Source organism: Asparagus officinalis, chromosome 3, assembly GCF_001876935.1.
Source record: "Asparagus officinalis chromosome 3, Aspof.V1, whole genome shotgun sequence".
Classification (NCBI taxonomy): Eukaryota; Viridiplantae; Streptophyta; class Magnoliopsida; order Asparagales; family Asparagaceae; genus Asparagus; species Asparagus officinalis.
In genome coordinates this window covers 30716054-30788142 of record NC_033796.1, presented here as the reverse complement: position 1 = coordinate 30788142, position 72089 = coordinate 30716054, and the positions used below count along the sequence as shown (strand labels likewise).

The following is a 72089-nucleotide window of genomic DNA, read 5'->3' as shown; positions in this document are numbered from 1 at the left end:
AGTTCATAATGATATTGCTATTCATGCTTGACTACATATCGTAGATTGGGATTAGTAGAGTTTGGATTATGACATATAGTATTAATTTAACTTATTTTTTTTACTATTCTACTTAAAGATATTATTATGTCAATTGATATATTTTCTTAAGAAATCAATTGAGATGTCCCAGTTATGCTTATAATATCCAAAAACACTATACAATTATATTTTCAATGCAACAAGAAATGTGATTTCTTTGTTGATATAACTTTAGTTCATAATGACAATTACGATATCTCCCAATTTAGCTAAAAAATCCATTACATTGATTTTTAATGATCAAAAAGCAGCTTAGGTAAATTAGACGATTTATTAAATGTCAAATTTACCACTCTTGCTCTTATATGTGATCAATGATCAAATTGCAAATAATTATTCACGTGCTACATGATTAATATTGCCAAACTGAGAATAATTATTCACATGCTATTTGATTAATAATTACACACAACATGACGATCTCTCACCGACTAAAATTCATGTATTTCACTATACATTTCGATTAATTAGACGATTTATTAAATGTCAAATTTACCTCCTCACTCTTATATGTGATCAATGATCAAACTATAAACAATTATTCACGTGCTACATGATTAATAATGTCAATCTATAAACGATTATTCACATGCTATATGATTAATAATTACACACAAAGTGGTGATTTCTCACCAACTAAAATTGAAGTAGTTCAAAGTACTGCATAGTTCGTTTTAAAAATTAATTATACTATTATTATTTAAATAGAACTCTATGTATAATTGTTATCCTCTCACATACAACATCATATACCAATATATATAAACCAAGAAATTACAATAATTTCTATAGCACTTTTATCTCTTTCTACAATAATGTGCCTTTGTTATTAGATTAGATTAGATTATTTTAAAGCAACTAATTATATTATATATTTGAACTTTTTTTCAAATCAAGAAATTGCTTTAATTTTCATAGTAATTTTATCTCCTTCAACAAGTATGTGTCTTTGTTATTTTCTTCTTAGAATAGATTAGATTATTTAAGAATAATGAATTATAAAATTGCAATAACTTTCACAGTACTTTCATCTATTTTCTTCTTCTTAAATTAGATTAGATTATTTTAAAGTAATTACTTATATTGTATGTTTGATTTCTTTTCAGATCACAAAATTTAATTAAACTATTATTATTTAAATAGATATTGTTTGTATAAAAGTCAAAGAGAATCTCACACGTATCTTTGATCTCAATGCCAATTATAATACTTATATATGGGATTTGGTCAAAATAAATTTTAATTATTCTAGGGGGAGTAGAAAATAAATGGGTTGATTTTGGTGTTAGACTTCATTATTTAAAGAGATTAATTTCAAGAATTTTAACTCCAAAATGATATCACAATTGATGTAGATGATGAAGACACTGCTCTAGAATTGCCCAATAAAAAGAAAAAAGTAGAGAAAGATTGATCTTATCTCAATTAAAATATGAAATAAAAAGAATAAATGATAATATTTTCTGAACATCTTTGAAGGAGGCGTATTCGCCGATGAAGGCTACAAATAACTCTGCTTGCCACAACTCCTCCCTAGTAAAGGAGTTGTTCAATCAAAGTACGCCAACTCTGATGAAGAGGGCTCATCAGAGGCGACGCTAACGCCAAGCTCGTCAATTTTCCAAAGCGTTGGGACAAGTCGATGAAATTCGTTACTATGCAGACTTGGAGTCTAGGAAGCGTTAGGTAATCCAGCCACCCTAACGACAAGTTGCTACTACTTCCACCGAACCATCGACGAGAGAATGAGTTCTTATCAAAAGGACTCGTTCAACCTTGAAGGAGCGCATCCAAAAATGACGCGCATGTGCTGCACACGGGCATGCCTTTGTGCGAAAAGCTCAAGGCATGCAAAAGGAAGAGGTGACCAAAAGATCACCGAAGTCCAAACAAGTCTAGGTGCCGAAGGTGGAAACAACGCCAAAATCAACTCAGAAAGCCTCTGATCCCGCTCCTCTTGCTCCCACACCTCCGGCGAAGCCCTACGATAGCGTGGATCTATCGAAATTTATAATTCCGATGAAGGATCGCCTGGGTCCTCTACACGAAGATCAAGGCAAACCTCTGGTGAATAAAACCTGAGTAATTCCTTAGGCTGGGGGTCGTACAAACACTCCCGTCAAGCCAAAGGCTATTCAAAGGTGTCCCGCCACCTCTAAACAAATCAGGGCACCTCGTTGTACATGTTAGTGTGTCGTGCATAAGAGGACTCCTGGTATCAATCGCTCGGGGTTCGTATTGAAACCCAGGAGCCCGTTAATACCTCACAATCGCAAGGGGGTGGTTCTAAACGTGTGACTCCTAATGTGACCTTGAATCATTCAAAGGCGACAACAAATCATCCTGAGAATATCAACAAGGTTCTTCTTCCCCAAAAGAAGGTGTGTCCATCAAAAGATAACGTTATACTTGGGGTATCACACCAACAAGTGATGGAGTGTTCCAATGAGCTGCACCATCAGGCTGGGGGTGTGAACAAATCCTAAAAAGATGATGTCCGAGAAACTAACTCTCACTGTCCATGTGAGGGGCTTATCAAGGTAGTGTTATCAAAATGTAGCTGTCCCAGAATCATTTCACAAAGGGTCATGATATTCGAGAAACTTACCACCGAAGCGTCGAAGCCTAAGCTAAGACGTTTCCACGGGAGAAAATCCACTGTTCAGGATGATGAATTCTCTGAAGTCGCCATTAATATAGTTGACAAAAGAAAGTCTATCATTACTTCAAACAGCTCTAATCCCGACTTTTCTCCTGGAAGGAAAGTCAATTCAGGGATAGCCCAACGAATGTCTCAGCTCCAGCTAGAAGCCATCAGACATAGGGATTTCCCTAGGATGCACGAAGGATTGTCTTCAGAAGATGAACTGTCGGATACTTGCTCCGTAATTGCCTCTAACGACACAATTTCCAGCATGGGGGAAACAAGGGAGTCGTTCATGATCACTTCTAACCTAGTGGCTCAAATGCTTCAAGAGGCATTATCTCGACAGCAAGAAGAGCTTAGAGCTGAAATGAACATGCAAATGGAACCGAACATGCAACGGGCGAGGGAGTTACATGACCAACAGCTTCAAGTTTTATCGAATCAGCAAGCTGAATCCAGCCATCACACTCAGAACGTCGTACTTGACAGCGATCCAAAAGTGGACGAAATACCCCTCAAAAGTACTAGGGGTGGTCCAATTGCATCCCTCCGTAACACTGAGGGTGGTTCAATTGCACATCTCGATATCGCTGGGGGTGGTTTAGTTGATCTTTCTCAACATTTTCCGAAAAAAGATGCGGACGAGGATTAGATGATGAAAGAGCTAGAGAATAAGGTCAACGCCTTGCTATCGGCTTAAGAATTGAAAAGGACAACCATTTCATGTCCATATCTAAGGGAGTGGGACACAATTCTGTAGCTGGTGAAGTTCAATCTGATTAACTTCATGTTGTTTGACGAGATAGGCTCACCCACTCAGCACTTAGTCTACTTCAAGTCCCATCTGGAAGTGATCTCTGAACATGAGCCATTGATGGTTCGGTTATTCGTAGGCACCCTTCATGGGGCTGCCTTCGATTGGTACCGTTGTCTCAAGCCGGGGAGCATCAACTGCTGGGATGACATGGAAACCATATTCCTTAACAACTTCTTTGACGATGACACTAAAGTGTCAATCGGAGCTCTTTTGACGAAAAGCAAAAGGAAGGGGAGTTAGTTGACAGGTTTGTCAAACGCTTCCACAACAAGGCGATGAACTGTCGGGATCCGGTCACAGAGAAATTCATGCTACAGACATGGAAGGAATTAAAAGTGTGCGGTGAACAGGCTGAACGCTTTCTCAAAAGGAAGAAAACCGAGAGAGGCCAACCGACGGCCACAACCCCTACAACTACTATCGACAGTCATTAATAGCAACCTTGGAGGGAACAAAGGACTCTTCATCCGAAGTTCCAGGAGGAGTATTCTTTCGAGGATGAAGAAGTTCCATCTATTTTTAAGTACCTCCTCACCAATAACAAAATCAAGATGTCGTTGATCACAAATTAGGAGGAAGCAAATAATACTTCGGATCCGAAGTACTGTGCATGCCACAAGAGGGTCCATCACCCCACCAAGAATTGTATTACGCTAAAAAATAGCATTCAAGCCTTGGTTGACGCTAGTGTCATAAAGCCGAAGTAAGCCGAGTGAGAACGGTCTCCTCCGATAGGTATATGAGGTTAAACTGCTCCCTTATCCTCCGACAAGTATATGAGGTTAAACTGCTCCTTGCTCCTCCGATAGGTATATGAGGTTAAACTACTCCCTGCTCCTCCGAAAGGTATATGAGGTTAAACTGGTCCCTTATCCTCCGATAGGTATATGAGGTTAAACTGCTCCCTAAACCTCCGATAGGGTATATGAGGTTAAACTGCTCCCTTATCCTCCGACAGGTATATGAGGTTAAACTGCTCTCTGATCCTCCAACATGTATACGAGGTTAAATTATTCCCCTATTGCCAACGGGAAGTTCCTGGAGGATACTATACATAGTGTTCTTAAGGATAACTCGGCATTAAGATGATCATCATATTCCCACTGTGATTCACGGGAAGTTCTTAGAAAATACTACAGACAGTATTCTTAAGGATAACCTAAAACTAATTCTTAATCATGACAAAAAAATAATTAAAAAATATCCCACAATGGCTATTTAATCATTTCCAAGATTATTAAAACTCTCTCACTGTGAATTTGAGTCCTTTCACAGACAAGGGCGAAGCGCATCCCATCTGCTTCGATCCCCGTTGGAACAATCCCTGGGATCAATTTCACTAACTCCCACTATGATTTTCCAAGTATTCTTTCATTGAGATGAGATTTGGAGACTTCATCAAGTCAATCTTCCCTCGCGAAACCCCCACTCTGTAATTGTGGAGTGCTTGATGATTCATAGTCCTCCACCGTAAAATCCCTCACTGATCAAATCAATTGATGGTGGGTTCACTAAAATTCTTCCTGGTTCAATCCACTCAAACTCTCGTTGTTTATTTGTTGATCCATGATGGTTATCAAATCTCTTTTCATATTAGGTCCATGTGGCTTGACATCGAAAATCCCTACTGAGTGATTTGTACAAGTCAACATTTGTACCACACTCCCACTGTTTGTTTGGTCAAACCTTCCTACAGTTGGGACCAAAGCCAAAATCCCCTCTCAATTCCTTCCATGAACGAGAGGTCCACTTTCAAATTGAGCGATCAAATCTATAAATTTAGGATCATCTCAAACCCCCACTTTGAATTTCTTCTGTACTTGGAGATAGAATATAAAATTCTTCCTCTCCATAAGACAAAATAGGGTTAAGCCTACGCCTAATACGCGTAGCCGGGTAGTCTATTCTCGTAAAAAAGATGAAATCTACATATTCAATATCGTAGCACTAAGGGAGTTAACTCTCTTAGCATAACGTCACGTGCGAAACAGGCTTAAACAATCTGCATGCTAGTCCGACTCAAACGGTAGTCGGTAAAGGCATATCAAATCCGTTGATGGCTGAGGATTTGCCAAAAATCCTATAAGTGTGATAGTCACTGACGCACCAGCTTCATCAGTTGGTCTCGTAACTTGAATACACAAGACAACATCAATATCGCGTGAAGAAGCCTCTCCAGCGGTTATGGTCCTCCTCGCTCCAATGCCTTAAGAGCCTAAACTGTGTAGACTCTAATTAATGTACGAGTATAAATTGTGTTTACACCGGACGGCGCATAATCAAAGTCAATACCGGTCAACGTGTAGTCATGGTCAACGCCGGTCAACACGTAGTCGTAAATCAACGCCGATCAAAGCGTAGTCATGGTCAACACTAGTCAATGAGTAGCAATGAAGGTCAATGCCAATCAACGCTTAGCCGCGAGTCAACATATAGTCATGGGTTAACGCTTTGCGATAAAAGTCAACGTCGGTCAACGCGTTGTGATGAAGATCAATGTGCCAACAGTTTTCGCCAAAACAAGGCTCGAATCCATCCTAGGTTAAAAGATAATCTCAAGAGTTTCAACTGTAACCCGGACATGAATCCCCGACAGAGATGATCAGCTCAACGTCAACTCAGCGACACGAGTTAAAATTAGAAATCAACACAACAATTTCAGTTTGAGACTTCAACAACGGTCAGACGATAAATGCAACACCGGAAAGATTTCAGCTATTCGACAAAATACTGAATAGACTAAGAATCAAACTGAAGCCAATTGCAGGTTCTCTTATACCGACTGAAGGTTGGACCTATCACATCTAAAGTATTTCAGGCTCTTCTATAAAAGAACGAGACTGAAACACTTTGGAGGGGGTATCTAAGGCGTTGAAAATTACCTATAGGTTACCGCACGTAACTTGAGGCAGAGAGAAGATAATGAACGCTACTATCCGAGTTAGGAAGGATTATCCGATGTTAACAAATGCATAAAGCAAGTTGGCCAGGCATACAAGTCAACGAGATGATCAAACGGTGATGAAGCAATTCGACCGGGAGTTATGTTTCGACCGCAAAAGATGAAGCACCACTCGTGTCTTATCCACTCCGCATGTGATCCACCTATAGGAGGTTGTAGATCTCTTCTCCGGCTTTCTGACGCACTTTGAATCACGTCGTTCCAAAGACAGTTAAAAGACACAAAGACACAAAGACAGTCCCGGCCAAGTCCGGACAGTCCCGGCCAAGTTTGGACAGTCCCGGACAAGTCCGGACTATCTCGGCCCCGAAAATGCTGTCTCACGCCTATTTTTCACCGTTAATCACCCAGATTTTGGTATATTCTGATCCAAAGCCTCTCCAATTGATTTGAACGTGATTTAACTGAATATAAGTGGGAATCGGCCGTTCTTATCCGAAAATTGGGCTCCCGAAGCCTATAAATACAACCCTAGGGCATTCATTTATAGAGATCCGGAATTTTCGAGCCTTGGCGAAGCCCTGTCGGGGTGGAGATTGAAGGAGCACGAATTTTCAGAGAGGAGAAGAAGATCTCGGCGACTTATTTAGCATAAAGAGGAATAGTTTGAGAGATCTGCATCCGGTTCATCCGCTTCCCTCGAAATCGCACCTGCTTGTGATTCTCAAGAAGAGTGGGTATCTCATATTGCTGAGATATTCGCTTAGTTTCTTGTCTCCTTTGCGAGGCAACGAAACCGTTCTTTGGATCTGATCATTTGGTGGTTCACGGATAAACCCCAACACAGGCAAAGATCCCGCGCAAGCAGAAGACCGATAAACGATCTCTGTGCTTGTTCTCAGGAAATCTTTTTGTTTGTTTTCATTGTAAGGAAAGTCTTATAAAAAGACCTAATTTTTCTTCTATTTTGAATCTGTAATCGATAAACATGTAATGGATTCGAAAGCAATGAAACAGATTTTCGACTCGAACACTTATCAAATATGACAAATTTTTATTGATTTTGGTTTTATGTGATTTCACTTGATTTATGATTTCATATGAGTGATTTGTTTTCATTTGAAAACTTTTTTCATGATTCTCATGTTTTTTATTCTTTTAATTTCATAAATCTATTTATACATGGTGTTTATGATTGTGTATTGAGACACACTTTTTCATATTGATATATCTATATGTGCTCTCATAGTCTTGTTGTATGTGAGTTTTGCCTAGAATGATTTCATCTATGCTTGCTCACATGCTTGCCTTTGTATTCATTTCATACATTCATTAAGGCATTTTGATAGGGGGAGCTATTCCCTTTTATTTGTTTTTATACTTACCATGCTTATATGTAGGGGGAGCTTTCACTCTCTTCATTATTTTGTTTTTCCCTTTTTGATGTTGTCAAAGAGGGAGAAATATTATGAGTATTCTTGCTTGTTTTTATGCATGATAATCATAATTCATATATTCATTTCGTATTATGCATATCTCTTTTTGTAAATTGTTTGTTATCATCAAAAAGGGGGAGATTGTTGGCCTTTTTGTTTTGATGATATTTTAACAAATAATTTACAACTAATATTGTTTGTCTAGTGTTTGTGTTTTTGTATTTATTCTAGGCAAACAATACGTTGGAGGTTGGGTGGAATTGAGCTTACACGATAATATCCAATTGAGGTTGATGGAATATCGGAGTGAAGCATTGCACAATTCAAGTCAAGATCCAAGTTTAAGCTTCATCCGCAAGTTTACTAAGTTTAGCTACATCGAAGATCAAGATAGCTTGGGTAAATTAGTATAGGTTATATTATATGTGTTTAATACTCTAAGTTCAATATCATATACACACACATTTTATTCTTTTCTATGTATATATATAGTTATATATATACACATTTTGGTTTTATGGTTTTCTAGTTTAAATATGAAACTAATGAATATAGTTGGAAAATACATTATTGTTTCATATATTATTGTATTTGGAAAAATATTGAGTTATTGGTTTATGGACTTGATAATACTAGTTTATATCCTTTCCTAAGTCTATAAATCCATACAAAAGGTTTCAAAACCTTGTTTAAGTCAAAATATCAAAAACAAGTGTATTGACATTTCATATTTTGACCTAGTTTGCAAAATGATGAGTTTTCACAATTGGGAAGTGGAATTTAAAAAATTCTTTTTGTAACATGTTCATTTTCATATTTATAAATATGTCCCAAAGTTTCATAATTTTTAAATTTTATTTACTATTTTTAAAGAGGGTTTAAAGTTGGTTTTTTCTGTTTTAATCAGGCTAATATTGGGAGTAATTTTCAAAACAGACCCGTTTTGAAATTTATTCTAAAAAAACGACCTATTTCAAACTTAATTTTAAAAACCGACCCAGTTGACTGAAACTGGGTCGGTTTTTGAAAAAAAAAGCTTCACAAACTTTACGGGAGTTGAACTCCCGTGAAGTTTATTCTCATAACAAAACTTCATGGGAGTTCAACTCCCGTGAAGTTTATAAAGTTTTTTTCAAAAACCGACCCAGTTTCAGTCAACTGGGTCGGTTTTTGAAATTATATTTGAAATAGGTCGTTTTTTGGGAATAAATTTCAAAACCGATTGGTTTTGAAAATTTGTCCGGCTAATATTGTGTTATCAGTCGACTGATGTAAATGTTCAGTCGACTGAAAAATGGCTGGAATAGTCAAAACATTTATGTTTCTTATTCAGTCGACTGACCAGTCGACTGATGAGGTCATCAGTCGATCGACGAGATCGTCAGTCGACCGATGACCTGAAAACTGCCTGTAACGGTCTGCTCATCAGTCGACTGATTCATCTCATTAGTTGACCGACGGCTCATAACAGTTTGTATTGGTTTCCTATATATACCCCTTCATACCTTAGTTCTAAAATTAATAAAGAAAGTTTTTAAATAAGTTTAAAGTGTGTTTAAGTTTGTTTTAGTGTTTGTTTTAAGTTTGATTTTGTGAAGCAATTTTCACAAGGGCTAAAGGAGATCATCCATTGGTGTTTGAGCATTCAACTCTTCTCCTTCTCTCTCTTGTTATCTATAGAGAAGTTTCCTTAAACTCAATTCTAGCTATTTATTGTTTTTGATGTTAATTTCCATAAGCTAGACTTTATATTGAGTTTATAATTGTTTTACTTTTTGCTTACACACACAACCATTGAGCTTATTGTATTTTTATACATTGTATAATTTGGGTTGTGAGTTTGTGTAACTTAGAGTGTGAGCTTACACTTAGTTCTCATATTGGATTAGAGAACAATTTATTTATATTCGTGCTAAATTGTGAGATACACTTTGTAATATACTTGTACACCGAGAGGATTGTGTGATGAGAGACGGAGTTGTCCTAAGAGAAGTGGCGTCAGTAGTAAAGCCTAGAGAGAGGTTGTAAATCCGTACACTTGAGGGAGACACAGGATAGAGACCAACATTTAGAGAGTGTAGAATGGGATTGCAAGAGTGTTGATTGTAAAGTTTTCGGTGAGCTAGAAAACCGAGTGTGAAGTGTAAACGTTATTCGAGTGATCGTCGAAAACCCGGTTGTGTAGTGGATTCTCCCTGGGAGTGGGGAGCGGAGACGTAGGTCAGAATGATCGAACTCCGTGATCATCTTTGTGTGTTTGAGTTTGGTTTAGTGCACTTATATTTTGTTTATCCTTATCGCCATTCTCCCATTGTTTATTTTATCCACTATATTGTTTGTATTTATTTATAGTTTATTTGTTCTTAGTTTTTAATTGGCATAAAATCGGATTATATTAGCACAAACCCTATTCACCCCCTCTAGGGTTCTAACACACCCAAGCTAGAAGTCTTCATTTAGTTCAATCGGGGTATCGGAATGAAGCACAATATTGAGTCTTGACTTGAACACGCAAGCTTCGTATCATCCTAACCTCTTTGAATGTCATCATTATGCTTGATTTAGACTTGAATACATATAGGAGGAAAAACACAAATACTAGAAACAAGATTAGAAATTGTTTGTTGATCATCAAAAGAAGATTAGACAATATGCTCATAAACATGAGACCTAACAAGAATAACTAGTGTTGGCATTTTGGTAGTGGACTTTAGCCAACATTGACTTGCTCTCGGTGGGCCCCATGGCTTACACACGCCAACGAGCCCGTGGACCTAGGGCGATAAATGGTATCAGAGCAGTTAGCCAGCTGAAAATATGGAGCTAAGTGCTACACCGCGTGGATGCGGTGGAAGCCACCTCTAGAACCCGTAGGAGCAACCTCTAGAATCCACATCGCTTGACAAGTGATACCGGGATATGCTAATTAAAATAAAAACACTTTATTAACAGAAATTTATTCAAATAAAATAGATAATGAATTTAGTAATATTATGTGAGATCATTAAGATTTGAGGGACTAATTTCAAATATTTCTGACCAGCAAGCAACTTTTGGCCATATTTAACCATCGGGCGAACAAAGAAAATAACATTGGATCAAGGATAAAAACCAAAGTAGTGGAAGGGGTCAATAAGATTTTATTAAAATCCGGGTATCAAAATAATATTTTGTTGAATTTTGGGTATGAAAGTTAGGTTTTGATGAAACTCGAGCATCAAAATTAAATTTTGTTGAGCTTTAGATATCAAAGTTAATTTTTGTTGAACTTTAGGTTCTTTTTTTTGGACAATAGAGAACTTTGAGGTATCATCTCTGGGGATACTTCAAAGCAAAGAAAAACTTCATGGTACTAAAGTTAAAATAGGAAATAAATTTGGGTATCTAACTTTCACATAAAAGTTTGATAAAATTAAAGTTGTAGGCTAGAATTGTCAAAATATAATTTTTTGGATAGAAAGTAGAATGGAAAATTGGATGAGATTGCATGTTGCAAGAACAATAGACGAGTGATTTTCTGAAACCCAAATAAGTAACGATGACAATATAAAATAGAGCCTAATTTAAGCGGGTGGTTTCCAACCTTCGATGGGTTTGATGGGGGGCGAAATCGCCATTTCCCTCAATCCATTAGAGGACGAGAGCTACTTGCGCGTATGCGGATGATTCTGAGTGGATATGTAGTCTTTATCAAGTAGAGCGTACATTAAGTGTGGCTCCTCTGTAAATTAGAGCCACATAATTGACTGGTTTGAGAGGTGGGAGAGAGAGAGATGGAGGATTATGGATTGCCCTTGGGACTTATTGTTGACTAGATTAAATTGCGTCCCGTAGGCCATTTGAAACTTGCGTGGGGACAGGTATGGTAAACCCGTTCTTTAAACGGGTCGGATATCCTGACCCATTCCGGGTCAGGAACTTGCGTGGGGGAGTGGGGACAATATTATACATGAAATGACCGGACCCGTTTGCCACCCGACTCTGGTTCCTGAATAAATCGCAGCCGTCCGAGGATAGAAGACCGATCAGCAACTATACCCGTGTAAAGGTATTGGAGGTCGCAGCCGCCTCGGTTTCTTGGTCCCTCTCTAGGGTTAGGGTTAGGGTTTGGGTTTGGTGTCCCATCTGATCGATCCGCAATGGAGAGCAAAAGGGGGGAGGAGGAGGAGATGACAATCACTTTGAAGTGCTTGCCTGGGGGTGTTGAAGTGGTGCTGTCGCCAGAGAATGCCGAAGCAGTGGCTAAGGAGTCACTGAAGATATGGGAGATGATCAACAGCGGCGAGAAGGAGGCTGGATTCCGCGTGGGAGAGGGGGTCCTTCGTAAGGCGATGGAATACTGTTACGAGCACGGCCGGCGCAAGAGTTATACTCTTGTCGATTTCATGTACGGGGGCCAGTATTATCCTCCACACGAGCACCCGGCCGAGTATGAAGCGAATAAGGCCGTGGATGAGGGTCTGAGGGATTGGGATAATGATTTTATTCGTGGTTGCGACACGGAAACCGTCTTAGAGCTCATAACTGTAAGTACCGCCTCATTTTCTTTTGGGAAAATTTGCAAAATAGACCGTTTTTGCTAATTATTTGGCAAAATAGACCGTTTTGCTAAATAATTAGCAAAATAGACATCTTTTGAAAAAAGATCGATTTGAAAAACAAGTCTCAGAAAACATACGGGACTACTAGTCCCGTATGTTTAGAGCCAACTAATCACGGATTAGTGACTCAGAAAACATATGGGACTAGTAGTCCCGTATGTTTTCTGAGTTCATCTCAAAGTTTTATGAAATAATTAGCGTTTACTAATCCGTGATTAAAACATACAGGACTATTAGTCCCGTATGTTTTCTGAGCTGTTTTGCAAAATAGACCTCTTTTTGTCCTGTTGGTAAAAAAGAGGTTTATTTTGCTAATTATTTAGCAAAATGGTCTATTTTGCTAAATAATCAGCAAAACCGGTCTATTTTGCAAATTTTCTCTTTTCTTTTTCTTTCGGCTGCAAGCTACGCGGCCTACATTCAATTGTTAAGACTTGATCGCACTTAATTAGTTGTTTCTTCTTGAACTCGTGTCATCTGTCAAATCAAAATGATTTCTGTAGGGTGGTAAATCTGTACATTGCCCAAAAGGCAACTGCAACTTTTGATTATTTCTCGCACTTTGATTGTAGGTGGTGACCAAGGCTTATTGCCGAGGCTCACATCCTTGGCTCAATGTCATGGAATAATTAACTGTTACACATTAGCTTAGGCATATGGCTTGTTTCCTTTCACGATACAGATCTGAGCATGTACTGATTTACTGACATATCTGTCCTCCACCTCTATTGGAAAATTATACTTTCACTGCCCGGCGCCACCACCGGAAAAGTCCGACCACAGGTCGAGAAGCAGCACGGGTTCCTCACCCATGATGTTTTTGGTTGTTTCTGTTTGCAATTTTCAGTGTTGTAAATAGCGGCAAATAGCGGTGCTATAACGTCGCTATTCGCGGTCGCGGGGCTTCTCCTCCCCGTTTTAGGTGTCAGCGGTTTGGTTAAGCGGTAAAAAACTCTATCGGCTCGAATAGCGCGTAATAGCGCCTTTTATCGCTAAAAAGTGCTTAATAGCGCTAAACCCCGCTACAACTCCTAACAAAAATCTGCCCGAACTCGACCCGTACCCATTTCATTTAAACCCTCTCCCAAACCCAAAACCCAAGTGTGCCCTAGCCGCCTCTCTCCCGACTCCCGACTCCCGCCTCTCTCGTTCACCAACAGCGACGACTCGTCGACTTCCTCACCAACAGCCACTCCCGCCTCTCGCCTCTCTCGCCTCCGGTCAACACCGACTCCCTCATCAACAGCAACGACTTCCAGATTCGTGGACTGATCAAGTCGCCTCTGGTCAACACCGACTCTCTCACTTTCTCCGGCGACACTTCCCTTCGGCAGCAGCATCTCCTCTGTTATGCAGCGACTTCGTCTGCAACATAGAGAATAAGGAAAAAAACTAATAATTTGATTTCTGATGTTATATTTCTTCAATCTTCATTCATACAACAATCCCGAGCTGCATTTAGATAGCATTGTTGCATCTGTATAATTTCTCTACAAACACTGGGTTCTTGCTTGAAAGTTTATCACACTCATGCAAAAGAGATACATATATGTATGTGTGTGTATGCACACACTAATGTGTATGAGGTGGCGACTCATTTTGTTAAGTGAGCTATCATGAGATAGTGTGGTGAGATCCACAATTATTGATGTGACTAGCAAAGTGGGCCTCACCACATGGCTATCTCTTGGTAGCTCATTTAGCAAAATGAACCGTCATCTCATACACATTATTCCCATATATATATTGCATGTATGTTTGTGTGCATATCAATTTTTTATTTGGGAAGGTAATTTGGAAGATCAATGAACTACAACCGATGCAGTGTATGAGAAGAATCCTTTGGGGCTAGTTTCAGATTTATTTTTTCTAATTAAAGTTGTATGTCTATATTCACCCTCGTGAGAAATTAGGGCAACAATGTATTGTTGTTTGTGTAAACTGCACTTAAATATTCCTGAAATTTCTCTTAAATACCTAAGGTTTTTTAGATAAATACCCGACACATTTGCCGGTAAATAGTTAAGTACCAAATATTTTTGAACGGTTTCATGTTGCTACCTATGGTTTGTTGATTTTCAACAAATTCTAGTGATGTGTTTTTTTGTTGCCATGTCTTATTTTCATCCTTCCTTTACCCTTACACTTGATTTAATTTATGAAACATACCCTTTTCTTATATGATGCATGCGACATGTAATTTTTGTTCCTTCTTTACCCTTATGCTTGACTTAAATTAAAACTCTACCCTTATTTCATATGAATCTTTTTTCTCATATACTTTTGGTTCCTTGTTTACCATTACACTTGATTTAGCTTACATACTCTACCCTTATTTTGTATGAATCTTATTTCCCCCCAAAATTTGTTGTCTTCTTTACCCTCATAATTGGTTTAATTTAAAAAATATGCCCATATATATGTTATATGAAGCTTAATTCTCCATGAGTGTTTTTTGCTAGGAAAAATTTAATTCGCTTAAATTTTTTTGCGTAAAAATTTCTTGTTAAGAAAAAAATAATTTGATTAAATTTTTTTTTGCATAAATCTTTTTTGGAATAAATTTAATATTTCTTTTGCAGTAAAATCTAACAAGAAAACTTATTCACTATAACAAAATTTGTTAAAAAAAGTATGCACACTACTGAAAGTATGCATTTTTGTTGTGCAATAATATACTAGAAAATTTAATATACTAGAAAATTTAATTATGTATGATACCCATGCTTAGGGTTATAGAAAACATGCACAAGTGAAAGTACCCTAGAGGGTGGTGAATATGGTAAACAAAATAAATGTGCAACTAATGAAAAACAATTCGATCAAACACAAAATTTGACAATAAGCAAAAATATAAAGGAGAGGATAAGAGAGAGTTAGCCAGTCAAAGATAACGATATGTTCATGAGGTTCGGCCACTCTCGACCTACGTCCTTGACCTCCTCTTTCGATGGTAATCCCCTCAATCCGAATTAAAAGCCGGAACTTCTTACACAATGATCTTCTCAAGATCTAGTTCTCCACACAATACCTCACGGTACAAAGATGAAGATAACGATCTCTCTTACAAGAATCTTATGACAAGGATAAAGAGATAGACTATTGAAGCATTAGGATTGTGAGGATGTGAAAGTGAAAACCGAGAAGAGAAAAGCTTGAGAATGAGTAGAAAAATTTAGCTTAGAAATTTGACAATGAAATCTCAAGTTCACACATCGATAAAAAAAAAAAGTCTTGAGGACTATTTATAGCCTCTCAACCAAATCATCTTCAAATCAAATCAAATCTGTTTAAAATTGTTTTCAAATTATCAAATCAAATTAGCTTCAAATCAATTTACAATCAAATAGCCGTTACCAAAATAATACGGCCGGTCGACCGAACACGACCAGTCGACCGAACACGGCCAGTCGACCGATTGGTTGACTGCCTCAAAATTTGATAGTCACCGAAATTAAATTGTTTGAAATGGTTTTTGAAGAATTTGTCAAAACGAACTTTGAAGTGCGTGTATAGTCCTCTAATGCTTCAAAAGTTATCAAATTTATTTCTTGCCTACAATATGATCTAGACAGAAGTGAAATACAAATATTGCTTACAAATGTATATTATGCTTGAATATAGATATTTGCTAAATTTTGTTGTTAATGAAGCTCTTCTTGAGTATATACTTGAAAACTCTTCTTGAGTGGATATTTGCTTGAGTAGAGTTTTGAGCATTTAAGGCATCTTCATCAACTTGCCTCCACCTCCATGAATATCATCATTAAATTGCAAATCCATCCTTCTTTTCATGACACTATGTTGCTTGATAAACATATTCCGTGTCGGATCACTTGACAAGCAATTAGTACCAATAATGGGGTTTGAAATCATCATAAAAAACGAGACCGAGACCTAACAACAAGGACTAAACACATAGTTAAGCCAAACATTACTATTAATTAAAATATAGTATAGCCCTAAGATTACATCGAATCAGTCAATAGGAGGACGCAGCCTCTTACGAAAGTATGATAGTCGAGGTTATTAAGTATGAAGGTAGGAGCCATAGATGGTTTAAGGCGAACAAGTTGTTGAGAAAATAGTCCTTCAATGCATTGTATTCTGCCTGCTCCCTTGGCAAAGTGCTTGCCCACTCATAGCTCCTCTTTGCATGTTCCATACATCTTCATAGGTCCAAGTCCTGTCTACAGGACAGAAAGGGCAAACTAACTGCACTGTCCACAATGATGTGTTGCCTGCCTTGCGATTCCTCGACCTCGTAATTTTATAGATAACAAAATTGTCCACGTTGATATTATTCCCTTTTGTCTATAAACAATGAAAAGAAAAAAAAGAACTAAAAGTAAGGGAAAATAGAAAGCATTAAAATGGCAAAAATAAGAGAACTAAACTTAGGGAAAATTAGAAGTGTAACCTCACCAGGAGCTAGACTAATGTGATCATTTGAGAAATGAAGTGATCCATATCCGTAATCTTCAACATAATCACCAGAAAGTATAAAGTTTCAGAACGGAGAAGGACATGCTTTGAAATGTAACATATCATGATTACTGACGCAGATGATTTGGTGTAGATTGTGATAACTTTTCTTTGGTATTTATAGATTCTTCAATTGTTGGTTTAGTTTCAGGTACCTAAAATACTCATTACCTTCTCTGGTGCCTAAAAATTTGCAAGGTGAATTATAAATTGCAAGAACAATAACAACACAAATCATAGAAACTGAATAATCACAAACACAATATTTTATACTGGTTCCATCTCCCCGGAGTACATCCAGTCCCCAAGCAAATCCCGTTTGAGATTTTCACTATGATTTTGAAACCTTACAAAATCATAACAAATCTGTCCAATTGACAAGATCATGTCAATTGCAACCAATCTCTAAACCAAGAGATCTTCTCTCACACCCGAGAGAAACCTTCTTTGAAGTAAAATCACAAATTTTTATAAGCCTTAATTGTGTAATGAAGTGCAGCAATGGCTTAGGAACTTTAACTCTCTGAATATTGTCTAATCAAATGCTAGTAATGATTGGAAACAAAAGGTAATCTCAGATTTTCAGTTTTCTTTTCTTGATAATAGAACGAGAATTTTGTGTCAAGAGAGAATGAATTTGATCTTAATTTGAATCTTATATGTATGAATCTTAGTTCTTGTTTTCTGATGTTTAAACCTATTTATAGTCTCTGAAATGACATATTATTAAACCCAAATAACGTCAAAAAAACGGCTATAAACAGACACTAAATCAAAAATCAAACAGTCAGAAAAACTGTATTTGTAGTCGACTAATTGTCTTAGTAGTCGACTAATCTGAGTTAATTCAGATTCTGTAAAGTCAATAAATGGGTTAGTAGTCGACTACTACAGTACATTAGTCAACTAATCTGTAATTTCACAGATTCTGTAATTTGACTACTACAATACCTTAGTCGACTAATCTGTAATTTCACAGATTCTGTAATTTGACTGCTGCAGTACATTAGTCGACTACTACAGTACATTAGTCGACTAATCTGTAATTTCACAGATTTTAGAATTCTGACTAAGGCTTTGAGTAGTCGATTACTAATGGTATTAGTCGACTACTGATACATGTATATGAGATAATTGATATGTTTTGAAACTCACTCTATATGTATCAACTCTAATGGTTAACTTAGGGGATTTCTATAGTTAACCACACACTAAGCATGTGTTAGTGTGTTCTAAATTAACTTAGGGGATTTCTATAGTTAACCACACACTAAGCATGTGTTAGTGTGTTCTAAATACTATGTGTGTGTATGTGTTGTGAGTGATCAATAAGCATGTGTTAGTGTGTTCTAAATACTATGTGTGTGTATGTGTTGTGAGTGATCAAGGCTTGTACAATTTTCTAAGCAAAGGAAAATGCAAAGTTATGAAATGAACACATCTCCTTTGCTTGTCTTGTGCCTTGAACTCATCCTGCACTTTAGTTGACATATCTTGAGCATATTGAAAGTTGTTATCTACATTGATATGTTAGTGCATATATAATACATATAGTAAGTAAATTGTTATCATCAAAATTATATCTTGGGGACAAGATATCCAACAGCGTCAATCCAAAATTTGAAGAAACTATCCATGAACTAAGAAGGGAAACACAATTTTGCATCATGAATTTAAAATTAATCGAGAAGAGAAACAAGCCTACTATTAAACCACATTGCATCATGGCCATAATTTCAGTTCATGGATTTTTAAAGATGGAAATCAATTATAATTGTATCACATCGCCTCATGTGTAAAGCCTGCTATTATATAACATTGCATCGTGTCTAAAATTTCAGTTCATGGATATTTTATAATGGAACTATGTTACAATTGTATCACATTGCATCATTCAAAGTCTACTATTGTATCACATTGCATCAGGTTCAAAATTTCAATTCATGGAAATTTAATGATGGAATCACATTGCATTTTAGCAACTAATATGCATTTTAGTCAAATTTGTTTTTTTTTTTGCTTTTCAAAATCAAGCTATTTAAATGATGGATAAATCTGTGTGGAAACACCATCTCCATCCAAATTGTTTGCCAATCAAAATTTAGAAACTCATTTAATCAACACCACCAAACACTAAAACCATGTGTGCATTATTCAATTTAACCCATAAAACCTTCATGCAAATATACCCGAACTTAAACAGTGAAAAAACCATCCAAACCCCAACCCTAGCCCTAACCAAATATTTTCAACAAGTAACAAACACTTTCTAACACATGAGAACATAAATTTAGACAAGCAATTTCTCAAAATTATACTAAAATTTTGAGGGAATCATACATCGTGTCAAATTACCTGACTTAGGTCAAATTCTAACCCGGATCATTGCAAATTCTCTAGAAATTCACCTCCTCTGTCAAATTACCTGACTTAGGTCAAATTCTAACCCGGATCATTGCAAATTCTCTAGAAATTCACCTCCTCGAGGATCCAAAATCGCTTAGGTCAAATTCTAACCCGGATCATTGCAAATTCTCTAGAAATTCACCTCCTCGAGGATCCAAAATCGCGATGCACTATTACAGAACCAGCTTGAAATTGAACTTTACCCTAACCCACTACCAGTTTGCGGGAATTTTGGAGAATTTGTGGGCATTTGGAAGATTATAGGTGAATTTGGGAATTTTTGTTATTTATAGTGTTTATTATAACGTACTAGGTGAATTAAACAGTTAAAGAGGCATTTCCGTCTTTTACATAGTTTTTTAAATAACAGCTTACTGTTTCAATGGCAGGAGACCTTGGGTACTTATTTGAAGGTTTTTGAGCCTTGTGTATTTAAGTAAAATTTGCGGAAAACATTGGGTATGCAAGTGTAATTTACCCTTACCGTTTTGATAAAATTGATGGTTATTTCTTACAGCTTGTAGATCTACATGTTTTCTTTATCTCCACACTAAGTGTGTATCCTAATAAAAGGGATCTATTAAATCGTATTGTACAAGCAAAAGTGTTTTCAAAATTTGATCTAAAATCTAGCTATTAGCAAATTCAGATTGAAGAGAAAGACAAATATAAAACTGCATTTGTTGTCCCTTTTGGACATTATGAATGGAATGTGATGCCATTTGGTTTAAAAAACGCCCCATCTGAATTTCAAAACATTATGAAAGGAATACTAATTTCTTATACAGATTTTATTCTATCTTATATAGATGATATTTTGATATTTTCTAATACTTTTGATCAGCATATAAAACACTTTGAAATATTTTGTAATTTAGTAGTAAGAAATGGGTTAGCTATATCTGCCCCAAAAATGAAATTATTTCTAACTCAAATTAGATTTCTAGGTCATAATATTAACAAAGGAACAATGATTCCTATTGATAGAAGTATCGAATTTGCTTCTAAATTCCCTAATGAAATAACTGATAATAAACAGTTGCAAAGATTTCTAGGAGCATTAAATTATGTCACAGATTATTATAAAAATTTAGCTCAAGATACCGCTATTTTACATAGCAGATTGAGAAAGAATGCACAACCTTGGACTAATAAACATACCGAGGCTATGAAAAGAATTAAAATAAATGTTAAATGTTTACCTTGTATTCATCTAGCAAATATACGTTGGTTTAAAATAGTAGAAACAGATGCCTGACATACGTGCATATTCTTGTACTAAGTTGTTTTATGAAGAAGTAAAGGAAAAATATAAAGTCTATTCTTATTAAGTAATTTTTATATAGATAAACATGTAAGATTTATGGCAGACATGATGGTAAGTTCTTCGGAAAAACCCGTGATACGGGTAAAAAAGTAAAAAACGCACAGCTGACAGAATATAATTCTGATCTTGAACTCTTAAACAAATGGACTATTCCTGATGTTCCTAATAAGGATATATACAAAATTGGATGTTTAGATTATAAATCTTTAATTGTCATTAAAACTCTTGAACGAACTACTACTGTAGATCGAGATGAGCAGACAATACAGCTACTTGGTCTAATAGATATAGAGCCCTATATGGACAAATATAAATATATACATATTGGCTTAATACAAATAGCCTTTAAACCCTTAACTATCCAAGTGTTAAACACTTCGTTACTAACTTGTTTAAGAGATGCTAGGTGTCTCGATTGGACCCAATAATTAATGGGTATAATGGAAACTAGTCTAAGTAATGGACCAGTATATTTTAATATATATCCGAAATTAAGCCTATCCTTAACAGATCCTAATATATTAGAGGCAATAAGCCTAAATATTTTCAATATCATCTTTTGGGTCTTGAGCATCAGGCAAAGTAATATCGCCTTCCACAGATTCTGTGTTTTTTGATTCATTGGAATCAAAAGCCTCAAAAAATTGCTTTTTCATGTAGTCAAGGCATCGTTGCTGAATATCAGACTCATTAGTCTTAGGATATTTTCTTTTCATCATCCTTGCAATCTTTAGCATAATATTATCTTTATTAATTTCTTGAGACATAGTCGTTTCCAGAATCTTATTATTCTGTGGAATTATCTATTCAATTTGCTTAGCCTTTTCTTCTACAATTATTCCTGACCACCATCTATTCTTTAAGAAAATTAAGCTGATTTTCTTTTAATAATACATTTTTGACTTCATTTGGTAAACGAGTTTGAGGATCTGTAATAAATTCAAAGATTAAATCTTTACTATTATAGGTAGCTTTAATGCTTTGAGTATTTATTTGACTTATAGGCATTATATTATGCAAGAAAGGGGTTCCTAAAATAACATGTTGGGATAAATCTTTTACCAACACACAAGGGGTAGGAATACATATTCCTTGTACACATATATGTGCATTAGGTAATTTATATCGAATGTCTAATTTATGTCCGCTTGCACCACTTAAAGTTTGAGTGGTCTTTTCAAAATATTTTGAAGGAACTACTCCATTAATGCAGTTTAAATCTGCGTCACTATCAACTAGTGCTATAAGATCTGGTATAAAAACTTGTTCAACTATTGCTAAAGTTATTTTAATATACAACTTTTGTGAAGTAATTTGTTGTAAAATTTGAAGAAATATATATATATATATATATATTATATATATATATATATATGAAATGTTTCGCCAAATTGCTCGTGACATATGTATCTCATACATATATACTTTTTTTAAATTGATGTCAGTTTACATATTCACCTGCAATTATCACAAAGGTACCAGTCTGTTCCTGTAGCATAAGAATGCTTGATTTTAATTCTAAGAATTGCAGATTTCTCTCTATTACTATCCTTCTTCATACCTTGTACTACTTAGAGCTTTAACAGTTGAACATTCCCTTGCAATGCCTTGAATTTGTAGCTAGAAGCCTAGAACTGAATTGGAATAGAAGGAAAATTTTATATAATTACAAGATTATTGGTAACTGACGTTTATTCGGTTTCTTCTAATATGATTATGTATCATATATTTCATTGTTAGAGAAGGGATTCAACAACCTCTTTGATTCTGCACATCAGCTTATAGATCATGATATGGTAAGCAGTTCTAGCAGCCCAATATTAGTGGTTTTAATTATTTTGCTGTTGTAATTTATGCCAACACTGCTATAGCCTATGTTACGTGGGTACTTCTAATATGGAGCCGTACCCATACACGACATGTGTCGTACCCGTACTTGATCCCAAAACTTCTCGGACAACTCCTTAAACATATGCATATATTTATTGACACATTATACAATGCATGTTTCATTTAAAACACTCGTCATACATTTCTTGGATATATAACCTTCACTTTACATCCACTTCTACAACTTGCGGGATAAGGGGCGAGTTTATTTCAGCCTTAAGAGCTGCAATTTGAAACAGTCGTTTTAGTTTAGAATTATGATTACATCCTATTGAGTTTCAGCCATGTCCCCATACCCTTTACAAAATTTCCATGTCCCATCCCCGTACAACTTAGGCTACAACACTTCTATATGATGGTATACACTGTGGAAGAAATGATCTGGGCAATATCTTCCTATCTTCCTAATAGATCGTGTTTTTAATGGTCAGACCTGCAAAAGGGTAGGTAAATTTTTTTTGTTAATGAAAGATAACTTCTTGATCTTCCATGCTTTCTTGTAAATTAATGTTCTCATTGTTTTTTTTATGCTAATACTTTCTTTGTCATGCTAGGCACTTTATTGTCCATCAATTTATTCTTGCATTGTTTACGATAGTTTTGCTGATACTGTATACTCCATTTTTGTTAAGTTTATTTTAGATTTTCGAGCCTCATCTCTTCTGCTGAAACAACATTTTCAGTCATCTAGAAGAGACTTTACCTTGATTATGCCTAGAAGTTCATCCATGGCCAACATCCAAAGATAAATGACTTAAAACTTGGTGATAGGGAATTTCAAAGTCTCTTGTTTTTTTTTTCTCGCGCTAGTTATAGGCAACCATTGTTTGAAGTTTGAACTATTCAAATCTACATCTGATCAAGGCATCAAAACCCTACCTCCTTTCCATAAACCTTTTTTTTTCAAAATCTAAAATGTTTTGCTGCGGCTTTTCTTATTATTGTTTCCACATATAATGCATCTCTCTTCTGTACGTGACATGGTTATTGTTGTCCTATTATTGATTATGATTTTGAAAGGGCCAGAGGAGATGAGCATTCTCCGAGCTCTTCTTTTACAGTAATCTGTAGGAAATCTGTTTTTTTAATGGGTGTAATTTAACTAAGCTTGAACATTTGATGTATTTGTACAACTGCAACTCAATTCACTCTGCTAACGTTTGATGTGCTGTTGTTTGTTTTGTGACTTTTATTGGAGAAGCTGCTGAGAGATGGCTAGCAATATGAATAAATGTTTTTTTTACTGGTATGCATGTACGCTTTTATATGCAAATTCTACGGCATATGAATAGCTGGAACTGAATAAATTTTGGTGAAGTGTAGAAGTAGAGAAATGCGAGATCTTATTAGTCTTTATATGTTTCTTCTGTTGCAATGGCACTTAATCAAGTATGCATCTTAAAAGGTTTTCAGAGTGGATTCTTAATCTTGGTGCCCTGTGGGTTTATGTCTAGTAAGTTTTAGTTTTGTCATGAGCATATGATTTTTATCCTTAATAGATAGTATTTTCTCTTGATCATGTTAGGCTACAGATCATCTGGAGATCATCGGGTTATCAGATCTGGTTTGCCAATCTGTAGTGGACATGACGATTGGCGACGCGATGATCGGGGAGACAGACATGATTCAGAAGATATTCAAAGTCAAATTTGACATGATGCCGAATGAACTAGAAGAGGAAGATAACGAGAACAGATTAATGCTGCTTAATAAATCAGTGCTGAAGGAGTCCAATGTGGATAGCTTGCTCGAGTTGATTGATTTTATCTTTCCACCACCAACATATTCACCTAGATAATTTATGTCACGCGTATTCCTGCTTGAAGGATTTACATGATGGTTGAAATCAAGTCTTGCAATGACCGGTTTATGTAGGCCGATTGATCAGGATATGACCTAGAGGTTTCATATGTTTCTTTTCACTTTAGTTTTCTTGGATTTGATTGGTGGTGGTGCATAAATTCTGTTGATAGCCGTTACCTGATGATTCTCTATTTGTATTCTTCCTCCTTAGTTTATTATTTACAATATAACCTATGCTTACACCTACACTTGAAGGGCTGTCTTGCTGGTTTCTCGGTAACCAAAGAAACATGAAATGGGGTAGAAAATAATCAACCATGGTTTCCTCCCATTTTCCCATAATTAAAAAAAAAGAGGTCAACAACTTACGAAGCAATTTTTCTAGAGAGTCAGATCAACCACTCAGAATGTCACACACGATTCTATTTTAAGGATATAAGAATTAATAAAACACTGCAAATGAAACTATTACAAGGGAAAACAGAGAAAAGGAAAGTACTATAGAAAAAAGTGACATGAACATTATAATTTTTTTAGGAAAATTGTAAGCATACCAACTTTTGTGTACTACTCTGATACTGACTTGACTGGGGGGCCTTACTTGAAAATGGTCATTACTCTTTTGTAAGTGTACCAAAGTAGTAGAGAAATTATAGTACACTTGTCACCGGTCTTCTATTTTCTTCCATAAAAAACTTTACAGCCCCTAAGTAAAGACTTATCTTTTGTGTTTGTTTAGTCATAGGAATACAAATGAAAACTTGGAAAGTATCTGACAGCTACAAAACACGTCAATGACATAAAATAAGGAAAGTAGCTCAAACTGGATTTTCAAATTTGTGTTTGGTTCTCCCAATAAAAAATAGAAACACTTTCTTAAAATCCCAACCACGTCATATTTTAGGAGTACCTAATTCTGAGCTACTTGAGTTTAAACAATAGTTGAGTTTTAATGTTAAAATATTGGAGAAAGAGGTTAGTGGGTTTTCTAGTGGGAAGTTTTGGAAATCGATAAAAGCTACAACCTCTTCATCTCTCTCATTATATCTCACACTCCCTCCCCCAAATCCCGCCTCTATTGGAGATGTCTGTGTGTTCCAAATCCTATATCAAATCCCCTAGTCACTTCGATTTAATTGCTTTTTCTCCTAAAAAAATATATTTTTTGGTAATCGATGATTCTATGTAGATTATATGTCGTATCTAAAAATATATTTTTTATATGTAGATTATATGTCGTATCTAAAAATATATTTAATTGCTTTTTCTCCTAAAAAAATATATTTTTTGGTAATCGATGATTCTATGTAGATTATATGTCGTATCTAAAATATAAAGTTATGATTTTTACCATATAAAAGGAGTCTTGTTGTTTGTTTTGTGATTTTATTGTTTTTATTTGTGTGGATAGGATGAATATTTGATGTACGCAAATTGTATTACAAACTTATTAGATATTGGACTATTTTGAGCTAAATACCCATATTGGTATTTTAATTCCACCCCAATTTCTAACAAGGTATTTTAAATAGGCAAACCCGCTTTAAGACATTTTAATTGATCCAACTAACCAATAAGGCATGTTTTCTCGTCGGCTGGCAAATTTCTGACGAGATCTCGTCACGTGCATGGCACGTGATGTCTCAAAACTTGCTTTTAGCGGTGACGACAGCGATGATCTCCTCGTATTCAGCCGATTTGACGGGGTTAGCGATCACAGGCAGCGTCATCACCGTTATTTTATCCTACTTTGGGTTGAATATGACGAGATTGTTGCCGTCGCCGCTGCTAAAAACGAGTTTTGAGACATCACGTGCCATGCACGTGACGAGATCTCGCCGGAAATTTGCCCGCCGACGAGAAAACATGTCTTATTGGTTAGTTGGATCAATTAAAATGTCTTAAAGCGGGATTGCCTCTTTAAAATACCTTGTTTGAAATTAGGGTGGAATTAAAATACCAATATGGGTATTTAGCCGACTATTTTGTGAACGCCAAATCTCAAAAAGTTGTTGTTCCAGTTACGCTTAGAATACCAATTCCATTCAAGTGAACAAAAAAAATTTGAAAAAAAAAAATCATAAGTTCTAGTAGTTCTCAATGCTTATGCATGCAAGAGATAATCATAGTTTTTGTAGATAATTAATAATTTTCTTTAATGTTTAAATAACTGTTAGATTATGCAAAAAAAAAAAAAAAATTAACCATACCATAAAAATCACAGTCTTGGTTACTGTTTATATTTTCAGTTTCAATTACTGGTATATTAAAATCCATTTATAGATAGTACTTGCATGCTCCTTAACTTTGGTATTGCATATGATTATGTAGCTTCTTATTTATGCACAATTTACACATGTTAACGTCATTTGGTCCTTGCAGATGGATAATGTGGAGGAAGAAATGGTTTTGAGGATAATTTCTGGGGGTGCAATGACTGTCTCGATAGCTATGATTCCCATGGTCCTGACGATGTAATCTTGACACACACACACACAACAGAAACACTAGTCCAACTCAACTTCAAACTATTCATGTTAGCGAATAAATAAGATGGGTAGATTCAACTAGCATCGAACACAAGCATTCAGAGTTAACTAGAACACATCCTTCAGAAGTCCGTTAGTACAAAAAAGACCCAAGTTTCTCGCTGCACCTGCATCCTAATTGCAATTCAAGATTGCAATTTTTATAAATTAACAACATCTAGGTTCGTAGAAAAACATAGTGTTTCCCAAAAAAAAAAGTCGAACACAAGTTTCCAACAATTCCAATCTTGCATACTTAAATAAGTTATGCTATGGCAAGACAATGTGCACCTATAACGGCTCATTATGTCGTGCATTACTATGTAGCCTAATGATATTCCAACATGCATTCATATGAGCACAATCACAACCCTTGAACAGCCACTGCGGCAAAAGTCCAATAATCTTGCAACTGAGAACCTATCACAAAAAGTAGAATTATTAATTTCAGAGAAAAGAACAAATAAAAATGAAAAAAAACTCAATTAAGATAAAGATACCAGTCCCTACATGTCTCCAAAATTTAATTTATCATTTATGCCACCAATAAACATCCATTTTGAGCATGTGTTGTGCATGGTGTGAGAGACGGTGCCAAAACACTGACTTTGCGCCCTGCATTGCGCCTCGCGCATTGAAAACACAGATGGGATGTTAACAATATATACTGGATGATATCCTTTTGGAATGCTTGTTATAATGTTGTGTGTTTGGTTGTTACGGTTAATGACTGGTTGTTAAGCTTAGGGCTTGGTTGTCAAGTTTACAGATCGGTTGTAAGCTTAGCTTTTGGTTGTAAATGTTATGGATTGGTTGTTAAGATTATGAGTTTGTTGTTAAGCTTAGCTTTTGGTTGTTATTTGTTAATGTTATGGGCTGGTTGTTAAAAGCTTATGGGTTTGTTGTCAAGCTTATGATTTTGTTGTGGGTTTGTTGTCAAGGTTATGATTTTGTTGTTAAGCTTAACTTTTCGCTGTTAATGTTATGACTTGGTTGTGGCTTGTTGTTAACCTTGTTAAGGTTATGGCTTGGTTGTGGCTTGGTTATCAAGGTTACTAATGCACATGCCATAAACAATTAAATATTTACATTTATAATATTTACAAGAATTAAATATTTACATTTATAATAGTCTATCTCAAAATGTCATCATCGCCAAGTTGACTGAGATCTTTTTTCCTATTCATGCCTTAAATTATTAAGTAGGATGATAGCTTCGCTCGTATGACCCATGTGTTATGCTCTTTGGCGTGAGGTGCAGGACACTTCTACCTTCGACATGGAGGGTTGCTTTGGGGGTTGAATCGTAGGCTATTTTTTCTGATTAAGCTTTGGGTTGATTTATGGCTAGGGTTTTGCGATGAGTTTCTGGAGTCGGTTCACTTGGACAGAAGAGAGATGAGAAGGTACGAACGACGAGGAATGGTATAGATAAATGGGAGGCGGTTAAATCGAAGGGCATTTTGGGAAGTTCATGTTGGTTTTGAACGGCGTATCACGTGGGGGGTGTTTTAGGGGCTAGAGGAAAATCGCGATGCTTTTTTGGGGCAGAGGGAGCGTTGACAAAGTCTTAGGGGGCGGGGCGAAACACTCTGGCTCGTTTTGGGCTCCTTCAAGAGCAAATTCAGGCGTTGGATGCAGGACCTCAGGCTATCCACATTGTCCAAACCCTTTCTAACGTGGATCCGCCTCTTCACTCTCATACCACCTCTGGATTGGGAGTTTCTCCAATCACTGTTTGAGGGTATCGGCAAATGCATCATGTGCTCCAACGACGTCACCACAAAAAATAACTTCAAAGACTGCAAGGAGCTGCTCAAGATTAGGGATTTTTTGGATGTCCCTAAGAGGATTAGGTTTCGTTACATCTCTCCTATTGAGGGCAACCTAATGGAAGGTTACATAGTCACTCCGGTTATTGGCAGGCTGGAGGTCCATGAGCACCAAGCGACGGTAGGCATATGACGGTGGAAAGAGACATCTAGCAGCGGTTTCTCTAGAGCCAAGGTGTTGGGGGGTCCACCTTTCTTAAGGACAGGGGTTTCTCAAACGACTTCGCTTCAAGCAATGATAGCGAGGAAGAAGCAATCGGCCTTTAGGTTACCGCCATCTGTACATTTACTTTTGTTTTGTTTTACTTGATGTTGATATGGGATGTTAACAATATATACTGGATGATAGCTTTTTGGAATGCTTGTTATAATGTGTGTTTGGTTGTTACGGTTAATGACTGGTTGTTAAGCTTAGGGCTTGATTGTCAAGTTTACGGATTGGTTGTTAACCTTAGCTTTTGGTTGTTAAGGTTATGGATTGGTTGTTAAGGTTATGAGTTTGTTATTAAGCTTATGAGTTTGTTGTTAGCTTAGCTTTTGGTTGTTAATGTTATGGGCTGGTTGTAGATTATGGGTTTTTGTCAAGCTTATAGGTTTGTTGTTAAGGTTACGATTTTGTTGTTAAGCTTAACTTTTCGTTGTCAATGTTATGACTTGGTTGTGGCTTGGTTGTCAAGGTTACGACTTTGTTGTTAACCTTTCGTTGTTAAAGTTATGGCTTGGTTGTCAATGTTACTAATGGACATACCATAAATAATTAAATATTTACATTTATAATATTTACAAGAATTAAATATTTACATTTATAATAGTCTATCTCAAAATGTCATCATCGTCAAGTTGACCGAGATCTTTTTTCCTCTTCCTGCCTTCAATTATCAAGTAGAATGATAGCTTTGCTCGTATGACCCATGTGTTATGCTCTTTGCGCGTGAGGTGTAGGCCACTTCTACCTTCAACATGGAGGGTTGAATCGTCGGCCATTTTTTCCAATTAAGCTTTGGACTGGGTTGATTTAGGGCTAGGGTTTTGCAATGGATTTCTAGAGTCGGTTCGGTTGGACAGAAGAGAGATGAGAAGGTACGAACGACGAGGAATGATATAGATTAACGGGAGGCAGTTAAATAAAAAGGCATTTTGGGAAGTTCATGTTGGTTTTGAATGGCGTATCACGTGGGGGGTGTTTTGGGGGCTAGAAGAAAATCGCGTTGCTTTTTAGGGCAAAGGGAGCGTTGACAAAGTCTTAGGGGGCGGAACACTCTGGCTCGTTTTAGGGACTAGAGGCAATTTTCCTAAATCATTTGCAAAAAGGAAAAAACTAGCTAGATATAACCAAGTAATATCATGATGATCAATATGTGTGTGAGAGAGAAGAAATATTGTATCAATTTAGTTGCATCAGCAGAATTATCAATAAAAGTTCTCTATATTAAACTTCACTTTATCAAACACTAGTATTACTTGAGCTGAAAATTTTTACCAACATGAAATAAAGCATGGATAAATTAACAAACTTGTATCAAACTAAATTTAAAACTAGCTCAAAACCTCTAATATGCCTCTACACAATCATACTTTAAGCTTCTCTTTCTTCGGTTCTTGTAGAAATTGCAAATCAAGCTGAAGGACAGAGTATTGAATCTTAAAATGTTCTTTGTTATCTCTGATCACTAGAATTATCTCCTAGGGCCTTATAATGGTGAGATATCTAGCATATACATAAATATAAGCTTCTAGATGCTTCAGTATGGTTGTTATTGTTGCATGTAAATAAATAGACTGATAATTGTCAAAAAAAAACATCGCCTATTAAGAGTAAACTTGTTTACAAACTTTTTTATAAATTCATGTTTTTCCATGTTTTTTTCCAGCTATAAAAAGTTACTGGTAGTTTACACTATTAAAGTCTAGCCATGCCATCCTATTTCTCCTAGTTTTAGAGCATGTATGGTTCGAATATCATTTTAAAAAAGGAACAGGAGAAGTGGACAAAAATTAGTTTCCAAGTGTTTCTACAAATTTTTATGAATTTTTTTTCGGTTGTGTCAAATATTGGGGATTTCTATGTTGTGTACCTTTCCTAGTTTGGTTCAAAAGCACAAAATAAGGAAGCCCAAAAAAAGAAAAGGTTTCTCCCTTTTTTTGTTTGTTTCACTTGAGAAAAAAGAAAAGAGGAAAAGGTATCCACCAAGTAGAGAAAAGAGTAACATTTTAATGGGATAAAGTGGGTTTTGTCAGATTGCCACTCCTTTTCCCGAGGAAGTGGGTTTCTACTAAATATACCCCTTTTCTTTACTTTATAGAAATCTATCTCTTTAAACATTTGGTAAAGCCAAATGAGCTTTAGGAAACCTATAAACACCATTTAATTACAAAAATGTCATTGTAAGACGGTTTCGATAAAATTTTCTATAAATTTGGTGAACCAAACACCTTTTAGAATGTTGGATTACGACGCGTGGGGGTCACTAGACCGGAAGGGTCACGAGAGCGGAAGCAACCGCGTGAAAGGCGTGCTTGTGGGGGCTACGAGTTCAGCAAGCAACCACGTGACGTGACGTTCTCAATGCAATACCGCGTGAAGAGATCCGAATGCACATTGGTTTCAAACCGCGTGAAGAGATAGCCCACCCGAATGCACATTGGTTTCGGCCGCTATATATATATCTCTTTATTCGTGCCCTAGTTTTTTTTAAGTGCAAGAGGAGAGGGGAAAATCTTGAGCGGCGTGCAAAGAGAAATTGCAGAGGAGAACGCGACTGTGTACAGGCGTACCGCAGAGAGAGTTTTTGGCGACTGACTTTTGAAAAGAAAAGTAGGGATTATTTGAGGGTTTAATTTGTGAGAGTTGTGTGATTGTAAACCCTATTTGTACTCTTTCTCTCTAATAGTAGATCTCCCCCCTCCTTGCCCCGTGGACGTAGACAACTTGCCGAACCACGTTAAAAATTGATTGTTCGTGCTGTGATTTGTAATAGAGAGTTTAGGTTCCATTGACAAGTCAGTCCTAGAACTGATGAGAGGAAGAGTGTATATCCCATTTTGTTGAGATATATCACTTTCGGTTCTTGTTTTCTTTGTAAAACAGGGATTCAGTTGAGATCTACTCTCCTGTCGTGCACCAGAGGTGCTGTCGAATTTTCGCTGCGCACACCAAGTGGTATGAGAGCTCGGGCTACGCTTGGGCTATTTGGAGTAGATCGCTTTGAAAGCTCGTCTAGGGTTTCAATTGGAGTTAAATGTGGGATCTTTTTTGGTAAAGGCTGTATCTTTCTCAAGTTTGGATCTATTCTTCAGTTTGTTCCGCATTGGTTGTTGGTATGTTAAGGAATATGGCCGAGAAAGAAGGTGTTAAGGGTGGTGCTTCTGGTGTGAAGACCATTCAAAGTTTGAATATCCACTCTATGAAAATAGATGTAGAGAAATTTAATAACACGAACAACTTGGACTTTGGGGATGCGAAGTTTTGAATGCGCTGAACGCGCAAAATTTGGAAGACACTTTGGAGTTGGATAGCAAGCTAGATAATATTAAAAAGAAGGTTTGGAAGAAGATAAATCGGACGGCGTGTGGTATTATTAGGTCTTGTTTAACACAAGATTTGAAGTATGATGTGATGAATGAGACTTCTGCAAAGAAGATTTGGGAGATCTTGAGAGCAAGTATTTGACCAAGAGTGTGGAAAATCGCTTGCATTTGAAGAGGAGGCTTTATCGCTTCCAATTAAAGAAGGGAACCTCCATTAGTGATCACAAATGAACCACTACACGAAGCTTCTTATGGATTTGACGAATGTGGATGTTATGATTGAAGATGAGGACAATGCGTTGCTGTTGTTGAGTTCCTTACCTGATGAGGAATATGAGACCTTTGTTCTTACCCTAATTAATAGGAATACGTCATTTTCGTATAGTAAGGTCACCGCTGTACTTGTGAACTATCAGCTTCGAAAAAATGATAAGGATGCTTCAGTTGAGCCGGTAACGAAGACATTGATCGTAAGAGGGAAGAATCCAAACCGAAAGAATTGAAAGTCACAGTCTAGAATAGGGCATCCTACAGTTGGAAAAGATCAGTGTGCTTGGTGCAAGGAGACTGGTCATTGAAAGAAAGATTGTCCAAAATTCAACGAATGGATGAAGAATAAGCAGAAGGGAAAAGAAAAACAACCATCATCAGAAGCAAACATCATTATATCGGATGATAATATTTCTGATATTTCTATTTATTCGCTTTCTATCAGTCCTATAGGTAGCTATTCGGAAGAATCCGAGTGGATGTTGGATAGTGGTGTGACCTATCATGTGTGCCCTAGAAGAGAATGGTTCTCCAGTTTTGAGAAACTGGATAGTGGTGTGGTGTACATAGGAGAACCGTGCATGCCAGATCCTTGGGATAGGAAGAATTCACATCAAGATGTTTGACGGGACTGTTAGGGAGTTATATGATGTGAGATATGTTCCTTCCTTGAGGAAGAACTTGATCTCAATTGAAGCTTTGGTTGGAGAGGGTCTGAAGGTTCATATTGAGGACATGGTTCTCGAGATTGTGAAAGACTCTTTGATTGTGATGAAAGGCGTCAGGAGGAATAACCTGTACTATTTGATTGGAGATACAGTGACAGGTGGAGAGCTGGCGACTTCTGTTGATTCGACTAGACTACGGTATTTGGGGCTTTGTCATTCCAGTATTAATTTGAAGATGGGTGCAACAACCTGTAATTTAAAATCCAGTGAACACTTTGATGTGAGCAAGAAGACCGAGGTGAAGTTTGACACCTCTATTCACCGCACGGAGGGTCTTTCAGATGGGGTTCACGTGGATGTGTGGAGGCCTTCCAAGGAGGCATCATTGGGAGGAAATAGATGTTTGGTTTCATTTGTTGGTGGCTGTTCTAGGCGTGTCTGGGTTACAACCAAATCCCATTTGGATAAAGTCCTAGTTGTCTCTAACAGATTGAAAAAGTGTATGATAGACAGAAAGGTGAAGGTACTTCATTCTGGTTTTGATGGGAGGTACAAAATGAACCTGTTTCTGTATTGAAGCCGAGCTCACGGCATTTCGAGACACTTCGCTGGAAAGGAAATTTTGGGGAAACTAGATAGGGTGGCAAATTTGGAGAACCGTGCCTTGCTAGAGGAGGATCGGTGTTTATGGTCAAGCAATGGTCTGCAGAAGAGTTTCTGGACCAAGTCTTCGACATATTTGGGTCATCCTATTAAAGAGTTGTCAACTGCTGTGATTGGAGGTAAAACTCAATTGGATATTTGGTCTGGTAATGTCACATTGGATGAGGCTTCGATGATGGAGCCTATTGACTCTCAGCAGGTGGAGAGTTTTGGACAGATCATAGAGGTATCACAGCAGGTGGAAAGTGATGCTACTTCACATTGGGTGGAGATTACTCTACATTCTCTAGATCTCCCCTCTCTTTGCCCCATGGACGTAGGTAACTTGCCGAACCACGTTAAAAATTGATTGTTCGTGCGGTGATTTGTAATAGAGTTTAGGTTCCCTCGACAAGTCAGTCCTAGAACTGATGAGAGGAAGAGTGTATATCTCACTTTGTTGAGATATATCACTTTCGATTCTTGTTTCCTTTGTGAAACATGGATTCAGTTGAGATCTACTCTCCTGTCGTGCACCAAAGGTGTTGCCGAAATTTCCGCTGCGCACAACATAGAATAGTGACATTTACACCACTACTGCTACACTACTACAATATACGAGAGAAAATTGTGGGGTCCAATTCTCTTTTAACTATTTTGAAAATAGGTGATTTATGATGGGAGCCTACACTTCTCGCTTACAGTGTGGAAGTAGTGTTAGAAGGAGTAGTGTAATTATCATTATTCTTTAAGCTTTCCACAGATTTGCAAATTGTCTTTGCACTTATCAGGTGGGGTATAGGGCGTTTCATTGAAAGATATATGCAGAATCCAGTGTCCAACTCCATAAATCCCTCACTCAAGACACACTCATATTCTAAGCTAAGCCCATAACCAGAAGCAATAGCAATAAGAATAAATATTACATTCTGGTCCAAGCAGATCCAGAAAGATTGATGTCAAAACCTCTTAAACGCATACTTCTTGAACAGCCTTCACCACATCACCGTTTTCACTGTGTTGGTAATAGTACTATTTCCTTTCTCCCTTCAGGCGCAAATAATGGATGTTCTAAATAGAATAAGGAATGCACATAGCCATAATAAAATTTTTAAAAAAATACCTTTGATTAGTGGAGATCTAGTTCCTCTTCTAGCTCCAACTCTACATGTGATTCAATCTGCACGGATTCCCTAAATTGTTGCATCAATATTGAAGGTTCTAAAATAAAATCAGGGAAAGTTAGTTCCGGCAATTTTAAACTTGACTCTGTGTCCTTCCACTTCTTCCACACAAGATAGTCTCCTAGAAGGACATTTTCGAACAACGCTATTTGACGTAGAACTGCATCCACCTGCAAAAATCGATAACAGGACTGATATTTGCATTCCAAGCATGTGTCTACGTCTAAAGAATTAAACAGCCTAATATCAAGCAGATCTAACAACTACAATGAAAAGCTAATTAAAAATGAGATAAATTTAACAGCGAACAATTGAAGGATTTTGTTTAGGGATTACCGATTTAGAAATTTTCACTAGCTAAGTTTCAAAATGCATCTATTTTTTTTCTAAGATTTTATAATAATCAATGCCATAAATGAGGAAATTAGCGCAATTGACGATAAACTAATTATAACAGGAACCATGTTAATGAGGTGGATAAAATGTCTATTGGTCCTCCATTTTTATAAGGGCCACGAGAGCAACTACCCCCCCTGCACCCCCCAACCCCCCTTTACAAAAAAATGTAACACATGTTCACCTTTACATCTTTCTCTTAGTCATTTTAAAGTTCATCTATGAACCTTTCTTCTAGTTGGTAGACAACTTCAGCCAGTCCAAATTAAAGTCCATTTGCAAAGGAGCTAAAGGAGATTCATGGGCACATGGATAAAGAATGATGTTAATATCCAATCAAATCAAATTACTGATTATAGTCATTGGCAACAAGAAATTACCCTTTTTTCATCTCCATGCTTCTGTGAAGAACAAGCAAAGCAGATGTCTCAAGAAGACATGAGATAAATAAAATCTAACCCAAAATATTATACATATCCTCAATATATAGTTATATAATAATAAACTCAGTTGGAAAGAAAACTAAAACTATCCTAATTTGAAGTTAAGCCTTAAATGTCATGCTTTCTGCACATAGCTTGATCATCATCTTCATCAATAGGTACATGTATAGACTCACCCTTTGTTCCAAGACTCTTTCAGCAACTCCTCCACTTATTACAATCTTCAACCTTTCGAATCTTCTGCAATAAGATCCACCCTAGTTCAGACTCTTCTGCAATAAGATCCATAATCCTTAAGTGATCAGATCCGGACCCTTGGCCAATCAGAATCCAATTGCCCCCGACATTGCGAGCTTGCGCCTGTTACCCAATCATCATCACGCTCATGATTGTTGCGGAGCTAGGAATGGTGCGGAATTTGTAACTAGATTGTATGTTGCTGCCGAGATCAAGGGTCGAGTCAGACTTTTAGAGCTCGTCAGGAGAAAATATCCAAATCACGTTTTAGATGGAGTTGTAGGTTAGGAGTAAACCCAAAAATCCTTTCCCTTTTTTTCCTCTGATGCCATGGAAACTAAGTCTAGGCAACAATTTCTCACCCATTTAGCACTAGTCTCCATGTCCGAAACATGATGCGTACCAAATGTTTGCAGACAGATATAAGGGGTATTATCAAGGTAAAAGGACGAAAGGTTTGTACTCAAGAAGATTGCTGAATACGAACTCCTACAGGTTGACAGTCTAAGTTCAAAAGTGCAGTTACCTCAAACATTTAATTGGAGATAAATATGCACACAAGATGGACATAAAAAGAAGTCTAGAATACAGAAGAGAAGACTATCTGATAAGGAAAAATGAAATAATTTTCTATTATATATGTGTTGGTGACAGCTGCTGGATAACAGAAAGTTAATAGATACAATATTTATCTGATAGTACATACCTTCGCACAATGCTCCTTTGTTAAAAGAAGAACATATTTTTCAGCTTTGTCTATTCCTGGACAGTTATTATTTTGTTCTCTTACAATTTGTTGAAATGTATTGACCTAAGAAGTTCGACAGTTGGAAGTAAAGTTAGTGTTGATAAAAAACCAATTGATGAGCATACTGGAGAAGATGCATACCTTTCTTTTTTCTTTATCAGCAGACACCATCTTTTTCAGAAAATAGCTACTCAAAGTATTGATAGCCTGAAATAGTTCTAAAAAATATGACGATTGAAGATAAAGCAAATATATGATGTTGTAAATATATATGCACACAAGTACCTTGTCACTTTCGGGATGATTTTTGAGACAATTTGCTAAACTATACACTTCGTTTTCACGATCTTCACGGAAATTCTCTGCATTGCCACGGAGATCAAGTTCGGCTTCAACGATTAAGGTAAGAAGCTGCAAAAAGATAAAAGTGTTAGCAACTTAAGCTGAAAGCCTACTTCATGAGAAATTAATGTACTCATATATAACCTCATAATCTTTTTCTGCCAATTGAACTAGCAAAAGCTTTCGAGTAGTATCTTGTAGCGTTCGAATATTTCTTGATGTTGCAGCGAATAACGAATTTAATGAATCCTCCAAGCTAGATGATCGACGCCATACATAGAAATACGTATTTACCATTTCGCGGGACGACCCATGTGCAATATATTGCAACTTTAAAGCCTGCAATACCTTGGATGAAGTAAACTATTGAGTCTTGAGTTCTCTAAAACTACAAAACAATGCAAAACAGACACCTCAAAAATATTAGATAGTACAAGATGCAAGAAAAGAATTCATATTTGGGCAAGCAGACTGGATCACGTTCTGAAGGAGGGTAATGCAAGACAAACACCTAAAAATTGAGCTGGACAGAAAATGACCATGAACCATGAAGATTCTCATTCTCTATCTTATTCATTTCAACTCAAAAGAGAAATAAAACATAGAGAATATTCTTAACACCAACCAACTTTTTTAGGGTTATAAGCACTCCTTACTGACTTCCCATTTTTTTTCATTTTGCAACAAATTATGGTCTTCCACCTTGTATTAATGAAGACTTACTGATGAACGTTGAAGATTTTGGTTTTTGCGTATTTTCTTCATTTCTCTTGCACGATAGGCTCTTACATCATGCAAAAAACAATCAATCTGGAAAAAAAACAATAGAGGGGGTTATTCTCTAAGAGTTGAGAAGTCTAAACAAAGATTTTATCAACATCACCAAATTTATATATAGCATACTCTAAAAATGGTATAAAATTTCAGTGAAACTTACACAAAAAATAGCAATGCAGAAGAAAGTCTATACAGCCTTTCAAAACACATACTTTCTTGAGTGCATCAGAATTCTTCTGATGGATTAAATGTAAAAAAAATTCAATCTTTCTCGTTAAAACCAAAATAAATTCAAAGTATAAGCAATAGGACGAAAGGTGGTTAGATAATTTATATAACTGTTGTAATTGTAATGTAGAGATCACGCAACACCATTTATAAAGGTTTCCAAAGCATTGCCATGATCGTATCAAATATCAATATAACTAAAGCAGTTCCTCAGTAAGATGGAAAAGAATCAGAACCATAAGGTGTCAAAAGCATGTCGTAATGGTAAATTTATGGTACCGTAAAAGTGTTGAGAACTAATCTAGTTCCATGTGAGGTACATTTTTCTTAAACATCAATATCCTCTCCCTTAACAAATATAATATTTGCCCTTTATGAGGGTGTGTCAAAGAAGAAACTCGAGACTCTCAAGATCAACATTTTTCTGCAACCGAAAGGATAAGGAAGGTTGCAGTAAATGTATATCATTTTGTGAGTAAGAAAAGTAAATGTATACGATGCAAAATGATGTTCTTTGTAAGAAAAACTTGCTAAATGTTTCTTTCTTTTTAGTAGCTGCTCTTATTTTTATACCCTCTTCCTTTCGCAACACTTCTAGATTGCATCCTGACTATCCAAATTTGGTTACTTAAATATTCTGAGTAGTGGTACTTTGCTCAGCAATCAAATCAGGATGGGGAGACACAGATTGTTCATATTATTTAATGATGGATGTGGTAGAGAAAGACTACTGCACTGGATAATAAATTTCAGGGGTTTATACATACATACCCCTCAAATCATCCTTATTTCCAAATTTACCCACCAAATCTGGATGTATGTTAGTTAGTTAACACACATTGGATAAAACTAGCTTTTGATGAAATATACCAACTATTCTAGTGGTTCATGTTATAAATTTATTTCTCTATAACTATCTATTTTTAATTAAATCAATTTTAGCGAGAGATGGACAGGGGATCATCCATGACATCCTCATCTTCATCAGTGAGTGTACAACGGAAAAGTCACTGGTGAAAGAGATGGTCCAACCTTTCCAACTAATCCCAACAAAACTCTTCTATGTCTGTACTCAACAAATAGGGAGGGCACCATGACAAGGCTAGACTACATGTCCCTCTGAATGCTTCTTTCTTTTCTTAACTCTATGATGACTATATTTTCTTTGGGGTTGTCTTCATATGTAGACCACTAAACAAAATCTCTCTCGCAAATATGTAGTGTTTAATTGCAAGGGTAACATGCAATTGAACTCGATCACTGCTAATCAAACTCAGAATAAATATTCTTCTAAACAAAAGTATTCTTAAAACTCAATTTACCGACAGCCCAAATTTCACTCCGAATTCTAAAAAAATCAACTCATAACTAAACTCACTTACAAGTTGCAACATTTATGATCGAAACCAGCCCCATAAACAAAACCATTTGCAATCCTTCACAAGTCACAAGCCTGTATAAATAGCAAATAACTACGCCTTGAAGCTGGAGAAAATTTCATTGAAGTCAAAGAGAGGGAATGTGATGGTTTTCTTTGCCTTCAATCAAAACTCTCACTTTAACCAATAATGACCAAACTTCTTCTTTGAAACTTTCCTCATCTTGTGGGGAATGGAATGTGGCCACTGGGCAAGGAAAGGGGTTGCAAGCAAATGGAGCGTTGTTGATACGGGTGTATCTTCTCTCTGTGTCGGGACCTTAGTAATCCTCATGGGAGCTTAAGGATAGACGATTCTCATGGTAGCTTGAGAATAGAGGTGTGGGTGGAGCTATAGGTGGCGGCGAAGAAGTCAAAAGTAGGAAAACGACAAGAAAAACAGGAAGCACGCAAGCACTCTGGCCGGTCGACCGGGGTTCCAGCATCGGTCGACCGCGAAGACCAGACCGGTTGACCGAAGGTTCAGCATCAATCGACCGATATCAGATACGCTTACAGGGTTAAAAAGCATGCCTCTGGCCGGTAGATCGACGCAAGCATGCCGATCGACCGGATCGGTTTCCTAGGCCAAACTGGACTCCTGATTGACGCGTTTTCCAAGTGGCTTTGGGCTTGCTTATTTACGATTTTGCCATCCACATTGTAGACATATAAATAGAGATTGTTTAGGGGTTTTAAACATCAGATTAGATTCTAAAGAGAATATAGAGGTTGTTCTTTATTCTAGTGAGATTGGATTGTGAGGGCGAGATTTTGTAATCTTTGATTCTCATAATCTAGAGAATGTATTTTTCTACACCAATTGATTCGTATTGTGTGCTTTACTGTTTTCTTCTCAAACCACCTTTGATAATTCCGCGATCAAAGGTGCTCATGCGGTGACTCGTATCAAGTTGGTATCAGAGCAATCAGATTCGGTTAAGGGGACATCATGTGTATGATCCTTACTCGATCGCAATACAAGAAGCTAGACAAGATCCTTGTATCTTTAGGAGAAGTTCAGAAATCAAGGAAGAAGAAGATGACAGAAAATGACAATTCAGCGATGCTTGATACATTGGAGAAGCAGATCGAAACAATCGGGTCGACTCTCACGTAACTCATCGATCTCATCCATGGAGACAAAAAGGGCGAATCTTCTTCGAAGTCTTAGAAGAAACCTATTGAATCCGGTGGAGATAGTGAGAATTAAAATTCCGACAAGGAGGTCGAAACCGTCAAGACTGTTCCACATCAAGGGGGTAAGGGTTCTTACCAAAATCTGAAGATCGATTTCAGAGTAGAGATTCCTGTTTATGATGGGAGTGTAGACGTCGAGAGGCTTGATGATTGGATCGAGCGTATGGAAACGTATTTTACTCTTTATGGCTATTCGTCTAGAGAGAAGATTATTTTTGTGACTTTGAAGCTTTCCGAGCACGCGTTGACGTGGTGGAAGTTCTACTGTAAGCAAGAAAAGAAAGTGGTGTCGTGCAACAAGTTTAAGAAACTACCGAGGAAGCAGTTCTATCCGGTGAGATTTCTTGAAGAGCGTTGGTACAAGTGGTACGGCTTTCGTCAAAGGTTCAATCAGACCGTTCAAGAATACACTACAGAGTTCCAGCAACAGGCGATGGTCCTCAACATTACGACAGAAAAGTACTCCATCTTCATGAATTATGTAACGGGTCTGAATGAATACATCTAAAAAGAGATGAAGCTATTCACGGTTGAGTCGATTGCAGAGGCAAGCGTGAAGGTTATTGTCATTGAAAGAGATGAAGTTGTTCACGGTTGAGTCGATTGCAGAGGCAAACATGAAGGTTATTGTCATTAAGGGCAAGCAGGAGAAAGGCAACGAGACGAAGGGCAATGCAAAACAAGCTGAAAGCAAGTCTAGTAGCTCCCAAACTGAGGAGAAGAAGAAGGGCGACCCAGGAAAGACAGGATTGATTTGTAATCACTGCAAGCATACAAGACACGTAGTTGATCGGTGTTAGGAGAAGTATCCCCATTTGAAGCGGAAGGGGTTGAAGGAGGAGAAAAAGGCATATATGATAGCATAGGGTTCGAATGAAGTCTCTGGGATGACAGAGACAAATAGCAGTCTCAACCTTATGACGGGGAAACATGCCGCGAAGGAAGAAGAAGACCCCAAGGAGCATATTTGTTCTTAAATTGCAGGTGAAGACCGGCTTGGTTGATGCATTAGTTGATCCGGAGCCAGAAGAATTTAATATCCAAGGCCTTGGTGAAGCTGGGTCTAAAGACGGTCAAGCATCCGAAGCCTTATCCTTTAGGATGGACTCAGAAGGAGGCGGGGCTGAGTGTAATCAGTTAATGCACCTTCAGATTTTCACTCCACGAGTTGTATATTGACGAGATCACGTGCGACGTTGTTCCATTAGATGTTTGTCAAGTTATACTGGGCAATCCTTATTCACTCCATGAGTTGTATATTGACGAGGTCACGTGCGACGTTGTTCCATTAGATGTTTGTCAAGTTATACTGGGCAATCCTTATTTGTGGGATAGGTATAAGATCTATGACAGGCGGACCCAGAAATATACGTTCACCAAGAATGGCGAGCAATTTATTTTTCATTAGGCATCTCTCCCGCAAAAGACGAGCTTGGTGATGGTGACTCAGGCGAAGAGGCTAGTGAATGCGAGCAAGAAGTTTGTTTTATTGTTCATTACATCTTATGAGGAGCAGCTGAATAGAGTGTGCTTGACTACCTTGAGCAAGCTTCAGGAGGAAGATCTTGACAGCTTAAAGGCCAAGTATGCGAACATGTTTTCGGAGATCACGGGACTACCACTGAGGCGGGGTGTAGAGCACGATACTGGCCAAGTATGCGAACATGTTTTCGGAGATCACGGGACTACCACTGAGGCGGGGTGTAGAGCACGATACTATGTTGACAGGGTAGAGTTTCTTGTGAGATCACGGGACTACCACTGAGGCGGGGTGTAGAGCACGATACTATGTTGACAGGGTAGAGTTTCTTGTAGAATATAAGGTTGTACTGCACGTCTGTATAGGAGTCTGAGCAGATAAAGAAGTAAGTTCAGGAGCTTCTGGAGACGGGAGTGATAGTGCCAAGTTGTTCACCTTGCGGGTCGTCAGAGTTGTTGGTGCCCAAAAAGGATGGAGGTTGGCGCATGTGCGTGGATTACCGGACGCTCAACAAGATAACATTTAAGAATCGTTACCCACTATCACGGATCAATGATCTTATGAATCAATTTGAGGGAGCGAGATTTTTCACGAAGTTGGATCTGAAGTCTAGTTACCATTAGGTGAGGATTCGGGAAGATGACACTTAAAAGACTGCGTTCAAGACCAAGCAGGGCCTTTTCGAGTGGTTGGTGATGCCGTTTGGATTATGCAACGCTCTTGCGACTTTTATGAGACTCATGAATGATTTGTTGCGACATTTTATAGAGGATTTTATGATAGTTTACCTCGATGATATCTTGGTGTATAGCAGGACCTAAGAGGAACATCTTGTTAATGTAGAGAAGGTGTTTGAGGTGCTGCAGAACGGATAGCTGAAGCTCAACGAGAAGAAGTGCGAATTTAGAAAGGACGAGTTAGTGTATCTTGGCTTCATCGTGAGGAAGGGCAAGTGGAGGATAGATCCAAGCAAGGTGACGGTGATCACAAAGTGATTGACGCTTAGGACAGTGATGGAGGTGAGAAGCTTCATGGGGGCTTGCTAGTATTTGTGTAAGTTCATTCGACATTTTTTTACTTATACAGCATCTTTAAATAGCCTTACGAAGATGAAGGTTCAGTTCGAGTGGGGAGGACGCATGAGAAGGTTTTTCAATTACTGAAGAGGAAAATCTCGGAGTCACCGGTGTTGGCATTGCCTAATTTACAGAGGACCTTCGAGGTAGAGACCGACGCTTCTAGTTATGCTATGAACGTTGTGTTGATACATGATGGGAAGCCGGTGGAGTACCATCCTGAGATGTTTACGGGTGCTATTCAGAACTATTCAACTTACGACAATGAGTTTTATGCACTTTATCAGGCGATCAAATATTGGAGGGTGTATTTGTTAGGTAAAGAGGTGGTAGTGCACTCGGATCACAAGCCATTGGAGTTTCTACATGCCTAGACAAAGCTACATCAGGCACGGCACATGAAGTGGATGTCCTATCTGATGGCGTTCAACATCATCATTAGGCACAAGAAGGGGGCAACTAACAAGTTAACCAATACGTTGTCTTGACCGCCAGTGAGCTTTATTGATGGCGACGCGTATTTAGCCCTTGGTTCCTTTAGAGTATGTGTAGATGTACACATTCAGTAAAGACTTCAGCAGTGCGTTCGAACAGGTGAAGACTGATAGAAAGGGGGAGTATGAACTTGGAGCATATGGTTTGTTATATCGTGCGACATCACTTTGTATTCGGGAGGATGACGATAGGTTGTAGTGGATTAAAGAGGCACATACATTGGGTGTACTAGGTCATTTTAGGATTCAAAAGATGCTTCTCAATCTACAGCGTTATGTCTTTTGGCCGAAGATGTTAGAGGATGTTACTAAGTACGTTGGAGGGTGTAAACTATGTTGCATTTCGAAGCCTTCTAACAGGAAGATGAATTGCATCTACTATTACCAGTGCCTTCTAGACCATGGAGAGCATTTCTATGGATTTTATAGGAGGGTTGCCAACGACCAAGTACGGGCATGACTATTTGTACGTTGTGGTGGATCGTTTCAGCAAGATTATGATCTTGATTCCTTGTAAGAAGACCATGACGGGAACGAGTGCATCACAGTTGTTCTTTGAGTATGTGGGAGCACTTTGGGTTACCAAGTTCGATTATTTTGGATCGGGATAGTCAGTTTCTCGGACACTTTTGGAATTCTTTGTGGTGTTTGATGGACACTAAATTGAAGAAGAGCACGATATTTCATCCACAGACGGACAAACAGAGGTAATCAACCAGATTATGGTTCATATGTTGCGGGGGTATAATTCCAGATATCCCAAGACTTGGGATAAGAGCTTACCATACCTTCAGTTTGTGTTCAGTCGGGTTATTCATGGATCTTTTGGAAAGTCACCGTTTGAGACTTGTTACGGGTTCTTACCCCCAAGTCCATTCGATCTTGTGTTTTCTAGTGAAGCTACGACAAGGAAGGGAGTGAAAGACAACGGGCTCAACAATTTCTGGAGAAGATAGCGCATATTCACGCTACGGTTGAAGCTCAATTGAAGAACTCACAAGCGAAGTACAAGGCGAAACATGATCAACATCGAGTTCCTTGTAATTTTGGCAAGAATGACAGTGTGGCTGAAGTTAAGGAGCAGCTAAAGAGAGAATGGAAGAAGTTGAAGCATATACGATATAGGCCATTTAAGATTCTCGATCAGATTGGTGACAACGCCTTCAAGCTGGATTTGCCACATTACTTAGGCATGTATTCGATGATCAATACCGAGTACTGAAAGTTGTTCGAACCTCCATTGCTCGACGATGAGGGTGACGACAAAGTGATCTTGTCGCATGTTGAGGACTTGTGGTTTGATAGAGAAGATCCGTTGAAAGAGTATTTCATTTTGGAGTGAAAGGTGACTACGACTAGACGGGGGACAAAGAAGTTGTTTCTGATTGGACGTCAAGGTCAAGTTCCTAGCAAGATCAGGTGGTTCAATAAAGGAGGGGCTCGAGAGTTCCTTCAGCTGAAGTTCTAAATTGAATGAGACTTCAAGTTCCTAAAGGGGGAGTCATGATACGAGTGTATCTTCTCTCAGCTTCGGGAGCTTAGCAATCCTCATGGGAGCTTAAAGATAGACGATTCTCATGGTAGCTTGAGAATAGAGGCGTGGGTGGAGCTGCTGGTAGCGGCGAAGAAGTCAAAAGCAAGAAAATGATAAGAAAAACAGGAAGCAGGCAAGCACTCTGGCTGGTCAACCGGGGTTCCAGCATCGGTCGACCGCGAAGACCAGACCGGTCGACCGAAAGTTCAGCATCGATCGACCGATATCAGATATGCTTACAGGGTAAAAAACCTACCTCTGGCCGGTCGACCGACGCAAGCATGCCGGTCGACCTGATCGGTTTCCTGGGCTAAACTGGACTCCTAATTGACGCGTTTCCAAGTGGCTTTGAGCTTGCTTATTTACGATTTTGCCATCCACGTTGTTAGACATATAAATAGAGATTGTTTAGGGTTTCTAAACATCAGATTGGATTCTAAAGAGAATAGAGATGTTCTTTATTCTAGTGAGATTATGCGGGTGAGATTTTGTAATCTTTGATTCTCATAATCTAGAAAAGGCATTTTCCTTCGCCAATTGATTCGTCTTGTGTGCTTTATTGTTTTCTTCTCAAACCATCTTTGATAATTCTGCGATCAAAAGTGCTCGCGCGGTGACTCGTATCAGTTGTAGGTTTAGGTTGAAAGGGGCTAACATTAGGAGAGATAGCAGTTAAGTAGATTTGTTGATATAAATTGCGCACTAAGTGTTGAATGATGAGATAGTGGCAAGGTTTTACACAGCGATTATCGAAAATATATTGGACAACCAGAATTCATATCGGATCCCAGTTATTGAGGATATATTGGGGATAAAGAGTAAAAAATCAGTGTTATATCGGTGAGCATATAAAATATAATATCCTAAAATAAAATCTAAGCACATTTAACGAAATATCGAGAGTCTTCAAGAGAGGTGGTCGAAAGAGGTCTTGGAAGGAGAAATTTACACCGATATATCAAGGCAAATCGGCTAAAAACGACAATGCGATAAATTTTTACAAAAATCGTATCGGCCACGGTCCAAACCCTATATATCAATGATAAATTGATAAATCGACCTATATTTAAAACATTGGATAGCGGTAAGTATTATTTAGATTAATTCTTGCAGATATTATATAGTTTCCACAAATCTAATAATGGATTATATATTTTCGTAACTTTAGTGACGCTTGGGCATTCTTTCCTGATAGATACGCTGACGAAATAGTCAGGTCTTGCCACTGTTATATCTTGGGAAGTAAGCCGTGACAATATCAAAACAAAAAGAAGATTATCAAGGGGAAGAGATGATTTGCCATGGCAACAAAGACGCGCTCCAGAGTTATGCTAAGGCTAAATAACGGTACAGTAGATTTCAAAATATACCAAGAGCAATATAAATAGAAGTAACTGATTCTATGTTGGTGTGAAGACTCAATAACAAATTATTGCAGGTAGAGGGTAATTACTCCAGCAAATCACTAGACGAAAAACAAGACCCACCGTATACTAAATCAAGATAGCATGTGCAGCACATACCGTTTCATAATAGTCCTCCCGATGGAGCAACAAAAGCAAAAGGGCCTTTTTGCGTTGTGGGATTTGTTCAGCCTCTTTTCGAAGTCCTCCTATGATTTTATCAGCCTAAAAAGGTTGGATAATTGATATAAACAAAACTGGGGATCAATTAAAATTAGATGTAGCCTTTCAGAAGTAAGATGCAAACCTTGTCCCGTGCCTGATTAACAATCTCCAACGCATCATGTTCAAACTTTCGAAGTTGAGCATCTATTACTTCCTACAGCAATATTCAATTTTAGTAACAGATCGCCGTGAGTATAATTTAAGGGGGGAAAAATTGATGTGAGCTTTTATGATGGATGTTAGTATTTAGTACTACCGGAGGAGTGCCTTCCAATGCAGGTTGAAATTTCTTATTAATTTCTACAAGAATCTTGAATCGATCCTTAAATAGAACCGCCACATTTCTCCCAATCGATCTATAAACCTGTACGCAAATTTCAAAAAAAAAAAAAAAAAGAGGGGGATCTTCCATTAATTAACACTATCCCTGTTCTTCAGGGATCACATTTTATATAAAGTATATACCTCCTTGTCAATTTCACTATTGGAGCCGCACATGGTAGTCGATACCTTGAGATCTAAAAATTCTGTATTGCGATCGGAATATTCCGTGTCGACCCACTCGTTTAGATTGCAGAGGGATTGGAACTTCCGGGTTAGATATATCCCTTTTGCACACTTCTGTTTGAATCCTTCAAGAAATTGTTGCTGAATCTGCTTAACCATCATTAATACAAAAAAAATTAGTAAATATGAATGTTCTTCGACCACAATAGAAGGGGAAATAGGGGGACAAATTTTTAAAACCACCCATTTTTAAAATTTAATCAGCAAAAATAACCGTTCGAAGAAAATATTAGCAAAATCGACCCTTTTCAGATGAAAAGGGTCGGTTATACTGCTTGGGCGTTGAAAACAAAGTGTACGGGACTGCTAGTCCCGTACACTTCGTTTTCTTCTCAAGCCTCGTGACCAACCCCCACCCCACTTCTTCTACAGGCACTCATGATCGACCCCCACTCTAAATCTCTCTCCTCCTTCATCCAAACCTCATCAGTCTCAAGTCTGAAGGTCGCATGGCGAAAGGACACTCTCCTCGACTCCGCCATCGAATCCGACAAGCGATACAACCTCATCTTTCACGTCGTCCGCTAGGTCCTCAACGAGCCAGGCCGCGTGATCCCATTGCGATACCTCGAGAAACGATGAGTACAGAGTTTTGTGGAAATGATTTTTATTGATTTGTTTTGGCCGTAGCCTGGGAATATATACACAAAGCTGATTCAACTTTCCTTGTACAGCTAGAATATTTACATAAATAGCAAAGCTAAACTAAGTAGCAAATAAGCTAAGATAGGAAAGTAGATCAATCATACAACTCATCTTAACATACCTAGCCTAGGGAATATTTACAGAATCAATCACAAAAATATGCACATGTTATTTCCGCTAATACTCCCCCTCAAGTTGGAGCATGGAGATTGGAAATGCCCAACTTGCGAAGGAGTAAATAAAACTGTGATTTACCAAGAGCCTTGGTCAAAATATCCGCTAGCTGTGCACCGGTCCGAATATGAGACGTAGAAATTGTTCCATCTTGCAAAGCATCACGAACAAAGTGACAATCCATTTCTATATGTTTCGTTCTTTCATGGAAAACCAGATTAGCCGCTATATAGAGAGCAGCTTGACTATCACAAAATAATCGCATGAGACGCACATGTTGTATCCCAAAACAAGCCAAAATGGATTTCAACCACTTTAACTCACATGTAGTAGTTGCCATAGACCTATACTCGGCCTCCGCAGAAGATCGGGAAACAATTGGCTGTTTTTTTGTTTTCCAAGAGATAGGAGAAGAGCCTAATAAAATAAAGTAACCAGTCAATGATCTCCGAGTTATGGGGCAACTTGCCCAGTCACTATCACAAAAGGCATAGAGTTGAAAATTACTCTCCTCACGCAGCAAAATACCCTGTCCAGGATAACCTTTCAAATACCGCAAAACTCTCAAAGCTGCATCCCAATGTTCAACACAAGGATCACCCATAAACTGAGCTAATATATGTACGGAGTAACACAATTCAGGCTGTGTAATCGTCAAGTAGATTAAGCGCCCTACAAGTCGCCTGTACTTCTCCGGATCATCAAAGATAGCGCCATTTATGGTGGCAAGATGGTGATTTTGTTCCATGGGTGTAGAAGCGGGGCGTGCTCCAAGTAATCCAGCCTCACTTACGATGTCAAGAACATATTTTTGTTGTGAAAGAAACAAACCGTCCTTCCCACGTGCCACTTCAATGCCGAGAAAATATTTGAGAACGCCCAAGTCTTTCATATGAAATCTCTCACTTAGTTGTTGCTTGAATTTCTCAATTGCCAAAGAAGAAGAACCTGTGATTATAATGTCATCCACGTACACAAGAACATGTAAAGCAACATCACCCTTGGAATAACTAAACAATGAGTAATCAGCATAAGATTGTTTAAAACCAATATCCTTCAAAGCAGTCGAGAGCTTAGCAAACCAATTCCGTGGTGCTTGTCGGAGTCCATAGAGTGACTTACGTAATCGACACACCTTACCCGAAGTAGCAGAATTAAAGCCAGGAGGTAGTTGCATATATACCTCATCATCAAGATCTCCATGTAAAAAGGCGTTATGCACATCCATCTGGTGTAGTTCCCACTTTCTTTCCACTGCTATAGCCAAAAATGTTCGAACCGTGACCATTTTAGCTACAGGGGCAAATGTTTCATTGAAGTCAATTCCTTCAACTTGTCGATTCCCGTACACTACTAGACGCCCCTTTAATCGTTCAACCGTACCATCAGATCGATACTTGACTTTATAGACCCACTTACACCCGATTGCCTTCTTCCCGGGTGGAAGGTCCTCTAAAGTCCAAGTTCTATTTCTCTCAAGGGCATCTATTTCTTCTTGCATTGCTTTCCGCCAACCAAGGTCCTTAACAGCTTCTTTAAAAGATGTGGGTTTAGTGCCTGCAGTAATTGCTGCCAAGAAACGGGTGTGTCTCACAGAAAAATTATCACAATTTACATAATAAGCAATGGGAAAAGGAGTACCTGAGGACTTTGATGGAGCGGTTGTAGGTGACGTGACAGGGTTTATAACTCGAACAGTATTGGTGATGAAGTCCTTGAGTTTACTAGAAGGTTTCTTTATTCGATGTCCTCGACTAGTTTCTTGCAGAACATTCGCTTCATTAATCACCTCCCCAGTATTCGAAGTTGTACCAACACAAAGTTGTTGGACAGCCTCCAACCCTCCACCCGTAGGTGGTGTGACGTGCTGCTCAACCTCTTCAGCCCTGCCATCAATTCCTTCTGCCACAACCGAGTGCTCCTCACTCCCCCTTGCTAAGGGAGTATCCTCAAAATAAGTGACAGCGTTATCTGCCACAACCGAGTGCTCCTCACTCCCCCTTGCTAAGGGAGTATCCTCAAAATAAGTGACAGCGTTATAATACTCCTCATTTTCAAATACACCATCAATATTATTCAAATGGATTTCACTAGCAAAAGGGAATTGTTTTTCACAAAAAACAACATCTCGAGATATAAAGAACATCTTTTGCTCTAAGTCATATAAACGCCACCCCTTTTTACCAAATGGATACCCCACAAATACACATCGACGAGAGCGAGTACCAAACTTATCCTTCACACGAGGTTGATTTTTGGCAAAACAAAGACAACCGAATACACGAAGGGCATCATACTTAGGAGGTGAACCAAAAAGAACTTCGTGAGGTGTTTTTCCATTGAGCAATGGGGTAGGGGTTCGGTTTATTATATAGGCAGCCGTCATTATACTCTCCCCCCAAAAAGAAATGGGAAGATTAGCTTGAAAAAGTAATGCCCGAGCCACATTAAGAATATGCCTATGTTTACGTTCTACCCTTCCATTTTGTTGTGGAGTGTCGACACACGAGGTTTGATGAATAATACCATTGTCAGCATAAAACCGATGAAGACATGTAAATTCCCTTCCGTTGTCACTTCTTAGAATTTTAACATGCTTATCAAATTGGGTTTTAACCATTCTACAGAAATCCGTAATAAGTTGAGGCACCTCAGACTTTGTGGACATCAAATAAACCCATACGGCTCGAGAACAGTCATCGACAATGGTTAAAAAATAATGAGCACCACAACCAGCCGGCAAAGTATACGCGCCCCATATATCACAATGGATTAAGTCAAAAACATCTTTGGCTTTATTATTACTCAAAGGAAATCTGCTTCTAGTTTGCTTAGCTCTTAAACAAATATCACAAGATTCATGAATAACACGAACATCCTTATTTCCATTACTTCGAATAATATCAGGCAAAAGAAAATCTACTTTCCGAGAGGGGTGTCCCAGCCTTTGATGCCACAATTCTCGTTTATCTCCCATAGTTGCATGATAAGCCCGAAGTTGTCGCAGAGGCCGAAACCAGTAAACCCCGTCACATTGTTCACCCGCTCCAATCAGAGTCCTCAAAGTACGGTCCTGTATGATGCAAAGCTTATCAGTAAAAGTGACAGAAAAATGTAAATCGGCAAGCAAGTGAGACACCGACAACAAATTACAAGTAAGATCTGGAACCAATGATACATTATTTAGCACCATATTTTTGCTCAGAGTTATCATCCCTTCCTTAGTAGCGATGGTTTGTTTGCCATTAGGCAGCCCAACATAAGTAGGAGAAATATCAATCAATTTGCTAAATAATCTAGCATTACCAGTCATGTGGTTCGAGCATCCGGTATCGATGATCCATTGATCGGGAACATCAAACTTACCACTCAACTTTTCGGTCGAAGAAGACTACCCTTTGGAAGTGTTGAGCATGTTCACAAGCGTAGCCCACTGATCATCCGAGAGAGCATGAATGCCGCTACGATCTGACTCCTGTAGGGGTACCTGAGCATAGCTTGTATTGGCAGCAGGCTTCGAGGTGGCTGCTGCGTGTGCTACCTGCCCTCGTCCAAACCTGCCTCCGCCTCTACCTTGCCCTCCATTGGTGCGGTTTTCAGAATACCACCAATCCGGGAACCCAATCAGTTGAAAACAACTTTCTTGGTCATGCCCAGGTTTGGCGCAATGAGAGCAGACGCCATTGGGTCGAGGACGCTCACTACCACGAGCAAGATTGCGCCCCCTAGCGGCCCCTTGTGCCGCGAAACCGACAACATCAGATTTGGTTTCGTAGGCTCGAGCAATAGTTTGGTGACGTTCTTCAGTCACGATCTTAGCAAAAATCGTGTTTAAGCTCGGCAAAGGTTCCATCATCAAAATATTTGAAACAACATTAGCATAAAGAGTAGAATCCAAACCAACCAGGAAGGCATGTACCTTTTCATTCTCTTTTTCTTTAGCAAATTCAGTAGCAGCGGCACAAGTACATGTTGGGACAGTAGAATATCCCGCAAGTTCATCCCATATCTTCCTTAATTCGTTGTAGTAATTCACCACAGAGAGGCCACGCTGCTTGCAATTACTCAGAAGTGTCTTCAACTCATGGATTCTTGGACCGTTTCCTATCGCAAAACGTTGTCGAATATCATCCCACATATCTTTCACATCATCAGGTTGAGGGACGGATGAGCGTAAGACTGGATCAAGGGTATTATGAATCCATCCTACGAGAGTGGAATTAACCCTCACCCATAAGGACTCTTCTGGAGTTCCTTTCGTCGGTTTGGCTATGGTTCCATCGAGGAAGCCGAGTTTGTTCTTTGCACGGAAGTTATTGCGCATCGAACGAACCCATTCATTGTAGTTCTCACCACGTAACACAATTGGACAGATTGTGATTTGTGGTCCGTCGGAGGGATGGAGGTAGTATGGAGATGTGGAGTCGAGGGGCTTTGTGGTCTTGTCGTCACCCATGACGAGGTGTCGATAGTCGGAATTCGTGTTTGAAGATCGAAGGTTTCAATAGCTGGAGAACGATTGAAAAAATTAGCCCTCTCTCCTATTCTTGAGACGCTCTGATACCATAAAGAGTTTTGTGGAAATGAATTTTTCTCATTCATCTGTTTTGGCCGTAGCCTGGGAATATATACACAAAGCTAATTCCTACTTTCCTTGTGCGGTTAGAAGGTTTACATAAATAGCAAAGCTAAACTAAGTAGCAAATAAGCTAAGTTAGGAAAGTAGAGCAATCATACAACTCATCTTAACATACCTAGCCTAGGGAATATTTACAGAAACAATCACAAAAATATGCACATGTTATTTCCGCTAATATAAGTCGACTTACCATAAGTTGACTTATGACTGTGCATGAGTTGACTTATGACACAAAATCTGTACAATCTGGACCAACATCTGAATTATCCACATATAGATCGAACGAGATAATAAAAGAAAATCCTATCTTGTTCTTCATCAATAAAATATGTTTTTGTTTTATCATTCCAGTTTATCTATCAAGATACGTAAAGTACATAATGCATGAACATAGATCTCCCTCGTGCTTTATCTCATTGTACCCAAATCCTTGCAACGTCCATGCATGTATATAGCAATAGTTAACTGCGTGTGATATGTAAATTAAGATAAATGTCAACCATCGTACTGACTAATAATACGTTGTGCTACGTTACGAGAAGAATCTCTTTCTCGTCATCTCACTTTATTACTTCTCATTATAATAGATGCTTGGGGGTGGGGTGAGGGTTGAAAGCTTAGTTAACATTGTTACCTCCATCATTGTGTTGACCCATGCTCTCCTGTTGATGGAATTGATGCCAATGACTGTTTTGGTTGGGTGCTTCATCACCATGTAGAGGAGCCACCCCTGATAGCCTGCCATTACACCAAGCCCTAGTGGAACCAATACATAATCTAACACGCTCATCCGCGTTCCCTTCTCTTTTTTTTTTCTTTCTTCTTCTTCTTACTTTCTTTTAGAGAGAGAGGGAGAGAGAGAGAGATAGAGAGAGTTCGTTAGAGACTTTTTCTTGATATCGTTGCTAAACTTCCATACCCTAGGTTTGGGCTTGGTCAGCATGAGCTTTTATTTCGCCGCCACGTTTCAGAAACAAGAGGCTCATGCTTGCAGTAAGGCTTAGGCTGTATGTTATTTTAGATTTAGACAGATCCATCTATTTGTTAGTTCTCATTGATGAAAGAATATGGGGCAGCCCAGAAAGTCACACGACAAATCCGTAACCCTCCTTCGTAGAAGGCCTGTGCCAAAAGCTTGCAGTAAGGCTTAGGCTGTATGTTATTTTAGATTTAGACAGATCCATCTATTTGTTAGTTCTCATTGATGAAAGAATATGGGGCAGCCCAGAAAGTCACACGACAAATCCGTAACCCTCCTTCGTAGAAGGCCTGTGCCAAAATATTTCTCTCAAGGGCATCTATTTCTTCTTGCATTGCTTTCCGCCAACCAGGGTCCTTAACAGCTTCTTTAAAAGATGTGGGTTCAGTGCCTGCAGTAATTGCTGCCAAGAAACGGGTGTGTCTCACAGAAAACTTATCACAATTTACATAATAAGCAATGGGAAAAGGAGTACCTGAGGACTTTGATGGAGCAGTTGTAGGTGATGTGACAGGGTTTATAACTCGAACAGTATTGGTGATGAAGTCCTTGAGTTTACTAGAAGGTTTCTTTATTCGATGTCCTCGACCAGTTTCTTGCAGAACATTCGCTTCATTAATCACCTCCCCAGTATTCGAAGTTGCACCAACACAAAGTTGTTGGACAGCCTCCAACTCGCCACCCGTAGGTGGTGTAACGTGTTGCTCAACCTCTTCAGCCCTGCCATCAATTTCTCCTGCCACAACTGAGTGCTCCTCACCCCCCCCCTTGCTAAGGGAGTATCCTCAAAATAAGTCACAGTGTTATAATACTCCTCATTTTTAAATACACCATCAGTATTATTCAAATTGATTTCACTAGCAAAAGGGAATTGTTTTTCACAAAAAACAACATCTCGAGATATAAAGAACATCTTTTGCTCTAAGTCATATAAACGCCACCCCTTTTTACCAAATGGATACCCCACAAATACACATCGACGAGAGCGAGTACCAAACTTATCCTTCACACGAGGTTGATTTTTGACAAAACAAAGACAACCGAATACACGAAGGGCATCATACTTAGGAGGTGAACCAAAAAGAACTTCGTGAGGTGTTTTTCCATTGAGCAATGGGGTAGGGGTTCGGTTTATTATATAGGCAGCCGTCATTATACTCTCCCCCCAAAAAGAAATGGGAAGATTAGCTTGAAAAAGTAATGCCCGAGCCACATTAAGAATATGCCTATGTTTACGTTCTACCCTTCCATTTTGTTGTGGAGTGTCGACACACGAGGTTTGATGAATAATACCATTGTCAGCATAAAACCGATGAAGACATGTAAATTCCCTTCCGTTGTCACTTCTTAGAATTTTAACATGCTTATCAAATTGGGTTTTAACCATTCTACAGAAATCCGTAATAAGTTGAGGCACCTCAGACTTTGCAGACATCAAATAAACCCATACGGCTCGAGAACAGTCATCGACAATGGTTAAAAAATAATGAGCACCACAACTAGCCGGCAAAGTATACGCGCCCCATATATCACAATGGATTAAGTCAAAAACATCTTTGGCTTTATTATTACTCAAAGGAAACCTACTTCTAGTTTGCTTAGCTCTTAAACAAATATCACAAGATTCATGAATAGCACGAACATCCTTATTTCCATTACTTCGAATAATATCAGGCAAAAGAAAATCTACTTTCCGAGAGGGGTGTCCCAGCCTTTGATGCCACAGTTCTCGTTTATCTCCCACAGTTGCATTATAAGCCCGAAGTTGTCGCAGAGGCCGAAACCAGTAAACCCTGTCACATTGTTCACCCGCTCCAATCAGAGTCCTCAAAGTACGGTCCTGTATGATGCAAAGCTTATCAGTAAAAGTGACAGAAAAATGTAAATCGGCAAGCAAGTGAGACACCGACAGCAAATTACAAGTAAGATCTGGAACCAATAATACATTATTTAGCACCATATTTTTGCTCAGAGTTATCGTCCCTTCCTTAGTAGCGATGGTTTGTTTGCCATTAGGCAGCCCAACATAAGTAGGAGAAATATCAATCAATTTGCTAAATAATCTAGCATTACCAGTCATGTGGTTCGAGCATCCGGTATCGATGATCCATTGATCGGGAACATCAAACTTACCACTCAACTTTTCGGTCGAAGAAGACTGCCCTTTGGAAGTGTTGAGCATGTTCACAAGTGTAGCCCACTGATCATCCGAGAGAGCATGAATGCCGCTACGATCTGACTCCTGTAGGGGTACCTGAGCATAGCTTGTATTGGCAGCAGACTTCGAGGTGGCTGCTGCGTTTGCTACCTGCCCGCGGCTGCCTCAACCTGCAGTCCTTCCTCCCCCTCGTCCAAACCTGCCTCCGCCTCTTCCTTGCCCTCCATTGGTGCGGTTTTCAGAATACCACCAATCCGGGAACCCAATCAGTTGAAAACAACTTTCTTGGTCATGCCCAGGTTTGGCGCAATGAGAGCAGACGCCATTGGATCGAGGATGCTCACTACCACGAGCAAGATTGCGCCCCCCTAGCAACCCCTTGTGCCGCGAAACCGACAACATCAGATTTGGTTTTGTGGGCTCGAGCAATAGTTTGGTGACGTTCTTCAGTCACGATCTTAGCAAAAATCGTGTTTAAGCTCGGCAAAGGTTCCATCATCAAAATATTTGAAACAGCATTAGCATAAAGAGTAGAATCCAAACCAACCAGGAAGGCATGTACCTTTTCATTCTCTTTTTCTTTAGCAAATTCAGTAGCAGCGGCACAAGTACATGTTGGGACAGTAGAATATCCCGCAAGTTCATCCCATATCTTCCTTAATTCGTTGTAGTAATTCACCACAGAGAGGCCACGCTGCTTGCAATTACTCAGAAGTGTCTTCAACTCATGGATTCTTGGACCGTTTCCTATCGCAAAACGTTGTCGAATATCATCCCACATATCTTTCACATCATCAGGTTGAGGGACGGATGAGCGTAAGACTGGATCAAAGGTATTATGAATCCATCCTACGAGAGTGGAATTAACCCTCACCCATAAGGACTCTTTTGGAGTTCCTTTCGTCGGTTTGGCTATGGTTCCATCGAGGAAGCCGAGTTTTTTCTTTGCACGGAAGTTATTGCGCATCGAACGAACCCATTCATTGTAGTTCTCACCATGTAACACAATTGGACAGATTGTGATTTGTGGTCCGTCGGAGGGATGGAGGTAGTATGGAGATGTGGAGTCGAGGGGCTTTGTGGTCTTGTCGTCACCCATGACGAGGTGTCGATAGTCGGAATTCATGTTTGAAGATCGAAGGTTTCAATAGCTGGAGAACGATTGAAAAAATTGGCCCTCTCTCCTATTCTTGAGATGCTCTGATACCATAAAGAGTTTTGTGGAAATGATTTTCATTGATTTGTTTTGGCCGTAGCCTGGGAATATATACACAAAGCTGATTCAACTTTCCTTGTACAGCTAGAATATTTACATAAATAGCAAAGCTAAACTAAGTAGAAAATAAGCTAAGATAGGAAAGTAGATCAATCATACAACTCATCTTAACATATCTAGCCTAGGGAATATTTACAGAATTAATCACAAAAATATGCACATGTTATTTCCGCTAATAATGAGAGCGCCTCAAACTCCCTGTAAAGGTCAAAACTTTCCTCTCTCGTTAGCCTCTAGCTCTGTTCGATACCTATCCCGATCGAATCAAGCCCAAATCCGAGCTCATCCCCTTTCTCCGCCCTTCTGATCGCTTGAATTCATTTCTGAAAGAAGAATCTGAGATCAGATCGAGGTGGGAGGCACGAACTTTGTCAAAAGTTTGTAAATTGCTGATGATGTCGAAGAAAAGGTTATAAATGCGGAGAAATTGCTTAATGTGAAGAGGGATTTCGAGTTTCCTGGTGATTTGTTGGTTAATTTGGTGCCTAAGTACCCTGATTTGATTAGATTGGTTGGGTGCCCTGGAGAAGGGAAGTCATTTTTGGGGGGTCGGTCATGGGCGCCTGTAGAAGAAGTGGGGTGGGGGTTGGTCACGAGGCTTGAGAAGAAAACGAAGTATACGGGACCAGCAGTCCCGTACACTTTGTTTTTAACGTCCCAACAGATTTTGCTAATATTTTCTTTGAACGGTCGTTTTTGCTGATTAAATTTTGAAAGTGGGTGGTTTTAAAAATTTGTCGGAAATAGGGGGTTTAAGAGAGGTGGGGGAATTTTGAAAAAAAAAATGAGAGAGAGAAAGGGAGATGCATACATCATCTTGCGGCGACTTTTATTCAGTATGGAGCTAAATAAAAATAAAAAGATAACAAAGGTCGTGACTCCACATGACACCATCTAACCCCAATCCTATGGAGCTAAATAAAAATAAAAAGATAACAAAGGTCGTGACTCCACATGACACCATCTAACCCCAATCCTTGAAAAACCCTTCTCCTTAACTTCTAATATTCTTTCCAATTTGGACAATAATACTTCTAATCAGTATTGGAAACTATTTCATAGATGATTACCATGTCTGACCCTTTTGTCAACTTTTTAGCAGTTTCGTTGCATATGGAAGTTAAATCCTGGAGATCTGTAAGATAACTCGGAAACTGTAGTAAAAGAAATGGCACCTACAAGCAAGGCAGTCAAGAAGGCAACAGCGGATACAGCTGCATGGTTATTCAATGTAGTGACGTCTGTTGGAATCATCATGGTCAATACCTTAATGGCTTCATATGGCTTCAGTTTCAGTAAACTTCAAGTTCTTAGTGGCTACATATGGTCAAAAAAGCCTTAATTTTACAGAGACGGATTTGATGAGTTCTCATTGGGACAGTGACGATGAGTATGAAATATTCTTTCAGAGAATGAACCCACCAAGATTTGCATCTTTTGGTTTTTTTGGTATATTCTTTTATTCATTTACTTTCAATCTTCTAATTTATTGAATTTGTTCCATGTTAGGGTTGTAATTGATAATGAATCATGTGCTAATGCAACAGTTGTTAGAGTAAGTTTTTTTTACATAGGTTGATAGTGCAAATAAATATGGAATTCTTTGAGGTTTTACAGGTTCTCACTGATCTCAACCTTATCATTACAAAAGCTTATATAACCTCTGATGGACGATGGTTCATGGATTGTAATATTCTTTTAGAGGTTGTACAGGTTCTCACTGATCTCAACGTTATCATTACAAAAGCTTAATTTGAGTCAAACTGTTCAGTTTATGAAGATGTTCACATTGATAAAGTTGATTTATAATGCTTAATTTTTGAGTTATAGACGAGAGGTTGAGGGATACTTCTATTATTAATGCAAATCTATCATGTTATTTATCAATTTTCCTTCCTAATATTTAGGCATTTTTGGTATTTTTCATATCAATTTAGGTTATTAAGTTTTCATCATCTATTTGATCTATCAAATTATTCCGAACTCTTGGGATTAAAATTTCATTGTGTATGTTATAAGAGAGATTAACAATTTTTAAGAATTTCTACTTTTAAAGAATATTATATGTATTATGTATTATTAATATTAGAATCTTTTAGTATGTATTCCATCTATTTGTCATCATTTAATTTGAGTTTTATTGTTAACCTGCTCTTAAATCGTACATATACAAGGCAAAATCACACTGTGTACACTCATTTAACCATGATTCATTGAGTTTTTGGTTAAAGAAGATTATGTCACTAATTAATATATATTTTTGATTGTGGGTGACAACTCCTTTGATAGAAGATTGAAATCACTAGAAATTTGGATGGTGTTAAGTCAGATACTCTCTTGGTGACGAGCAATGAGAATGTAAAGATACGAGATCCAATGTTAGTCAAGTTTTCAAGGTAATCTTTACCTTACGTTCTTTGAATAGCATTGGATATTCATGAATACGACATAGAAAATGACACTGTTACAAATGGAGTTGGCAAGATGAAGAAAGTGCTAAACAAACCAAATTTCATGGAAGGTAATGAAGGTTTCACAATGAATCATACTTTTCCAGACATTTTCGTATTTATATAGTTCATGCTTCTTTTTTGTTTATTTATTAACAAACATGAATGTCATTATTTGCATTACATCTACTCTTTCATTTCTAAAGAAGAATACTTTATTTTGGTAACATGTTCGGTATTTGCAGGAAATCTTTTAGAAACTGAGTAATCACATTATCCATAAATATGAATATGCTTATATATTTTAATGATACTTTTTTTGGTCAATGAAGCACTTTATTTCATTCAACAATATATGTAAGTTTTGTCATCAAGATACTCATGAAAAGAGATAACAACACAAAAAGACTAACACTAGGGGGCATCCCCCTAAACTTCCACCTTGATTTTTACTTAATTACTGAATTTCTCTTTGCCTTGCTTTTTTGAACTTGAAAATATGAATTGTCAGCCTGAGAAGAGCTCATCTCTAGTGTATGACTCCTCAACATGCACAACATGCACATCTCTATTCTTTTAGCTGAAATAATGCATCCCCCAGTAGTCAGATTCTCTTATTGCTCAGTATTGCTCAGTCTGCTGGGCATGCACACATGCACATGCCCATATTCAAAGGCAGAACACCTACCTGCATCCAGACTATGTATCTCCAAATTCTTCCACCTTGATTTTTACTGCGAGAGCATACAGTCTTTGTTATCAGCTAACAAAACAAAAAAATGAGATGAGGAAAAATTACGCACAAAAATAATCTGTAAGGATGTCGTGCTTAGCACGGGATGAATACTAGTTATATCGTGAGAGGAAGAGACTTTCCTCTTTTTTAAGTTTGTATCGTATGCCTACTGCGTAGTAGTAATTGGTAGTTTAGGCTGTGACGGGTCGGATTCTGTGTGTATTATATCTTACCCGACCTACGTATCCTTTTTATTTTGGCTAAGGGATGCTATGTTCGGCTGATAGGAATTATCAGAGCCAAAAGAAGGAAATCAAAGAATAGGAAACCTATTTCCTAGAAAAGTTGTTTTGAGATTGTTTGGTTGGCTAAAAAAAGAAGGAAATCAAAGAATAGGAGATGAGATGAGATGAGTAGTCCATTTATTATTGGATGATGTGTGTGATTTTTTAAGAAAACTTGTTTTGAGGTTGTTTGATTGGCTAAAAAAAATAAAGAAATGAATTATAAGAAACATATTTCTTATAATATGTTATTTTCTTGTGTTTGGTTCATTCTTAAAAATAAGAAAATAGATAAGATGAGATGAGTTGTCATTATATTATTGGATGACGTGACTCATACTTAAGGAAATCAATTTTTTTTTTTTTTTTGAGAAATGGATGGAAAGGATTTTAATGAGATGAGATGAGTTGTCACCATATTATTGGATGATGTGGGTGATTTTTAAAGATGAGATGAGATGAGTTAGATGATGTGACCCATTTCTTATGTTTGGTTTATTTTTAAAAGTAAGAAGGGAGATGAGATGAGTTGGAGGATAAAAATAATATTTTATTGGATGTTGGGGATGAGTTTTAAAGATGAAAATGGATGAAAATAATATTTTATTGATTTCCATGTACCTATTTCCTATTCTTAGGTTTAGGAAACCAACCAAACAGCCCCTGATAGGAATTATCAGAGCTAAAAGAAGGAAATCAATCTTATTACTTTTTAAATTTTAAACTATGAAATAGCGAAAATACTATTTCTTTATTTAGAATGAAAGTAAAATTTTTGTTCTATTCTTATTCATGAGTAAAAGTGTAATTTCATGAGTGAAAGTAAAATTTTTGAGTGTCAAAAGAAAAAGGAAAAAGGATTCGTTTCACATTTTACCATTAGGGTTTTTCAAAATTAGTCCCTTAAAGATGATCTATTTTGATATTAGTCCCTCAAATATTTATATTTTGACATTAGCCCCTCAAATTGTATTAAGTTGTTGATGTAAGTCCCCCTGTTAACTTTTACGTTAACAGGTTTACTCTAGGCACATGATACTTTACCAAAATAGCCTGCAGTTTTATTCAACCCAACCAAATATAGCTCTCTCTTGTTAGGTCTCGTGTTTTGATGATGATTTGAAAACCTCATTATTGGTACTAATTGCTTGTCAAGTGATCTTACGCAGGATATGTTTATCAAGCAATATATAGTGTCATGTAAAGGATGATGGATGGATTTGCATATTAACGATGATATTCATGGGGGTGGAGGAAACTTGATGAAGAAGCCTTAAATGCTCAAAGATCGACTCAAGCAAATATTTACTTAAGAAAAGCTTTTAAGTATATATTCAAAAAGAGCTTCATCAACAACAAAACTTAGCAAATATTAACATTCAAGCATTGTATACATGTGTAAGCGATACTTGTATTTTTACTTCTCTCTAGATCATATTGTAGGAAAGAAATAAAGTTGATAACTCTTGAAGCATAAGGGGATTACACACACACACTTCAAAATTCATTTTTGTCAAAATCTTCAAAAAATCATATTTTTTTAGTCTTTCAGTCAACCGAGCGTAATCATCGGTCGACCGACTGTATTTCATTTGATAGCATCTGCAAACTGGTTCTGTGCGGTTGACCGACCATAACTATCAGTCGACCAAAATTGTCGACTAGTTGACCGATAGTGATAATCAACCGCACTGTATTTTTTTAGTCGTTCTGGTAAGTAGACTGGTTAGTTGATCAGTCGACTGATCCCGGATTTTCTGGTAACAACTAGTTTTATATGTATCCGGTTTTTAATGGATTTCAGATAAGATTTCTGGGCAGAATTGATCTAATTTGTAGCCCATATGATCTGTTTTGGTTGATAGGCTACAAGTAGTCCTCAAAGACCCATTGATTCTAAGGAAATTTTTGCAAAATAATCTAATCCCTCATAAATTATTTGGCACAATCGCCATTTTTCTAAACCGTGATGAGGACATTAGATGAGAAGATCTTTAAATCGGTCAAAATACTTCTAAAAAGGTTCTCCCGGGATAATTTTAAAATTCATGATGTTGTTTCTTAGCTTCACCATTTTATGGATAGGAAAAAAATTTCTTAAGAAAAACGGTGATAAATTCCTCCCAAGTAGTGATGGAATTTACGGGTAAGCTATACAACCATTTTTTTTGTTTTGTCTTTGAGAGCAAATGGAATAAATCTGAGTTTGATCGCATCTTCTGTTAATTCTCTCATTTTAATCATAATACACACTTCCTCAAATTCCGAGATAAAAATATATGCATCTTCTGTTTCATTTCTAAGGAATTTGGGAAGCATGTTTATGTAATGCGATCTAAGCTCAAAATTTATTCCATTTGTTTCGGAGAGCCTAACGCAAGAGGGGATTACATTCCTAATGTGATAGCACATATCTTGAAGAACGGGTGGATTAGGATACTCCATTTCTATGATTGGTTCAAAGCGAATTAATCGATGTGTATTATCCCTAATCCACGGTTGCATACACTAAAACTATTTTTTTATACTTTTTTTTATAAAAGTTAGTTTTTTTTAATGAAGAGAGAATGAAAAAAGAGGAAAAACCTAACTAAAACAAATCAAAATCAATCACTTTGCAATCACTCTAACTCTAGGGTTAAGCCTAACTCAACTAGACTAGCTCCTAACCAAAAAACTCCTAAAGTGAAAAGATTAAAGTTTTACCCGGTAGTTAGCCAGGTAAGGATAGTACTAGAGGGTGATCAGAGATCAATTAAGTACCTCGTTCCTTACGGAGCGCTTTACGCAACCTCTAAACCTTGCCTTAGACACCAACTAATCTAAGAAAACTTAAATCGGTTCACTTAAGGATTTTTTGTTCCTTATTGAGGTCGAATCCTTAGGGCCAACATCTAATGAGTTTTATTAGGTTTGGGTGGTGTAGTGAGGAATTAGTGATTTTTGAGCTAACGAAAGGGTGATGAAATCCCTCACCTTATCTTGATTATGAGGTTTTGCCCTTAAAAATATTTTTAAGTGTGTGTCAAATCAAGATGCTCAAATCACTTGGTGAATTCCTACTAACAATATGAAATGCAACCCTATGAATTAAAAGCAACTAAAAAGGATGGAAAAGACTTTTTTTTTAAATTAGGGTTAACAATCAAACAAATGAGAAGGGGGAAATTGTTTGAATTTATTATCTTGTTAGTAAATGTCAAAGTGGAGGGTGAATTTTATTATGGTCAACGAAAATAAAATCTTTTTTTAAGTCCTAATTGTCTCTAATTGTGAAGAAGTAGCTAAAGGGTGGAATTAAAAATTCTAGAAAGAAGAGTTACATACAAGCAAATCTTCAAATCCTAGTTCTTCAATCCGCGATCTTTAAGCTCCAAGCGTTTCCTTCACAATAAGCACACAAGTTAAAGAACCAAAATAATTAAAACCTACTTAAGCACCTTCCCCGGCAACGACGCCAAAAACTTGATGCGGCATAAACATGTACCAAAAAATATTGCAAGTGCACAACCGTGTCAAGTTATAGTATAAAGATATCGATCCCACGAGGAAGGTGTTTTGTAGGAGAAAATATAAAATCAGTTCTTATGTTGTGTATGTGACAAATAGGAGTGATGAGTGAATGTGATTGTGAAGAGATTAAGAAGGTGATAGTGTGTAAATAGGTACAAAATGTAAGTGAGAGTGGATGTGACAATGAATGAATGATTTCCACAAGGAGAGATGAATAAAATCAAGAATCAAAAAGGAAAATCAAGAATGAAAATAAAATTCAAGAGAGTAAAGATGGCGGATTCAATTAAAGATATTGATAATCTAGAATTGAATCCACTTCTTAGAAAATGGTGATTCCCTAGAGGGTTCTAGCCTAAAGACGAATCAAAGAAAATAAAAATAAACAAAAAGAAAAACTAAACCCAAGAGGGTTCTAGCCTCAAGATGAATAGTGTAAGAAATTAAAATCTAACTACAAAATAAATTGCAAAATCTAAACTACAAAATAAATTGCAAAAATTAAATACAAGAAAATAAATCTACTCTATAAGCATGAAATAAATCTAATCTATAAGAAAATAAATTGCAAAAATTAAATACAAGAAAATAAATATACTCTGTAAGCATGAAATAAATCTAATATATAAGCATGAAATAAATCTAATGCAAGAGGGTTATAGCCTCTTGGCTATTTAAACAAGAAGATAAAATCTAATTACAAGCATAAAAATAAATCTAAACTAATAAACAATAAAAGAGAAATAAGAAAAACAAACCTTCAAATTAATCTCCATCTTCATCTTCATCTTTATCATCCAACAAAGAGAAGAAAAGAAAATTTTAAAGTGGTGAAAAAAATTATTTTATTAATTGTAACAAAAGTTATAAATTTGGAAGGCCTTCTCAATTAAGAGTGGCTCTCCTCTTCAAATAGAGTTACAAAAATTTTTACACCTCTAACCCCTCACTCTCTACCCCTATTTATAATAAACATCAGTGAATTAGAGTCATTGGATTGAAATCTTATCTAAAAACAATAATTTTCAGCCACTAATCTGTAACAAACTGCCAGAGGTATCGATACCAGCATCGATAGGCGTATCAATGCTGGCATCGATAGGCGTATCGATGCTAGCATCGATGCCCCCATCGATGCTGGCATCGATGTTAAGCCCTCTCCAATTTCTGTCCGAGCTTCCTCCTTGTGTGTTGGGCTTTTGGCAACTTGGGCTTTTGGGCTTTTAGATAATTCTTGATTTCTTCATGCATTTTGTTTTGGTTTTGGCTTTGGGCTTTGGCATTTCTTGGGCTTTAATACTTCTTCTTAGCTTGGGCTTTTGGATAATTTAGAAATTGATTTTACAATGGGCTTCTTTGCTTCATTTCTTCATTTAATCAATGGTTTTTTGTTGAGAGATGGGAGTTTGAGATTTATTCTTCATTAACCTATAATTAAAAGATAAAAACAATTATTAGTGGTAGATTTATTCATATAAAATAGGTAATGAGGGTATAAAATTGTAATAAAAATGTGATTATCAAACAACAAAAAGGCAATTTGAGATTCAAATCTTCAAATTTCTAAGCTCAAGTTTTTTCTCTTCTCAAGTTTTCACTTTCACTTCCTCACTATCCCAGTGCTTCAATAGTCTATCTCTTCATCCTTGCCATAGGATTCTTGTAAGAGAGATTATCATCTTGATCTTGTATTGTGAGGTATTGTGTGGAGAATTAGATCTCGAAGAGATCATTGTGTAAGAAGTTCTCACTTCCAAATTGGATTGTGGAGTGGATTACCATCGAGAGAGGTGGTCGGGGACGTAGGTCGAGAGTGGATGAACCTTGTGAACATGTTGACGTCTTCAATTGCCTAACTATCTCTCGCCCTCTCTTTTATATTTTTCTTATTGTCATATTTTGTGTTTTTAATTGAATTGTTTTTTATTAGTTGCACATTTTGTTTGATTACCCTACTCACTCTCTTCTAGGGTACTTTCATTTGGTATCAGAGCTTGGTCTCTATTTATTTTGATTTAATCACCTTAGAGTAAAGATCTCATATGGAATCAAATATGAATGTGCATGCTCTTGAAGGTCATTCCACATCTAGGCCTTCTTTGTTTAATGGTAATAATTTTTCATATTGGAAAGCTAGGATGCACATTTATTTGAGATGTATTGGTATTGACATCCTAGATATTGTAAAAAAATTAATATGCTGAAATTTATAGTCGTAATATTACTGATAATCAAAAGCATTTGGCTACTCTAAATATGAAGGCTATGAATGCTTTGATTTGTGGACTTACTCCAAATGAATTTAATAGAGTCTCCACTTATACTACCGCACATGAGTTTTGGAAAAAAAACTTTTTGTGACTCATGAGAGAACTCCTCAAGTCAAGGAATCTAAAATTAGCAATCTCATGCATGAATATGAACTATTTAAAATGCTTCCAAATGAATCTATTGATGCTATGTTTAGTCGTTTTATTAACATTGTGAATCAACTACATGTTCTTGACAAGGTGCTTTAGAACCAAAAAAAGAACTACAATATCCTTCGTTCTCTTACACCGGCATGAGAGCCTAAAGTAATGGCGATAAAGGAGGAAAATGATCTCATAAAACTCACCATTGATGGACTTAATGGGAAGCTTAAACTTAATGAAAAGAAGATCAAGGAGAAAGAAGAAGAACCCCGTGAGTAAATGAAGATCCTTCTCCAAAGATGAAATCAATTGCGCTCAAAGGAGCAATCGAAAATGATTCTTCTTCCTCCGATAGCGAAAATGATATTTCGAAAGAAGTGACACATCTCTCTAAGAGAATATCAAGATTGGTAAGGAAAAATAAAAACTTTAAAAATAATTGTTCTAACAAGTTCTCTTCACATGTAGGAAAATGGTTTGAATGCGGTGGAACGAGACATATGGCAAGAGATTGCCCCAAGGTAAAAGAAAAATACATAAAGTACAAGAAGAAGAAGCCTATGTATGCGGTATGAGAAGAATCTGAAGCTCGCGATTCGGATGATGATGATGAAGTGGTAAATTATGTCTTCCTAGATCCAAATGTATGTTTCATGACTCACGATGATGAGGTAATATCCGATTCCGAATGTGAATTGGAAAACACACTTGTCGAATTAAATTTTGAGTTTAAAAAATTAGCTAAAGAATACTCATCTTTTAAAAAATTGCACAACTCATGTGATTCAAAGCTTGAATTATTACAATCCTCTTTGAATAATGCTATTATTTTAAAAGATAAGATAATTGGTGATATTGATTTCGAAAACAAACAATATAGATCTCAAATTGAGAGATTGAACAATGAAATTATAATTGGTGATATTGATTTCGAAAACAAACAATATAGATCTCAAATTGAGAGATTGAACAATGAAATTGCTTTGTTAAAATCTAATCATGCTTCTTCTAGCCATGCTCATTTTGATAGAAAATGGTTTTATCAATCACATGTACCCTCTTACAAAAAAAATTGTTTGTACTTATTGCATGAGACATGGCCACATCTCCACTCATTGTAGAATTAGAAATGATACTTATGCTTATAAGTTGAGGTGGGTACCTAAGAGTACTGTAGACAGTAAAAATTATCTTAGAGACCAACACCACTAGATGGCCCCGCCTGCCATTTAATTTGAGCTCGACTACATGCTCAAACCAAAAGCTCGCTTGTTTGCTTGGCTCCCGAAGCACAAACCAAGTCTACACCCCGACTCTCGAGTTCACCCACACGAACCGAGCCTCGCCTGATAGTTAGTTTGCCCGCACGAACAAACCCCGCCTGATTCCAGAAGCTCCCACACACGAGCTCAAACCCCCTACATGCCTTGCTCGCCTAGAAACGAGACCAAGCCTCGCCTGTCACCTTGGTTTGCCCGGCACGAACCAATCCTTCGCCCTGTTCGCCCAACCGCCGGCATGAGTTGGGCGTTTCGCCTGTTTACTGGCTTGGCCGCCAGTCAAGCCCCCGCTTGATTCAAGGGCTCGCCATGTACGAGCCTTGACCTGCCTGAATATTCACTCTCGCCTGCCACGCAGTCCAAGCCCACCTGCAGGAGCGTAACGGCTCCGCCACGAACTCGCTCGTGCCCAACGAACACAGCTCATCACGCCTGGAGGGGCCATCAGCCCCGACCCGCCTGGTTCACAAGCCCTGCCTGCAAGCTCGCCTGAGCATTCAAGCCGGCTCCCAGCCTACCGGCTTCGCCTCGTCAGCCCGCACGAACAACGCAAGCGGCTGCTTGCTTGTGGGAGTGGGCATTCCCACTTCCCACATCCTGGATGATGATGAGGCATGACTCTTATCACCCCTATATGGTCACATCCCAAAGCTAGAGGAGGACATGAAGCTTCTCAACCCTATTGGTGGTCACATCTCACCAATCAAAGGATGTCATCGCTTGTCTATTTATAGCCTCCTTTTGCCAACATAAAGGAGGCTGGGTTCCTTGCTCTTCAATCAGGAACTCAAAAGCTCTTGATTGTGCTCAAAGCTACCTCCTTGAACCTTCTGCTCATTTACTCAAGGCTCTAATACTTGGCTCTTCTCAAGGACTCTTCCTGTTGGGTCCTTTTGTTTTGATGATGATTTACAAACAATTTACTTCTAATATTATTTGTCTAGTATTTGTGTTTTTCTATTTATTGTAGAAAAACAATATGTTAGAGGATGAATAGAATCAAGCTTCAACAATCATATCCAATGGAGGTTGGTGGAATTGTGGTATGAAGCCTTGCAATTCAAGTTAAAGATTCAAGTTTAAGCTCCATCCATAAGTTTACCAAGTTGGGCTATATTGAAGACCTTCAAGCTTGGGTGTAATGACCGTGAAATTGTGATATTAATTAAAATAAATTTCTAGCATTTTAAAATATTTAATTATTATTTATAAAAGAGTATATGTATTTTACTCGATTTTCTATAGTTTTCTATAATTTAAAAATCTAATTATATATTTATTTAAATGATTTTGATATTTATAAATTTATTTTGTACGGTAAAAATTTCTAGAATTAAATTGTTGTATTATCGGTACTATTACGTAATATTTTAAATAATATATTGTATTATTAACATTATTACAAATTATTTCATATAATACATTGTATTATTAATTACGTGTTTTTAGTATAATTTATTGTATTATTTCTACTGTCACATATTATCTATCGTATTAGTATAACTAGTACGTTTTACTGCGTACATAATTGTCCCATAATTATTTGATTTTAAATATAAGTAAATATATTTTTATTATTAATTATTCTTGTTTAATTATATAATATGGGTATTTTTCAACTATTTTGTATCAAATGTTGTATTAGCTTAATATGTACGTTTTTAATTGTAGATAATTATTCCGTAATTGGTTTAATTTTTTAATACCCATAACTAATTATTTTAATTATTTTTGTTTAAATACCTAACTCAAAACCCTAATTTCTTATATATATATGTGTGTGCGTTTTCTTTGTTCTCTTCTCTCCTCTCCGTGTTTTCACGCCGCCACCCCCAACAGCATCTCCTTCTTCCTCTCTCGTGTCCACGAGACCAATCCCGCCACCACGTCCGACGTCCGACCTTCTCTCCTCATCAAGCTCCCCTCCACCAGACTCGCCTCCTTCAGTTCTCCGACCACCGCCTCAACCACCAACCCCAGCGCGGCCACCCCTGCCTCAACTCCGTCGACCACCTGAGCACCGCCGCCCCCTCTCTCTCGTTCTCTCCTTTCTAGCCGCCAGCTGACCCGCCACCGTGGCCACCTCCAGCCCCGCGGCCGCCGCCTGACTTCTCTCTCTCTCGCGTTTCTCTTCCGCCGCCCATCACCCGCACCTCGACCATGCTCCGCTCACCAACCTCGACCACCCGCTCCGCCTCCGACGAACTCGACACCCCCTGAGCCACCGCCTTGACCTCTGCCGCCTCCAAAGCTCCTCCACCACGTCGACGACCGCCTGAGACCAGCCGCCCCCAAGCCCAGCGTCGCGTTCTGGCCACCTCACCCCTTCGAGCTCCCTCCGACCTGCTCCCATCTCCCGTCGGCCTGACCTCCGACCTCGACCTGCAGCCTCCGCCTGAGCACGTCGCCGCCGCCTGAGCACGTCGACGCCCAGCAACGCCTCCCCTGTTCGTCGCCCCTCCCTTCTCCGATGAACGCCCAGAGCTCGCCGCCATCATCATCATCCCCTTGCCTCCTCCCCGACGCCTCGAGTAGCCGCGCCCACCTGAGCAACCACCGCAGCAGCGAGCTCTCTGCACAGCGTCGCCGACTTCCTCCCCTGAACCAACTCCATTCGCCACTCTCATCTGCCCCGAGCTCGCCCCGTGCACCAGCAGCAGCCCATCGCGCCTCAGCCCAAACCGCCGCCTCTCCGCGTCAGATCCGACCTGCGCTGTCGACGTTGAGTCGTTCGACGAACCCCGAGGCAAGATCCCGATCCTTGTTTAGTTTCGTTCCAGTTCTTATATTTGTTGTAGATTATTTATGTGCAAGATTCCGAACCTTAATTATTTCATTTTAATTATTAGTTTATCGTAAATTATTATGCGACTTGCCATTTCAATATTTATATCTGTTAGTAATTAGTTAATTAATTTAGTCTGTGATATATTATTACCTGCGTGGGATTGCTTGACATGAATAGCTGTGTGGAAGCTTGTTGTTTTATCACTTAGTTGTTATCCAATAGGAGAGACTGTACATGAAGATGACTTTTGTTAAAAGTATGATTTATAAGCGTGCTTCAAAGCATGGCTATACTCGCTCGACATCGATATCCCGATGTGAGGAGTCCCGAGTTCCCTCGATATCGATATCCCGGTATGAGGTTTCCTTGATTATTATTATTATTATAGCATTGACTAGACGATGCACTCTTGATCGGACGTGTTACGAGTCACGGTTATGTTCATAGTTTTACAGAAGTCGTTCCACGGTAACTCCGTGGCTAGTGCATAATATTTCATGTACAGTTGCTTAATTAATATGACAAACATGGGGTTATAAAGGGGGATTGGACGGAGAATATAGCATGTATATAAATGGGCACAGCGCTTTCTTGTTATCGTGATATCGTGAGTGTTATGTACATGGGCCAGAGGGCCAATACTTGACTTGAAGGCGGCCCCCGGACGACTTTACGGGGACCCGATTATATACATCAAAATATTCTTCCCCAATTCAAATAACATGTAAAACAAGAATAATCTGCTTGTGTGCTTTATGGTGGACTTTGTTAGTTTTGTTGAGATGTAGACCGGTGTTGTTCTTTTCATACATAGATCGGGATTAATATTTAATTATCTGCAATTTGAGACATATGGTATATACATGAGGGTTTCCTTGTTTGGATTATTTCGCTCGACGTACTACGTCTCGAGTTGTAGATTTTTAAGTATTAATTCTATCTAGGGGTATGTCCTTGTTACACGGATGATTATGGATTCTTATGATCGTTATACTCTAGTGATGGATTGCATCTGGCTTGTTAGTATTCCAGCTGCATGTTTCTATTTATTATTATTATTATTATTGCTTTGGTCATTCGACCGTTCCTATTTTCTTTGTGGGGTCGGGTCTTGCCGTGCGCTATGCACCTGACGTACA

General features: G+C 37.9%; 3 protein-coding genes across 5 annotated transcripts; 1 reads left to right on the top strand and 2 right to left on the bottom strand.

The window, feature by feature from the left end:
• Positions 11938-24641, top strand: LOC109833636 (SKP1-like protein 1B). Its single transcript, XM_020401379.1, has 2 exons — positions 11938-12409; positions 24118-24641. Exons 1-2 carry the CDS (start codon positions 12023-12025, stop codon positions 24388-24390), a joined length of 660 nt encoding a protein of 219 aa, XP_020256968.1. The 5' UTR covers positions 11938-12022; the 3' UTR covers positions 24391-24641.
• Positions 27052-47731, bottom strand: LOC109833635. 3 transcript variants are annotated; one of them, XM_020401376.1, is made up of 11 exons: positions 47513-47729; positions 47304-47411; positions 47130-47201; positions 46943-47047; positions 37937-38023; positions 37358-37552; positions 37157-37282; positions 37013-37078; positions 36830-36934; positions 34987-35217; positions 27052-27343 (listed from the first exon to the last, which is right to left on the bottom strand). In XM_020401376.1, exons 1-10 carry the CDS (start codon positions 47714-47716, stop codon positions 34993-34995), a joined length of 1293 nt encoding a protein of 430 aa, XP_020256965.1. In that variant the 5' UTR covers positions 47717-47729; the 3' UTR covers positions 27052-27343; positions 34987-34992. The 3 variants fall into 3 exon arrangements, with proteins under 3 accessions (XP_020256965.1, XP_020256966.1, XP_020256967.1); XM_020401377.1 differs by having other exon boundaries at positions 47558-47729; XM_020401378.1 differs by lacking the exon at positions 36830-36934 and having other exon boundaries at positions 47513-47731.
• LOC109834876 (loricrin-like) lies at positions 70214-70789 on the bottom strand. Its single transcript, XM_020402894.1, has one exon. It carries the CDS (start codon positions 70787-70789, stop codon positions 70214-70216), a length of 576 nt encoding a protein of 191 aa, XP_020258483.1.

What these genes read in the sequence shown, in the direction of transcription:
- LOC109834876 (XM_020402894.1), bottom strand. Translation starts at nt 70,789, where the DNA reads ATGAGAGTGGCGAATGGAGTTGGTTCAGGGGAGGAAGTCGGCGACGCT.
- LOC109833636 (XM_020401379.1), top strand. Translation starts at nt 12,023, where the DNA reads ATGGAGAGCAAAAGGGGGGAGGAGGAGGAGATGACAATCACTTTGAAG. An exon ending in CCGTCTTAGAGCTCATAACT is followed by an intron (nt 12,410 to 24,117) that starts GTAAGTACCGCC and finishes TGATCATGTTAG; the next exon opens with GCTACAGATCATCTGGAGAT.
- LOC109833635 (XM_020401376.1), bottom strand. Translation starts at nt 47,716, where the DNA reads ATGATGGTTAAGCAGATTCAGCAACAATTTCTTGAAGGATTCAAACAG. An exon ending in TTAATCAGGCACGGGACAAG is followed by an intron (nt 47,048 to 47,129) that starts GTTTGCATCTTA and finishes CAACCTTTTTAG; the next exon opens with GCTGATAAAATCATAGGAGG. An exon ending in TGGCAGAAAAAGATTATGAG is followed by an intron (nt 37,283 to 37,357) that starts GTTATATATGAG and finishes ATCTTTTTGCAG; the next exon opens with CTTCTTACCTTAATCGTTGA.